The sequence below is a fragment of the Mytilus californianus genome, unplaced genomic scaffold (genome assembly GCF_021869535.1).
Source record: "Mytilus californianus isolate M0D057914Y unplaced genomic scaffold, xbMytCali1.0.p SCAF_48, whole genome shotgun sequence".
Lineage (NCBI taxonomy): Eukaryota > Metazoa > Mollusca > Bivalvia > Mytilida > Mytilidae > Mytilus > Mytilus californianus.
Window position 1 is genome coordinate 280,099 of NW_026262699.1, and position 72,089 is coordinate 352,187.

General features: G+C 32.8%; 1 protein-coding gene across 1 annotated transcript; it reads right to left on the reverse strand.

Moving 5' to 3' along the window:
- Positions 1 to 31,341: 31,341 nt before the first annotated feature.
- Positions 31,342 to 38,961, reverse strand: LOC127700090 (uncharacterized). Its single transcript, XM_052203556.1, has 2 exons — positions 38,690 to 38,961; positions 31,342 to 34,480 (listed from the first exon to the last, which is right to left on the reverse strand). Exons 1-2 carry the CDS (start codon positions 38,959 to 38,961, stop codon positions 31,342 to 31,344), a joined length of 3,411 nt encoding a protein of 1,136 aa, XP_052059516.1.
- Positions 38,962 to 72,089: the final 33,128 nt, after the last annotated feature.

Genomic DNA, 72,089 nt, shown 5'->3' on the forward strand with positions numbered 1-72,089 from the left:
CATTTCATCGGGATTTAATTCAGTAGAACGCATAATGTAAACTTAAAGTTTAAATAAAAGTAACTTGAAGAAATTGAACTGCGTAAAATTTTACACAGTGACAATGACAGTCAACCTTCATGATAAATCCAATAAAGGATATCACAGATAGCAATGTTGTCCTACGTAAGATTGTTTAGAGCAGTGTTTTTGTCTTCATTTTGTGTAATATCTCTTAAGGGGGCATTAGCTACGAGATATAGAAAAAAGTTGTTCAATCATTAATAAATAGGGATGTAATAATTCGCTTTTAACAGCCAGTTTGGTTCAGTTTTGTCAAAATAAGCAAAGAAACATTGGTAATGAATTATTCACTTGCAAGTGAATAATTCGACCTCATTGAATCCGTTTTCATGTGAACTTCAATTGAACCCCTTAGTTAGAGATGAAATAGGCGTGTTCAGCTATCAAAAAGAAAAGAATGTCAACATTGGAAGTGAAACAAGGGTAAAACATTTGGTTGACTGATTCGATCTACAAAAGTCATTCTTATACAGGTACAAACGATTATTAACATATTATTTAAATCTATAATATGAAAACAAAAATTGCACGAGTTCGCTTTCTATTTATATCTATGTTTATTTTTATATCGGGTTATATGACTGTCGGCAGTTTTCGGAGGTCACCTCGATGGTTAATTCGATAGCGTCTAGATTAAAATACACACGAAATGCTGATACATATTATCGAGTCCGTGCATCGTAAATTGTTTATTTTAGACTATTTATTATTTGGATTTACGTTTTAGTATGTTATAAATCAGATATGAAAACTTGAGTCCAATCGATGAACATGAATTTTGACACCCAATTTTAATTTAGTAAGGCTAAGTTATTCCGATAGAGCAACAAAGGCAAGATAAAATCTCGTGAAGTTCAATTTAAGTTTCTGCTCTGATACCAGTGTTGCAAATAGACATTATGTTTATATATGCGAATTGTCTATATAACAGGTAATAATATGACAAAAAATAATATTTGTGTACGTCAACTTTAATGAAGTGTCTCTTTTCTCACATAATAGAATGTTCGTATATGAAATACTCCCAAACGTGTCCGATACCCCAAAACGTGTCTATTTTGCCAAAAAGTGTCCTTAAAATTCCAAATCGCACAATTGTATCCGATTTTACATCCCCAAATGTGTCCGAAATTCACCAAAATGTGTTCACTTTGAAACGTCTGAACGTCTCAAAATTCTTAGCGATAATATGTCCTTAGTGACGTCATCAACAGGATTGATGGTAATGCAATTATGCAATACTAGATCGATAGAATTTACGACATTGGTATAATATATCAGCCAAAATTATAAATTCCTGAATGAAATCTGGTTTCACACCTGTCCCAATTGAAGGAAACAGTTCAAATTGTTGAGCTTCATTCTGCCTAGTGTCCTACATAACCATTGCGTATGAATATTAAATTAATATTATAATATAAAAGTATTAAATTATGCAATGTCAGTTTCTGTGCCCGAATTAAAATGTATGTGTGTAAATGGCACGAGAGGAATCGTCGATTTCCGCTTAATTAATGTTGTGGGCATGTTACCCTACGCGCCACGTAGTTGGCGCTAATATTCTACGGTTGACTGAAAATATGAGCTTAACTTTCATCATATTATAAAGTAAGACTGTTTTGCATTGTGTGCATCCCACCAAAAGTTTCACCAGAATTCCATCTGACTGTCAATGACAAAATCAAATGTCAACTTAAGCGTGAATTTATATTTTGCAGGATTTAAACTGAAGGATGTAATCGTTTCTGCCTGTTTCATAGTTGCCAGCTCGAAATTACTAGAACAAAAAACAGAGTTTACTCCGTCTAGTAACTCAACTAAAAATATTAAATGCGAGTTCAAAATTTTAAACGAATGCTTGACCAGTTTGTACTTGTTGAAAAAGCATATTTAGTGTTTTTTAACATAGAAGTCAACAAAGAATTCATAAATGAGACGACTTATGACAACATACACGAGAACGGTATTTTAAGTTGGATATGGTTTTCAAATTTGAAAACTGACATACTGTCATACCCTGTAGATCTAGATGGAATTACACTTCAGTTGACAAAATCATCAGAAAGAGCAATTGACGTCTTTGTCAATGCAACTGTTTGTATACCAAAACTTAATCCATCAAACTATACAATATGCATCTTATCACTTTACAAAACGCTTTACGACCAGATTTTAGATGAAAACACTACTGACTGGAAATTTTGTCACAGATATTTTGAAGGACAATATTGGAAACATGTAATGTATAATATTCTGGGATCATGGCTAGTCTACGACTTTGAGTGCTTTAATAAATTTTGTTCGGACATAGAATGTGCAGATATTGTTCCGAAGGGAATAGTTATTGTTGTAATTGATTTATTTATTTTTTTGCTGTGTATTAACTTGCCATTATTTTACCTTTTTCTTCCTAAAAGACAACACATATCCGCAGTTCATGCAATGCATTATTACAAAGGTGATAGTCCTTATAGTTTTGCAAGACTTTTTTGACATTTAAATACAAATACTCAGAGAGTCGACAATGACAAAAAATACAAATTATTTTCTAACTGGTTACGCGTTCTAATAAAAGATAGTACTAATTTGAATCCAGAGGCCAAAGTGTTGTCGTTTTTCTATTTTGTTCTTTTTGGCGTGTTCCTTTTACAAAAGTTGTACCTTAGAAGAGCAATTGCCGATTTTGATAAATATACAGATATTTATCATCCTAGTTATTTATCATTTGATGCTGAATGGAACAATAAATTACACATAGCGTGGGAAGCAGTTCTTTTTACGTGTTCTTTTATGGGTTTCTTTCCAATATTGTTAGTATACATGTCATATTATGGCCAGTCAGAAAACACTTTTGTCTCTCTCAACCCTATTGGAATTATAAATTTAATAAAATAGGTAAACAACATGACATGCAGTTCTTTTAAATATACAGGATACACTCAATTTGCAATGCTATTTCTTACCAGAATATCTTTCTTTTTCAAGAAAGAATTGTGGATTCATACATTTTCAATGCTACATTTTCTTAGGAACTGTCCTACTTCAGTTCAAATATTTCTTTGTCCGCTATATTTTGCATTGATTATTCCGTTGAATATGATACTTTACATTCTGTTTCTTTTGTTTCCTATGTTCCACTTTATATGCAACTGTTTTCTGTTTTGTCCTTTGAAATTTATCGTATCGATATCAAAGTTTGGCTGTTGCGGCGACGCCAAATACTCTGCGTTTCGGATAGTGTGGGCATGTTATTTGAGTGTATTAATCGTCTGTCTTTTAAATCAGTATGGAGTTTTGCTTGCTTATTTCTTTTTTGCATTCAAGCCATATTTTCTCTTTGTAAGTCAGTTTGTTCTGAAACTAATTATGTACACTATTTTTGTTGCTGGACCTCTATTTTCAACGTCTGAAACGTCGTATCAGTTCTGGGCAATATCTCTTGCTGCTCTGGTTTATATTATAAAATACACAGTGACTTTCAATTCTAATTACAATTTTTTACTAAAGAAAATATTAAAACTTAAACAAAAGGCGGGAGAAGAAAGACCTGGTTGTACCAACATGTCTGGTATCTCGGACACTGATGCCAATATTTCCAGATCAGATAATCTACTGCAAGATGTTAATTGTACAATGGTTAATAAAAAGATGATATCTATACCTGTTGAATTGTTTGATCAGGTAGCAAGAGAGCTCATGCCGTTAAGAATGCAACTTTTGATCTCATTCCTTAAGCTTTTCTTCACTGGGATATTTTTGTATGTTACATTTGATAGTATCAGTAAAGGTGGAAATGCTGGCTTTTTGACGTCTCAGATACCATTAATTGTACCTGTCGTTATGCCTGCTATAGCAGAAAGGATATGCTCGCCCTCAAATATAGAAGATGCTATCAAAATGAATGAGGAAGAAATCAAACTTCTTATAGTGAACTATAAACCAAACAAGGTCTTCAGTGATAAGAATGTCATCCAACATTTGAAGCACTCTTGTCTAAATTGTTTCCAAAGATTTTTGTATCCTATCAATTCTCCACGATGTTCTCTTTTTTTTTCTCCTTATCTTTTACACTTTGAGATGTAGGTTTACATCCTTATTCTTTTGCTGTAAAGAAAGTGCAGACGAGATCGATGTTGAGTTTTGTCCAGAAGACATGAATCGTTGTCCAGCTGGCACAGATATCAAAAGTTACGATTCATTGTAACTAAGTTATAATAATTAAGTTATGTATTATGTATAAAGGAAAGCCACAGAGCTGGTATATGCCATTCTTGTGTTTAACATGGCTGTCTATGGATAAATCGATTATGAGAAAATCAAACATTTAGTTACAGATGATATTTTAGATATAAAAAAAATAGCACCAACATATTTTCTTTACATGAACTTATGCATTCAAGTTATTGAATTGTTTATTGAAAAGTCAATAACGTCTCAAAGTACACAGTTCATAACACTCCTGTTTAACATATTTTTAAAATTGAGAATGGAAATGGGGAATACGTTAAAGAGACAACAACCCGACCAAAGAGCAGACAACAGCCCAAGGCCACCAATGGGTCTTCAACGCAGCGAGAAAACCCCGCACCCGGAGGTGGTTCTCAGTTGGCCCCTAAATAAAATTGTGTACTAATTCAGTAAAAATGGACGTCACACTAAACTCTAAAACATATAAATGAACTAAAATTAAAAAACAAACAAGACTAACAAAGGCTAGAGTCTCCTGACTTGGGACAGGCGCAGAAATGCGGCGGGGTTAAACATGCTTTGTGAGATCTCAACCCTCCCCCTATACCTCTAGCCAATGTAGAATAAAGAAACACAATGCAATACGCACAGTAAAACTCAGTTCAAAAGAAGTCCGAGTCCGATGTTAGAATAGGTAACAAAAGAAACTAAGCAAAATGACAATGATACATAAATTAACAAAGGACTACTAGCAGTTACTGACATGCAAGCTCCAGACCTCAATTAAACTGATTGAAAGATTATGTCTTCATCATATGAAAATCAAGTACAATCCCTCCCGTTAGGGGTTTAGTATCATACCATCATAAAATATATGAGAAGAACATAATCCGTATCATGCCAACATTTACATATTTTAGTGTGTATATTTTTAGTGTTAAATTCGACACAACGATTTTATTTGGATATCACGTGTTTAAGTAGTTAAACTTTTTTTATTCTTGAAATAATTTTTGAAATTTCTAATTACTGAATAAAATGCGGGTGCTATTTTTCAAAAGTGACGCACATTTCACAATTTCTTTTATTGAATGCCCATGGGTGATTTGTTTCTTTTATGATGTGCTTGTGTCTGTGAAGTATACAGTCGAAACATTTGACAATGACAAAAATATTACGTGAAAGTTTGAAATAGCTTTTGGATTGGGTAAGGCCGGGTAAGAACAGAAACGATACTTTTTTTCCTCAAAGGCAAGTTGATAAAATGTCTAAGGTTCTATCTCTCTCAGATCATTCGGTACTGACATGATTTATTATGTGTGTTGTGTACTACTGTTTGTCTGTTGGACTTTTCATTTTTAGCCATGGCGTTGTCACTTTATTTTCGACTTCGAGTTTGAATGTCCCTCTGGTATCTTTCGCCTCTCTTTTATTACACATCTTTCTAAAATTGTCCGTTTTCAATTTTGAAATTCTATAAGAACTAAGGTTTCAACTCCCTCAGAATAAGTTTACCTAAGGTGGATGTGGCTATTTTTATTAAGCCACTTTGGGTCATATAGCTCTTCACGTGTTTCGGTACTTATACATCCTTGGCCTTCAAGTATTTTGCTTTGATCGTTTCAAATGAAGGTAAATCCAGAAAAGCAATTTGGAACGTTTATTAATTTTCATTTTTCATTTACCATGTACTGGTATATATTATGGCTATAACGCCTTCATGTGGAGATAGTTAAAAATGATGTGTACTCCATTCGTGCTATTGATTAATTCGTTGTATACATATTGACAGTATGCTTACTTTTTCAGACAGATAATTAATATGCAAATGTATTCTATCGTCACAAATCAAATTGTATAAAAATAAAAAGATTCGGTATGATTGCCAATGCGACAACTCTCCACAAGAGACTTTTCAACTGTTTAATTTTTCCGAATATTGCATGTTTCATCTTATTTGTATTAAATTTTTGTCAATTACAAATGTAACAACCCTTCAGGGTATAAATGTGCACTTGGAATGAGGTTAGTTGATTTCTGTAATTAAAATCTGAAAGAATTAAATGAGTTTGTGTTTAAATTTCTTTACCAAATGGATTATATGAGATATTGCCACCATTTGGTGTCATTCGTCGTCCGCCATCGTATTTTGTTTCTTTCAAAAATCTTCTCCTCTCAAATCACTGGACAAATCCTAGCCAGACTTTTCCTGAATTATTCTTAGATCATCTGGTATAAAGTTTTGTTTTATTCACCCAACAAATTACCAACACGACTGTTTCAAATTATTCTATCAGTAACCATGATCCAGTATGCATTTCTCACAAAAGAGGGTTAAAATCGAAAAGGAAATGCCACGAATGTATTACGTACATGTCTACTAAACATTTCGCTGAGAATAGTTTTATCAATCACATATCACAGTGTTCATTTGATAGTTTACTAGAAATTGATGATCACGAAGAAGCATTGTTGTCATTTTTACATACTTTTACTGAAGTATAAAATCATCATGCCTCACTCTACAAAAGAGAGTAAAACGTTGGTATCAAAATGAGTGGATGAATGACGAAATTCGAGATAGCTCGATAAAACGTGAGTTTTATCAGAAGAAAAAAGATATGTATAATTATAGACTCTGGAGAAACAAAGTCAAATATCTCATTGAAAACTCATAACAAAATTATTATACCAATATTATAGAACACGAAGAAGGCAACTGTAGCAAATTATGGAAGCACTTGCGGCATAATGGCAGCGGAACCGACATTCATACCGACATTCAAATCATAAGTGATTGTACCAAAAAGTATATTATAGATCCAAAAAATATTGCTGATGTAGTTAATGCTTATTTCACAGATATCACAGATAGTCTTAATAAAAATCCAAACACCAACAATTGATGTTCTGACATACTTGATGATTTCTTATCGGGTTGTGTACCAAATAACGTGTATTTTTCTGTACCACTTATGAATGATGACTTTGTGTTTTACAGCCAAAAACACTAGATGAATCAAAAGCAGCAGGTCTTGATACCATTAGTGCAAAGTTTTTAAAAATGTCTTCTCATGCTATTTCACTTTCACTTTGTGACATTTCAAAATAAATGTCATGCGTCCGAAGCGCTTTTCTTGATTTACCTTCATCAGAAGCCGAATAATTGAAAGCCAATGATGTTTAAGAACCGAAACAGCTGAAGAGCTTTATGACCAAACGGGACATAAACAAATAGCCAAAATCCATCAAAGGTCAACTTTGCCTGGCTTAAATAAAGGCAACAGTAGTATACCGCTGTTCGAAATTCATAAATCGATTGAGAAAAAAAACAAATCCGGGTTACAAACTTAAACTGGGGGAAACACATCAAATATAAGAGGAGAACTACGACACAACAGAAACACAACATTAAATTGTAACACACACAGAAACGAACTATAATATAACAATGGCCATTTTCCTGACTTGGTACAGGACATTTTAAGAAAAAAATGGTGGGTTGAACCTGGTTTTGTGGTTTTAGTCATACCAGTTAATAAGAACAAAGGTTCAAAACATGATATTTTTAATTACAGACCAATTGCAATTTTACCACTAATTTCTAAAATCCTTGAGAGACATGTGAAGACACACTAGGTGAATTATCTTAATAAATACAATTTATTGTATCTTATGCAGTCAGGCTTTTGCACAAAACATTCTCGTCAGACTGAGGTTTTTTTGATAAATGGCTAAAAGCCATTGATGATGGTGACCACGTTGAGGCAGTTTTTTTTCGATCTACAAAGCTTTGATTTTCTCAACCATGAACTACTTCTTCAAAAATTAATTAAAAACAAATTTTCATATATAATTCGCTACGCTGGTTTACATTATATTTTGCTGACAGATTCCAGATGGTATCTATTCAAATACATTTTCAGATGATCTTCCTTTATCTAATTATAATCATAACAACGATTTGTTTGCTGATGATAGCACCATATCTGTCATTGGACAAAACAAAAGTTGCATCACTCAAACACTCAAAGTTTTACAAGATATTTTTCGCTGGTGTGATGACAATAAAATGGCTGTAAATGAATCTAAGACGAAATACTATGTGTATTAGCTCTAAACAGAAGCCTTCTGTTATATCAGATAAATACATGGGCAACACATCAAAGAAAGTACAAATGAAAATGTTCTAGGTATTTTTGTTGATGCATCTCTCTCTTGGTCTTCTCATATTGATCATGTAATAAAAAAGTCAACTCTTCTTTAGTGTTACTAATTATATATATAAAGAGAATAAAGAAACACAAAGAGAGACAACTGTTTTATAATGCTTACGTTTGACCGCATTATTGTTGAATTGAGTATTGTTGTTCAATATGGGGAGACTGCAAAAGAGGGCGGCAAGAATAATTTTAGACGAAATTGATTACAGCAAACCTTCTAGCGAATTATTACACGAATGTGAAAAGTAAAATAACAAAAATACCGAACTCCTAGGAATATTCAAAACGGAAAGTCCCTAATCAAATGGCAAAATCAAAAGCTCAAACAAATCAAAGGAATGAAAAACAACTGTCATATTCCTGACTTGGTACAGACATTTTCTGATGTAGAAAATGGTGAATTGAACCTGGTTTTATAGCTAGCTAAACCTCTCACTTGTATGACAGTCGCATAAAATTCCACTATATTGACAACAATTTGTGACCAAAACAAACAGACATAATAGGTAAAAATGTAAAAATAGGAGTACAGCAGTCAACATTGTGTTATAATCTTAATCACTATAAAAACAAACAAATATGTCAACAAAGAAAAACGAAGAGGTACAGAGACAATTGAAAGCAAATAAGCAAAAACGAAAGACAAGAATACAAAAATTTACCATACCACAATAACACATTGACGGGATGTATAAGTACCGAGCCACATCAAATGGATATTAACAAAATTAGACTAAACAGTAACAATGACATTGTGCTGATTACAAAGAGATTACATTAGCATAAATCGTTAATAATTTATAAGGCAAAAAATGGTTTAGCTCTCTTGCCGAGTCTTATTGTATCAGCTTCTGCAAACCAAAAATATGATACGAGATTTTCATCATCTGATAATTTTATAATTCCAAAGCCAAATACAGAGTTGTATAAGTCTAGTTTCTCGGACAGTGGACCAACAGTTTTGAATGCTCTTTCAAGTACAGTAAAAGAATTGTTCCAATGTCCCCCGCGATGCACATATTTTATAAGAGAAATGAATAAATATTTCAAAGGGGCATAAATAAAGGCAACAGTAGTATACCGCTGTTCGAAATTCATAAATCGATTGAGAAAAACAAATCCGGGTTACAAACTTAAACTGTGGGAAACACATCAAATATAAGAGGAGAACAACGAGACAACAGAAACACAACATCAAAATGTAACACACACAGAAACGAACTATAATATAACAATGGCCATTTTCCTGACTTGGTACAGGACATTTTGAGATAAAAATGGTGGGTTGAACCTGGTTTTGTGGCTAGCCAAACATTTTTAACATAACTCTTTTAAAAATAATTGAGTTACTGATCAGCACTGATTTCCGAGCTTGTCCGAGATATTGATGATATAAACAAATGAAATAAGTTTCATAAAAATCTGACAGGAATTGTAAACATGAGTGCACTAACAATGCAATTTTCCATATAATTGATATTTCCAAGGGGCATAACTCTTTTAAAAATTGTTGATCGGCACTGATTTTCGAACTTCTCCGAGACATTGCTGATGTAACCTTAAAGTTTTATAAAAATTTGGCAAGAATTGTAAACGTGAGAGCGCTTACAAGACTGGACGGACAGACGGACGCCCGGTATTTCTATGTCCCCATGAATTTAGAATTTTATTAAAAACATTATTTTTTTAAATCGACTTTTGACTGGTTTTTTTTTCAAAACATGTTACTTTTAAAATTTCAGAGCAATTTGCAAATTCTATTTTTCACATAAAATGACAAATGTTTGGCGAAAATGTACATAGACGATTAAATATCGAAAGCTTTAAAGGATAAAAAAAAATCTAACAAATGCTCAGCATGTTAAATCTGATCTAAGTTGAAGCGCTTCGGACGCATAAAATTTATAACGTGTTGTTTTCATTTTTGTGATAGAGGACTCCGGAGTTATTACAATTAAATGATGATTTTCTAAAAAATTTCTGTCTCTGCTTATTATCTAGAAAAACTTTTTAACATACGTAACAGACGGAAAGCAACTGAAAACAGCAGAAATGACCAGCAGTAAGCATCCAGATAAAGTATTTAAATCAATGACTGAATGCATCAAGGGATTCCATAGAAGAGTTATTGCCGTTATAAATGAAGACTTTGGGCAAATTTTAATTAAATATTTTTAGAATTTTACGCTACTGTGTAACACATTTCTCTATTCTAGATGATATAAAGTTAGGAGATGTGGTATGATTGCCAAAATAGACAACTATCTACCAGAGACCAAATGGCGTAAATGTTTGCAACTATAAGTCACCATATGACCCCAACACGCAGCAAAACCCATCCCGCATAAAAGCTAAGAAAGGCCCCGATATGACAAGTATATTTTAAATAAATTTCAAATAAACGAACGTTTTCAACAAAGATTGATGTAGAGTAAAAAATCGGATTCGAATGTGATTTGATTCCTGTGGTTTTTTTTTACTCATTTATTTTGATCACTTTGTAGATTTTCCTTGTCTATAAGCCGTTCAACAAAATAGTTAAGAAATGGGGGAACAACGATCTCTTAAACTTAATCGATCACTACTATGAAACAATGCAATTTTAAGAATAATGATCGTGTAACGTTGTTTTGCTGGATCCTCGTCCGTGTATTGCGGAATAAATTGTTACTATTAATGGTTTAAAAATCATCTCAGCATTATCAAACAAACCAATACAGGTAACTTTAATGAATGATTATCTGTGCTTTTTGAGATGGTCCCACTATAGCCTGTAGTGTTATTGGTATTTAACATCAGCATCAAAATCGTATTGACTTTCCTAACACGTCTATTTAGGTTTATCCTACTTTCCGTGAAAAGACTTTTTGATTTTCTTCTGATTATTGCGTGAACCCCCTTAGGGGTTCACGCTAATATATTGGCGAGTTTTGGATGTGTCTTTGGGCCACTAAATATCTCTCGGCCGGAAGTCGGAATAAAATTCTCGGAAAGTCTCGAAAGTTTTCGATCATTTATACAGGTAGTTATCTACGTCTTTGATACGGTCCCTCTATGGCTTGGCTGCCATGTTTGACATTACACCATCAAAGTAAATTGGAAAGTAAACAATAAGGCTAGGTTGCAGTCAATAAATCGTTTAACATTTGTTTAAATATAAGAACCTTTTTGCCTTTTCACAAAACATATGTGTTTTAATAATGTGAATGTTTATATATAAGCGCTTTGATGTGAAAGTTTCTAAACAAGTATTATGACAACGCAATTATATTAGTTTTAAAACGACCCCTGTACACTGTGTGTATCTAGGTCAATTAAACTAATTATGTCTGAAGATTTAACCACGTGTGTATTTTCATCATAGACTAAGGAGAGGGTGTCTTCCCGATTGTCCCACTTTTGAAATTACAGGTAAAAAAGTAATGAAATTTTGTGGGACAATCGGAAAGATGTTTGTGGGACAATTGGGAAGTTTAAATGTAGGACAATTGGGAATTGTTTTGATAGTAATTAAATTGATTTTATAGTGTGTAGCAGGTAATAAAAGATAACTAACCAATGTAACTTATAAAATAAGAAATAAACATGAACAAATAATAATATTAACATATTTCTTTTTTGCCTATATTAGCAAACACAGACTATAATATATATTTAGTCATAAAATAGCACATATCATTCACTTCTCAATTCTACATTGATATATAATAAAAAGAGTTTCACTTAAGCACACATAATAAACAGCTAAATACAATAAAGTACACGCAATAAACAAATTAATTCATTAAAGCACACACATGACACATGACACGAAGAGCAGATACTATTAAGCACGCACAATGCATAAGGTACAACAATAAAGCACACATGATTCATAACTTAAACATCACAACGCATCATATAATTGCAACAAACTTAGTCAAAATGTAACAAATAAGTCAGAAGCAATGTCAGCATACTGAAACACAATAACTTCGCTATTCTAAGATTATTGGTCTGAGTTCCTGTAGGCATTGGTTGACTTATTTGTATTTTGTTCTATATGTTGGTCCTACTCCCCAATCTTGGTACTGAATGATAGTCATTTCATTTCCTGCCTGTTCTTCTTTAAGATATTTCAGTAGCTTTTATATCATGTTTGGGTGTGGTACTTAGATCATCTTCTTCAAGCTACTGTGACATCCATCGAGGTGGTTTGTCGTCCTTGGTCCTTCGGTTTGGTAATGGTTCCATAGCTGCCTGTTGCTTTCAACCCAGTATGTTATGACGTTATCCGTAAACGAAGTGATGTTTGCTGTTGAGTCCAAATTTTCCAGGTCTTCAAGTGTATGGAACCAGACGTCGTCTTTTTCTGTAGGTGGTACCAGAGGAAGAACTGCTGCCGATCGTATATGTTGATGAATGTCTGGTTCTCCTTTATAGTTAAGAGACGAGTCTTGTTTACTGCACTTTTCGCCAAATACACTGAGTATAGTGAAACAAAATGTCCTTCAATAGTTGTTCCTGGAAAGGATACTCTGGCAGAATAATGAACAGCAGCTTCGTAATCAATGAAGAAAGTTGTTGGGTTTAGGTTAATCTGACGTTTTAATTTAATTTTAATTTAATAATATTTTATTGTATTAATCAAGCAATAGGATTGGACACAAGTTATTTCAACTTATATTAAGTCCTCTCCTTACATATACAATACACATATATGATGACAGCAAACACATACATAGTATAGCGACAGCTATAAAGGAAGGAGTCACACATTGGCTTGGCAACAAAAAAAGCAAATAGGACAGAGAGAAAAAAGAAAGCTGCTGACTTAGAACGTTAAAATCTTTTTGACTGTTAAATGAAATAACGAACTTTATCAAAAATTTTAGAGTTAGTTTCGTAATTATATGCATCTTTTCCAAACAATAGCGTTTCAATATCAATGTGTATGTTCATATGTATAAGATCATTAACCAGAGATATTCTTTGGTTATGATATAATTGGCATTCTAGAAAGCAATGGATGGCATCTTCAACAGGAGACCCGAAGGGGCATTTAGAATCATTGCATGTATCATTTTTAAATTTATTTAAAAACTTTAATAAAAAAATATAATTAAAAATACAATACTGATATTTGTTTTACAAATAAGAGTAACATTATATTTTATAACTCAGAAATTTTATATTATTTCATCAAAAGTGCTTTAATGTGATGATTTAAAAGATCATATTTTAATTCTTGATTATTTAGTAAAACAAACAACAACTACCTTGTTTATTTAAGAACATTTTACTTCATAAAATAATGTGGGACAATCAGAATTTTTCATGTGGGACAATCAGAACTCTAAAATTTTAAAAAGTGGGACAATCGGGAATAAACCAAGGAGAGAACATTCTATTTTAAATGTGTATATTAGATCGGAAAACATAAAGATAATATTATTATCAAAAGTATTCAATTTAATTAATTCAATAGAAATCAAAGAAATATATACAAATTATATACTGTATTTATATTTCTGTAGAAACTAAATATTACATTGAAGTCAGAATATTTTCAGAGTTGCAATTAAGAAATAAGTATGTATATGACAAGATACTCTGCTTTGGTATTTTTAAATATTCATTTGTAAATGAAACATGCATAATTATTAAATCTGAATAAATCCTTGCATCATACAAAAAAAAATGTTGATAAACAATAATAATTATATTTCTACGTTAATTATTTCCTACCGTTTTAGTAAGGTTTTATAAGTAATTGTTATTTATTCTTTTGTATTGTAATATATCCATAAAACGGAAAGTAAGATAAATAAATTAAATATTTAAATTTTAAACGGTCGCGAATAAAAAATACTTGTGTGTTTTCAATTCACAAAGATTTTAAATCCTTGCAGCTCACAAAAAAACGTAGTGATAATTTACAATAATCATAACAAAATTTAATTAAGTACTATCATAATGTTAATTTTTTGTGCTGTTTTTGTATGGATTTATAAGTCTTTGCTTATATTTTGTATAGTAATCTATTAATATAGTGGAATGGTAAATTTAAAAATAGATTCATTTGATAAATAAAATGTCCGTCCGTAAATACTTGACGTTTGTGTTTATTGATACTACATGTATATATATTCAAAATTTTCGGAAAAAAATTACTAACAGGAACGTAAACTATGTTTATTATAAAATTTCAATTCTATTTTTGTTTGTTTGTTTTAATAGTTTAACCATATAACATCTACATATTTGTACTATGGTATGGTTTTGAAAATTGTATTCACTGTGTTGCCCAACTTTCCTACACGCCTTGATCCATTCACATTATAGATCACATTTCAAACGCACACTATCGGTTTGCGTTCTCAAAAATTCCAATAATACTAATTTCACTCGTGAATGCGCATTTTCGTTTTTCTTATCTAAATTTAGGACACGGCTGTAAGAGATTGACATGTGACTTTCATGCACGGTCATCATTACTTACGGTATTCTGACCTCTAGCTGTTTCTCTTTTGTTTCTTTTTTGAGTCACTGTCCTATAATAAACTTTGACTTTTTCGAAAATCTGAGGATTGTCTACCCAAGGAATATATTCCTGAACTTTGTAATTTATTCGGCCTTTTAACTTTTTTCGTTTGAGTGTCACTGATGCTTTTTTGTAGTCTGGCGTCTGGCGAACATCATTTTAATTCTGGTATCTTTTTATATCTGCATACCTTTTTATATAAATTGGTTATTTTGAGGGTATGTACAGGTATTCATAAAATTTCTGAATTAAGATATTCTTCGGCAGAACCAAGTTTCCCTGTAGAATATTTGAATTGATTTAAGTAAAATCAGGAAATCCTTAAAATTTGAGATGTTTTATTAGACCAAAAAAGTCTCTTTATAAGATGTCCCAATCAGTTGCATGACCCAGGTTTCATTGCACATTTTTTCGAAATGGGAAGAACTGTTGATTATTGATACAACAGAATGGTCAGAATATTTCAGGATAACCAAAAAATCATGTAGAGATGTTTATTTAAGAACTTTTCAATACAAATTTTTGCATAGAATCATAGCAACTAATACTTTTTTATACAAAATTAGATTGAAAGACACCAAGATGTGTACTTTTTGTAAACTTGGTGAAGAAACCATTGAACACCTTTTTTTTGAATGCCCAATAACTTTTCAATTGTGGCAGTCTTTTTCAAATGCAGTAAAACTTTTTTTTGTAAACTTTGTTCTTAACAAAGAGAATGTGTTTCTTGGTTGCAAACATGAAAGTTTATTACTGAATCTGTTAGTCATAATTACAAAAAACTATATATACAAATGTAAATTAAATGAAACAAAACCAAATATGGTTGGGTTAAAGAATAGAATAAAGAAATACCAATTTCTTGAATATTATATTGCAAAGAAAAATAATAGAGTCCAAGTGTGTGAAAAATTTTGGTCTCCTTTACATGTAATATTTAATTAATTATTGTTTCATATAAGTGAGAGAATAAAATATCTATATATCATGAGCAAATATTTAGCCTTGTTTTTTTGTTGTTTTATTTTTTTCTTTAAAATATTTTGTTTTTAAAATGTAAGTCAAGATACATCATGTACATATTGTAGCAAAGCAAATGAGTGAAGAGTATTTGTATTGTATGAGAGAAAGTCAGAGAGCGAGAGAATATAATCAAATAAAATTTATATGTAACCTTAAATACTACATGTATAATTATAAAAATCAACTTGTCAGTGATATATATTGTATACTGAATTATTTTTTATATGTAACCCCTTGATACCCTTGTCAGGTGGTAGTGTAGGGGTACATGTATGTTAAATCCTGACTATTGAAAAACAAATAAAAGATAAAAAAAAGGTTTCATTGCACATGGAAACCTTATCTATACAATTAACATCTACCATGAGTACAGACAGCTTCAATAACGAGTTGATAACATGAAGGTCCATGCCGGAAGCAAAATATAAAGATATGACAGATAAAATAAATGCATGCAGAATTCAAGATTATAAAGCAAACTGAGTGCATAAATTTATATTGCGATTGGTTTGTGCAATTTGCATAAGTCATCCGGTTTGTAGATATTGGGATTTGCAAAAGGGTTATCATCGGGAAAATTATATACATTCCCAAGTACTAAATGAAATAGTCTAACTTTAAAATGTATATTCAAATAGTAAATGGAAATATACACTTTCAACTGTCTTCTTCTAATCACAGTCAATTATTTCAATTCAAAAGCAAACACAAATTCAGCAACAATCTTTTGGTGACCCGGCAGTCAGCGGTCTTAGGTTCACGTATTGCTTTTCTTTTTTTTAAAGAAAGCAACTTGTTTTTTTTTCATCCACCACTTTTGTTTCTGAAATGTTGCTTCTGTTTTGCAACATGTAGAATAGATATATGATCATCTATTTGTCCTTTTTGGTTTATTACCTCCTCATTTTGTAATAAGATTTAGACTTTCAAATATTTTGGCCTCGAGCATCACTGAAGAGACATTTATTGTCCAAAAGCGCAACTGGTGCAGAAAAATTGGTATCTTTGAATTATTACTACCACTAGGTCGATACCTTTGCTGGTAGAATGTTAGTCTGTGATATAAAAAATTATGTTACAAAATGTTTGAAATTATTTGAAATTAAGAAATATATCTCCCTCATGTAAAACTCATGATTCCTTGCCCGCCTTTGGTTATACTTTTGTCTTTTACAAAGCTCTTATTTTTTTGAGGAATTTTGGATTTTCAAATATTTGTTCTCGGGCATCACTGAATAGACAGTGCACAAATAAAGGTACCGTCAATGTTATTAATATATGATACAAATAAAAGAGTAATTGCTCTTTTGACTCATTCTTAACCGAACACTTTACGATAATGGAGTTATCTCTCCGACTATTGATTTTTTTGTTGTCGCGTCTCCTCAGGAAGCATAAAAGTTATCACTTGATTTTTTTTCGAAAATTGTTCCTAACTTCCTTAGGATAATCTGTTTTATTTGGACTAAAGCGATCCAGTTATACATATATTAAATATCGTTGACCAATTTCAAAGTTTTTGCTCTTATCGTGGAAACTGTAAAACTTACAGATAACTTAAGCTTATGAAAAATCAGCAAAACAAGATCTACAAAATGGCAATATGATAGACGTCAACAAGCGATTGTTTATTAGAGTTAACTTACTTTATCGGTGGTTTTTATTATCAATCTGGAAGTGTTTTGATATTTCTGATGTACACTCTGGAGAACAACTGTACAGAGCATTATGAATAAACAAGTAAAATGACATCTGCAAGTTATTCTATTGGCCTTTGATATCGCAATGACCTCTAAGTGGAGGAAGTTTTGATTTTGGAGGTGGAGGTAGGGCTTAAGACTCTGTTATTACAGCATTTACAATATGATATAATAAGAGTTATACTCGATGTTTATCGTGGGTTTCTATAATAAACTCCAGCGGCTCTTTTCACAAAAAAATCTTAAGAGTAAAAATACTCGCAAGTCATACACATTTCAGTATAACTTACGATCAATTTTAATCGTAAGATTTTTTGTGAAAAGAGTCGCTGATGATTACGATTGATATTTTCCCGCGGTTTTCTCTTTTTTAATTTAACTTAGTTTTCCCGGTGTTTTTTTTATGTTTACAAAGATAACATATAATTTGCATCTTTTGGGAGTGGTGGTGATTTTGGTTGACAGTATCTGCTTAATTAAGAGCTTGTTTTTGTGAGTTTGTTGTTGAATGCTTCTTACCTGCTTCAGTGAGTTTAGCGTGCTCAGCTTACTTTTTTGAAGGCTTTTGTTGCTGCTGTACAAGTGAGGAGTATGGCTGCTCCTACTGCTTACTCAGCATTGGGTGAATTTAGTTCCATAAAGGCTCTTGTTTGCTTAAGTCGTGCTCATTTCAACGTTTTAAGGTTTTTTGTTGCTGCAGCTGCTCTAGGGTGGGATATTGCTATTGCTGCTTCTGTTGGTAGGGCTGACGCTCGAGGAGAGTCGTTTAAGGAATGTTATGAACGGACAAATGTGAAATAAAATTGCAATGCTTCGATGAACGAAAAATAAAAATAGCTTACTTGTTGCTTGTTTAACAATTTGTAGAAAACACGGTGAATAATGTGCTCCGAAATCGCAAATACGTGCAATCTAAATTGCAAGCACTATGCACTTAATTAAGCCTTCACCACCTGCATCGATGGGGTTTTGATGTTGCCTTTGTAAATAAAGAATGAATACATGTAGTGAATAGTAGAAGTATTTAGTGAGGAGCGATCGGGAGTTAATGAATGTGGTGTTTCTTCAGGTAATTTACAAATAACAAAGTAGTATTCTTAAGTGGGAAAACAACGAATATGGTCTTAGATTGCTTCGTCTTCATCTTCAGGCGGTGGTTAGTTCAACTTTTAAGCGCTTCATCCAGTAGAAACTTTCATTTTTCAACGGCACATGTCCACGATTCCATGGGCTCGTTATTTTCTTCGTCCTTGAGACGTCTGGCAGTGTTTATTCGTCCCGTAAACTGAATATCTTGCCATTTACTTTGATCCGAAATCATGTGTAAATATATTCTTCAAGGCGATTGTCTGCGCGTCGTTTTCATTTTATAATTTTTCAGGTCTGTCATAGTTTTTTTTTTTTCAGAACCAATGGTTCTCATGAGTCAGTGGTTTTGGATCTATTGTCAGTTCTTTCTTCTGTTCATCACTCCTCTACTGATGAAGCTCGATATTTTTTCAGAACCAATGGTTCTCATGAGTCAGTGGTTTTGGATCTATTGTCAGTTTCTTTCTTCTGTTCATCACTCCTCTAATGGCGACTTCATCGTGGACGCGTCTGATTGTTATTTACTCATTTCAGTGTCTGTCTCACTGGCTTCTGTGATATATACCATTTCTGTCGATGGAGAATGACGTTGACGGTTTATTATATTATATTTATCATATACTTGTATAAAATATTACTAAAATTTTACAGTTCAATAACATTTGAAAATATTAAAAGGCTATGTAAGGATTACTAGGTTTATTGACCAGATTCCTAAGAATTTCCTCGGCGGGCTGATAAAGGTACCTTTTTATTGACTGCTTCCGGAATGTTATCACATGCCTTTCCGTTCATTTCCGTGACGTTTATCACATGCAACCTCGTGCATTTCCGGAAATTGGTATGAAAACGACAATATAGTGCGGAAAACTGCAAGTGATTTGAGACTTTTCACAAAATGGTTGTAAAGCAAAACTGAATTAAGATTTAACATGTTTTGAAAGACATAAATGAGATGCCAGAAATTGTTCATTACAATTTAAAGGAAAAACTATGCACATGTTCTCGGGGGCAACCATCACAGGAAAGATGACAATAAATTTTTCAAACTAAAAACATGATAATTGTTGTGACAAGATAAATAGAATGCTTGTAATATCAATAAAAACAATTAAAGTTAAGAAATTTGAATTTGGTTGTCTGTAAATTATCATCTAAAAGTTCAAAGATAGACAAAATTTGTATAGTTCTTGTTTGTATTTCTTCTGCTGAATTATATGATAAAAAGATCATTACATGTCATTTTTCATATCATACCCTTTATTGGCCCTCGTTCTTGATATCAGCCCTCGAGCCTGCGGCTCTTGGGCTGATATCATGACCTAGGGCCGATAAAGAGTCTGATATGAAAAATGCCATGTAATAATCTATACTTATTATATACTTAATAGTATATACCGGTAATTTATATGTGTAATACAATCGATGGCAACCATGCTGTATCAGCCATCTGTGCTGATATCGATATCAGTCACGGTTGCAAAGGCTTTATCAAACCCTAACCTGTATGAAGTCACGTAAGATATCAGTCACGGTTACAAAAGCTTTATCACACTCCTAATATTTATAACGTCATGTCTCGTGAAAAAATACATTAGAGATATTAGTCGACTTGAGGTACATGTATATAATAAAGTGTTTATGATTATGATATGGCTTTTTCAATATCACACACCGTATCAACCCTCAACTAATATAATCCCTCGAGCAGAGCTCTTGGGATTATATTGGTGTCTCGGGTTGATACAGGTGTGATATCAGTGAAAAAAGCCATATCATAAACACTTTATTATATACATGTACCTCAAGTCGACTAATATCTCTAATGTATTTTTTCACGAGACATGACGTAATAAATGTTAGGAGTGTGATAAAGCTTTTGTAACCGTGACTGATATCGGTTACGTGACGTCATGTTAAAATGGCAAAATGTTAACTATACAAAACATTCAAAGTCGATGAACAATTACTGAAGGTTCATGATAAAAAATCTCCATGGAAATTATATATGCTAATGATAATAAAACTGCTAACCAAATATCATTGACATGTCATAAGTGCTTATTAATAATCTCAATGGAATTAAGACCTGCTGATACTAACGCAACTTCATATGGAATAGCATTGACTCACCATTGATGGTTGCATGCCCTCCAACTGACCTAATCTGAAACTTTAACATTTCAACTAAGCAAAAGTTTCAAAGTCAATAGACCATAACTGAGGGTGCGGAACATAATAGTCTCCATTGAAATGAGACGTTTCAATGCATACAACTTCATACCAAATATCATTGAAACATAAGTGGTTCCCCTTTAACTGACCAAATCACAAAAACTGAATTGTTGCCACTGCCGCCGGAAACATTACACCTAAATCTCGAGTAAGTCGAGGAAAGACAAAAATGAAGAAAAAAAATATTTTCAAAATATTATTTAAATAACATTTAATTTAATTAGCAATGTTAAAAAATACAACCCCAGACTATCTAAATATTAACTGCAAAAGAAAAACCAAGTCTGTTTATCAGTTAATAAGAAAAAAATAGGAAAAGGTATTTTTAAAGTATTAGCTTTAGACGTTATATATGAATGGCTAAAAAATGCTTCTGCTTATTTTTCATAAATATCAAAGAGTGGTTGACAAAGTTATTGATGTCAAAAAGTTATAACTCTATACTGTGACATTAAATGTTATCAAAATTTGGTTTAAATAAATATGTCTTAATCAAAGTTTAATAAAATAAAATTAAAGCTTGACAAAATTATGAAATTAACTATACAAACTGAAGCTAAATGTTGACGCTAACACCACTGACAACAGAATAAAGCATAACTCTGTCTCTCTTCCCCGACAAAATATTGCATGTTTGACAAAAAGAAGATGTTTGGTTTATGTCAACAAGACAGCAACCCAACAAAATTCTATAATTCTCTCTATACACAAAAATGTTTTATTTTAATGAATTATAATCTATGCAAAATTGCACACTAAAAGCTTGAAAATAGCACATTCACAGATACTTTTGATTGCATTTTTTGAAAAAAAGCATGGTAAAACCTACATTTTGACAAAGTATGATAAAATAATACCATGGAAATATTTAGTGATGATCCACCTTAAATTTTTAATGATACATTGTTGCACTAGAAGTATTCGTTCACTGCAAGTTATTTGGTAAAATAAATTCACTGAACTATATTTACGTACTTATGCCAAAAACTAACTTGAACTTTATCTTATTTTAGAAGGTCGGTAATGTTGTCAATTCTGTACAAACACAGCAATGGCAACATAACTATCTTTAAAACACAAAATATTGGTAAAAATCATAATTTAGGAGCAATAACTCCAATAACAAGTTGACTGAAGATTTTGGCCATTAAAATTACTTGTAGATCTTGTGCTGTTCATTTTTGTTTTTCAAAGTTTTAACCTATCTTTCGGATATAAGGCAAACACGTAAACTAGAGGCTTTAAAGAGCCTGTGTCGCTCACCTTGGTCTATGTACATATATATCAAACAAAGGACTCTCTCCAACATATTGTAGACAAGACTAGACTTCATGACGAAAATCTCTATTTTGTTGATCTTGTATTACTGATCTTTTAGTCTGTTTAGTTTCTCTCTATCTTCTTTAGTTTTTGCTCAAAACACAAAAGAGGGTAAAAAAAATCCTCATTTAAGGGCAATCACTCCTATGAAGAGTGTTTATTTATCTATTATAACAATTTAAAACATATAAGACATAACAGAAAAAAACATGTTTCTCTCTAAAATATCATAGCTAACATGATAATAGGCAAAAATGAAAAAAAAAATGGTAAAATTTGTCATTTATGGGCAATAACTCCTATAAGAATTTGTCTAACTGACTTGACGTATATGGACAATTGGTAGAGCTCATAATTCTGAGCATTTTTGCTCCTTTCAGATTTTCTCTATTAATAACAGTTCAAAAAATAATAGACAAAATTTGCATATTACGCTATGTCTTATTTTTAGCCATACCTGCCATCTTGGTTGGCAGGCAGGGTCATCGGACACATATCTAAAACTACATACCCAAATACCCTAATGATGATAGTGGCCAAGTTTGATTAAATTTGTCTCAGTAGTTTCAGAGTAGATTTTTGTAAAAGATTACAAAAATTTACAAAAAATTGTTAAAAATAGACTATAAAGGGCAATAACTCCTTAAGGGGTCAATTGACCATTTTGGTCATGTGACTTATTTGTATATCTTACTTTGCTGTACATTATTGCTGTTTACATTTTTTCTCTATCCATAATAATATTTAAGATAACCAAAAACTGCAAAATTTCCTTAAAATTACCAATTCAGGGGCAGCAACCCAAATACTGGTTTTCTGATTTGTCTAAAAATTGCAGATTTAAGCCAAAATCTACATTTTACCCCCTATGTTCTATTTTTAGCCTTGCGACCATCTTGTTTGGCGGGCCGGGTCATCGGAATCATTTTTAAAACTAGATACCCTAATGATGATTGTGGCCAAGTTTGGTTAAATTTGTCTCAGTAGTTTCAGAGTAGATTTTTGTAAAAGATTACAAAAATTTACAAAAATTGTTAAAAATAGACTATAAAGGGCAATAACTCCTTAAGGGGTCAGTTGACTATTTTGGTCATGTAACTTATTTATATATCTTACTTTGCTGTGCATTATTGTTGTTTACATTTTTTCTCTATCCATAATAATATTTAAGATAACCAAAAACTGCAAAATTTCCTTAAAATTACCAATTCAGGGACAGCAACCCAACTACTGGTTGTCTGATTTGTCTAAAAAACTGTTATCGCAGAGATATGTCTCGCCTTTTTGATATTTTGATAAAGCAAATGTTGAAATTAAAATAGCAATACTTTAACATGTAAGTTATGCAAATATTCAAAGTCGATGAACCATGACTGAAGGTACATGGCTAAACAATTTCCATGGAATGAGATGTGCCAATGCTAATACAACTACATACTAATTACCATTGACTAACATAAGTCGTTCCCTTTAAACAAACCTAAACACAAACATTAACTTGTAAACTATGTAAAAGTTTCAAAGTCAATGAACCATGATCAGGGGTGGGGCTATATAATCTCCATGGAAACGATACTTGCAAATGCCAATAAATTTGCATACCAAATATTATTGACTAATTAACATTAGTAGTTCATCTTAAACTGATCTAATCACAAACTAATACATGTAAACTAAGCAAAAGTTTCAAAGTAAATAGACCATGACTGAGGGGGCGGGGCCAAATATTCCCCATGGAAATGAGATGTGCAAATGCTTATACAACTGAACACCAATTAACATCTGCCTATATCTACCACTAATGGTTCCCCTTGAACTGACCTAATCACAAACTAATACATGTTAACCTAGCAAAATTTTCAAAGTCTATAGACATGACCAAGGTGGCGGAGCCAAATAATCTCCATGGAAATGAGATATGCCAATGCTTATACAACTGCATACCAAATATCATTGACCTACCACTAGTGGTTCCCCATAAATTGACCTAATCAAAAACTAATACATGTAAACTATGAAAAGTTTCAAAGTCAAAGCCAAACTAATACATTGTTGACGCCGCCGCTGCCGCCGCCGACGCCGGAAACAGCATACCTATGTCTCGCTTTTTGACTCCGTCAAGGCGAAACAAAAATTGCAGATTTAAGCCAAAATCTACATTTTACCCCCTATGTTCTATTTTTAGCCATGGCGGCCATCTTGTTTAGCGGGCCGGGTCATCGAAATCATTTTTTAAAACTATACACCCCAATGATGATTGTGGCCAAGTTTGGTTAAATTTGGTCCAGTAGTTTCAGAGGAGAAGATTTTTGTAAAAGTTAACGACGGACGACAACGACGACGGATGCCAAGTGATGATAAAAGCTCACTTGGCCTTTTGGCATTAAAGATCAATTACTCTAATAAGGAGTCGTCTGATGATAACCGCCAATTTGACTTATTTGTAGATCTGGTCTTGTTGGTTATTTTAACTTTCACTCTATCTATTATTGATTTCAATAATAGGCAAAAATGACAATAAATGGTAAATCTTTTTCATTTAAGTATGCTGCATTTGTTTGCACCTGTCCTAAGTCAGGAATCTGATGTTCAGTAGTTGTCGTTTGTTGATGTGGTTCATAAGTGTTTCTCGTTTCTCGTTTTTTATATAGATTAGACCGTTGGTTTTCCCGTTTGAATGGTTTTACACTAGTATTTTTTTTGGGGCCCTTTATAGCTTACTGTTCGGTGTGAGCCAAGGCTCCGTGTTGAAGACCGTACTGTGACCTATAATGGTTTATTTTTATAAATTTTGACTTGGATGGAGAGTTGTCTCATTGGCACTCATACCACATCTTCTTATATCTATGTCTTGACGTTTTGGCTTAAAGACACAATAGGTAGAGATCAGTATTTGGAAGATTTCTGTCCCTGTCAGATTCTCTCTATTTATAGCGGTTTTCAAAATAATGGACAAAACTTGCATTTTACCCCTATATTCTATTTTTAGCCATGTCCGCCATCTTGGTCATCAGAAACATTATTAAAACTATGATGATTTTGGCCAAGTTTGGTTAAATTTGGCCTAATAGTTTCAGAGAAGATTTTTGTAAAAGTTAACGGACGATATGACGACTGAAGACAGACACCAAGAGATGAGAATATCACTTGGCCCTTTTGGTCAGATGAGCTAAAAAAATATTGTTTCAGGGACAATAACTCCTAAACAGATTAACAGATTTTTTTCTGAAATTTTTAGGGTAGAAACATCTTGTCGTGCTGATCCATTTCTGTTCTTTACATATGAATATATACCTGGTATAAAAATAACTCCGTATAAGATCTTCTGATTTATCTGAAATTTTTCAGGTGAATAGAATTGCTGGACTGATGCAGATCACTTTTGCAATTTACACTTTTAACACAATCCCTTATTTATTTGAAAAAGTAGAGAAGAACTGCCAAGAGTTTAAAATCACCATTTCAGGGGCGATAACTCAAAAGTAGGTTGACAGATTTTTCAAAACATTTAGAGTCCATAAAGCTGTTGCGCTGATAATTATAGCTTGTAAGTTTTTTTCTCTCTAAAAGCTATAGTTTCGAGATTTAAGTCAAAAACTGCAGTTTGAAGCTTATTTTCTATTTTTTAGCCATGGTGGCCATGCTGGTTGATCAACCTGAACAAAAACAAAAAAAATATAGTAGGTATACTTTAGATGAAGCAGACACATTTTGGTTTAAATCCATTTCGCATTTTTTTATGAAAATATATTTAAAAAATATCTGGACGATTTAGATTTGACAAACCGTAATGTTGAAGTTCAACTTGAAATTGTTGCGCTGTATGTAAGACACAAATGATGCCCCTGCCTGACCATAAGAAATTATAAATTCAACACTTGTATGGTGGTCTATCTTTAATTTTTATTCTGAGTACCAAAAAAATAAAATGCTCCGCTGTGCGCAGCTTGATACGACCGCAGAGGTCGAACCCTGAACAATTGGGGCAAGTATGGACACAACATTCAATGTTGATACAGCTATAAATTTGGATTGTGATTAAATATTTGACACAGCATAGGTTTCTGACACAGAATGAATGTGGTCTAAGAACTTAATTTTTTTTAATTTACCTATTATGGTCCAATATCCAAAATCTAAATACATGGTTAGATTCAGCATATCAAAGAATCCAAAGAATTCAATTTTTGATGAAATCAAACAAAGTTTAATTTTGGACCATTTTGACCTCAATGTGGACCAATTTGATTACGGGGCCCAAAAATCAAAATACATGGTTAGATTCAGCATATCAAAGAACCCCATATATTCAATTTTTGTTGAAATCAAAGTTTAATTTTGGACCCCAACTTGGACCAACTTGAAAACTGGGCCCATAATCAAAAATCTAAACACATGTTTAAATTCAGCATATCAAAGAACTCCAAGAATTCAATTTTTGTTAAAATCAAAATAAGTTTAATTTTGGACCCTTTGGACCTTAATGTAGACCAATTTAAAAAATGGGACCCAAAATTAAAAATCTAAATACACGGTTAGATTTGGCATATCAAAGAACCCCCATAATCCGTTTTTTGATGAAATCAAATAAAGTTTAATTTTGGACCCTTTTGACCTCAATTTGAACCAATTTGATAGCGTGGCCCACAAATAAGATTCAGCATATCAAAGAACCTCATATATTCAATTTTTGTTGAAATCAAACAAAGTTTAATTTTGGACCCCAATTTGGACCAACTTGAAAAGTGGGCCCAAAATAAAAAATCTAAATACATGTTTAGATTCAGCATATCAAAGAACCCCATATATTCAATTTTTGTTCAAATCAAATTAAGTTTAATTTTGGACCCTGTGGACCTTAATGTAGACCAATTTGAAAACTGGACCCAAAATTAAAAATCTAAATACACGGTCAGATTCGGCATAACAAATAAATAAATGTGGTCAAAGATTTTACAAATCTAATGCGCCATACTGTGCAATTAAAGATTACTTCTTGAAATTTTTCAATATTTGAAATTTGAAAAATGATAATATTTGAAGAATAATTCTTTTTAATTTCTGAAATCTGAAATGAGAAAAAATTTACCCCCCACAATTTCTTTTTACCCGCCCCCCTTTTCCCCAAAAAAATTCTTTCCCTCAAGATATGGTCATAATCTCAATTCAAATTTCCAATGGAATTTGCAACCATAATTACCCATTTAAATTTACCATTTAACTTAATATATTTTATAATAGAATTTAAAATATGGTGTGAAATCTTTCATATGGATTTTTTTGTAAGAAAAAAAAGATGCAACATTTGTAGATATTTTTACTGGTCTTCCTTTATAAATATGCATTTCTTTAAACATAATTTAAAAGCAGTGTTAGGGAAGTAATCAAAACGTTGTATTTGGATTACCTCCCTTACACTGTTTTAAATTGTCTTAATTGTTCATTAACCATTACTTTATACATAATTTAAAAGCAGTGTAAGGGATTGGATTACCTCCCTTACACTGCTTTTAAATTGTCTAAATTGTCCTTTAACCAGAAAACCCCTTGTTTTTCCCCTTTTTTTGCCCTTAATTACTAAATGGTTTGAGCCATAACCCCCCAAAGTCAATCCTAACCATCCCTTTGTTGTATGGAAGTTTGTGGTATAATTTCAGAGAGATTCATACACTTTAACACAAGTTATTGTCTGGAAACTACAAAAATGCTTATTTGGGCCCCTTTTTTGGTCCCTAATTCATAAACAGTTGGGACCATAACCCCCAAAATCATTCCAAACCTTCCTTTAGTGGTTATAAACCTTGTGTTAAAATTTTATTGATTTCTATTAACCTATACTAAAGTTATTATCTGGAAACCATCTGTCTTCGGACGACACTGACGACGACGACGACGACGACGACAACCTGATACCAATATACGACCAAAAAATTTTTAATTTTTGCGGTCGTATAAAAAGTCAAAATACCTGGCATTTGAGAATATTTGAAAAAAAAAATCAAAATCCTGTGGACATGTACACACAACCTGTAAAATATAAGGGCTGTACCTCAAAAACTGTAAGAGGAGATAGCTGGACAAACCATGATCTTTTCATGCAGCTAGTACCCAAAATTGACTAAGTCCAAATAGCTGATATTTTGAGAATAATTGAAAAAATCAAAATCCTGGAAACATGCACAACTCTATTATGTGCAGAAACATCCTACAAAATATTAAAGCTGTAGCTCAATCAAAGTGATGGAAATCACTCATGGAAAGATTGGAAGAGTAGTTCGAATAATCTCAAATTATATATAAGTATGGTGTGGACAAAATAGAACATTAATATTGCATACATGTTTCTCTTTTTACATTTGATCTTTACAAACAGAAGACATTACCAAATAAAGATTCTTCTAGTAAAATTTATCAATTATCCTTGAAGGACATGGAACCAACAAGTTGAAACAAAGGTATAATATTTTTCTCCCTAAGAATTGCTTATTGATTTTGGAACTAATTATTATGATTATATGACACTGAAGATTAAAAATTGTAGGGTGTATTCTAATTTAATTTATAATTTAATATTTTCCAGAAAAGGGCATTGAAAATGTACTTTTTCAACATAAACAAATTAAAAAACTTATTTTATTGAAATGAGGATAATTTCTTCATTGCAAAAATACACTTCCTGTATTCAAATGACTAATATTGTTCAAAAAAATTTGATGGGGTATAAACTAAAAAAATACTGGTTTGCTGAGTTAAGAGTTTTGAAATTTTACTTACGGTTTCAAGTCAATCACTGATAAGTGTAAACTGAATTCAGATGATTATTGCACAAATTTATCAAGTAAAATATATACCTTTTTTGAATACCTTCTTTATATTAAGTTTTGATAATTTGTCTTTTCTTTTCTTTTGAAAACAAAATTCTTGTTAATCCTTAATCATTTATCTTTAAGACATAATTTATAGAATCATTTTATGTAGTGTAGATCAAAAGTAATAGGCAATGAATAAATCTATCATTTCTATATACATGTATCAAACATCTAATATACATTTGTGTATTCAATAATGAGGTCAAATATTTGTATATTGAGATGTATAATGAAGGATCTGCTTAATTATGTAAGACTGAGGTTGATAAGTAATATGGTCAAGATGATTGGCATTTAAGAAGGTGGGACATTCTAAGTTAGGCCCCACCTTGTATCTGATTGTTTGGTGATCTTGGCACTTGTCAATCATGCTGGTAATGTATCATTACTCTTACCTACTTAAAATGAGGAAACTAGCCTGTAAATTGACAAAACTAAAGACACTCATACTTGAATAAACTGCTCAAAAGATTTAACCAAAATTTTTCACAGTTCAAATGTGGATATGTACATATAGGCATGAGAATAACAGGGCACTTTTTTCAGTGTGTATACATTCTGTAGATTTAGTAGCTAACCTGTGCTACTTCATGTTTGGGAGGCTGGTGCCTTAGGAAAGATTTGGAACAACAGTTCCAATCTTTCCAAAAACTGTAGGAGGAGATAGCTGAATGTGTCAATATTTGGATGGACGAACGGACAGACGAACAAACGGACAGACGACAGATGCAAGATGATGAAAAAAGCTTGGGCCAGGTAAGCTAAAAATAGGTCAGTCTAATGAACCATGCCAAATGGACATGTGAACACAATATTTCCCAATAAAGTTGATCTATTGAGAAACGAACCAGAGGAAGGTTTAGTGCTCACAAACATATTTAGCCTTGCCACATTCTGTATGTGAGTGTATGGTGGATAGTTGTCTCATTGGCAATCATACCACATCTCCTTATTTTTATACACATGATCATCACAGAATGGCTCTCCAAAGAACAATGAAAATGAGGTCAATGTTAGACGATTCTGGTCAGCAGACAGTAAAGCTTACCAATTACCATGAAAATGAAGTCAGGTGATCCCTATCTGAAGAACATAAATACCTTGCAATGATTCTGTATACCAAATATAGATGTCCAAATATCCATAATAAACTGTTGACACAGAGATATGTCTCACCTTTTTTCTAATTTTGATAGCATAATGAAATTATTGAATCCAAATGGCAATATTTAAACATTCAATCTATGCAAAACATTTAAAGTCAATGAACCATGATTTATGGTGCAGGACCAAATAACCCAATGGAAATGAGAAATGCCAATACATATAAAACTGCATACCAATAATCATTGACTTCTCATAAGTGGTTCCCTTTACAATAACCTGAACACAAACTTTAATTTGTAATCAATGATGTAAAAGTTTCAAAGTCAATGAACCATGCTGAAGAATGGGGCCATATAATCACCATAGAAAAGAGACTTGCAAATGCTAATACAATGCATACCAAATATCATTAACTTAACATTAGCGGTTCCTCATAAACTGATCTAATCACAATCTTAAACTGTAACCTATGCAAAACATTCAAAGTCAATAGACAATGATAGACCGTGACTGAGGGGGATGAGCCAAATGATTTCCATGGACATGAGATGTGCCAATGCATCTTCATACCAAATATCATTGACCTGCCACTAGTGGTTTTTCTTAAACTGATCTAATCAGAAATTAATACATATATAGAAAGCAAAAGTTTCAAAGTCATTAGACCATGACTGAGGGGGCGGGGTTTAATAATCTCTATGGAATTGAGATGTGCCAATACTAATGCATCTGTATACCAAATATCAATGACCAACCACTAGTGGAACCCCATAAACTGACCTGATCAAAAACTAAAACATTGTTGACGACGCTGTCATCGCCATCGCCAGAAACAGCATACCTAAGTCTTGCTCTGTCAAGATGAGACAAAAACTGAAAAATCATGCTAAAAATGTATCTTAAGTGACCTACAGGAATATGACAAGAACAGATAAAACATATTATAATTCTTTAAAATACTATCACAATTACAGATATCACAAACAAATATGTAAAATATATCACATCTTATCAAGGAACAGTTTTTTAACTGGTAAATGTCCGCAAGGTGAATGTGTACTATCATATATGGATGGACTAAACAGGTCACATGAGTAGTTAACAGAATGTTTATTAGTAGAGTTATTCCCCTTTATAAAACTTGATTTATAACTGTTGTCTCCCCTTTCAGATAGTTTAGAACTTGAAAATGAAAACAAAGAATAACTCTGAGAAAATAATGCTGGTGAACTTACACAATTGTCATTTTTTGCAAAATTTTCAATCTTTTCTGAATGAGATATGTTTTCTTTAAATCTATCAAGGTCATCCTCAAAAGTTTCAGAGAAAATCGAAATTAAAGATTTATTGTTATAAACTTTGCTTTCAGCTTCATCTATTTCTGATTCAATAGGTGTAGAGGAATGGCAGTTTGATTTCACTATATTCTTTTGCTTTTCTAGCTGATTACAGACAGTTGGAATTCTATTGTTTAACTGAAGAGGCTTAGGTCTTTTGAAACATATATCTGGACTTGGTGAAAATAAATCTTGCGATAAGTCAACATGACTATTTGAGTAATTTACAATCGGTGAATTTTCTGCTGCAGTAATGATATTAGAATTTATGGTTTGGTTTGCTGATATCTCCTTTTCTGGAATGTTTTCCAACCCTGTTTTTAAACATGATTTTCTTGATTCCCCGTTATACACAGCAGGATTAGAATTTATTTTCATTTGGAGGTCAATCAACTGAACAGAAGTTTGATAGCTCAGCCGTCGTGAAAATTTAACAGATTTCTTTGAAGAGTCTTGTCTTTCAGGTCTTCTATTTTCCTGTTTTTCAAATTTATTGTCCTGATTTATATTTTCAACAAGATACCCTATCAAACTCTTAGAAACAGCAGATGTTTCCCCGAACAAATCTTCAGATGCATTTAAGTAAAGTGATTCTGAAACAAGACTGTGTCCACTCTGACAATGATTATTCATACTATCATAATTAACTTGTTGCTGATCTAGAATGTGCTGGCTTTCACAAATGAATTCCAAAGTGTTTGCCTCATCTTCATGTAAACATTTATTTTTAGTTCCTGAATGATCCAAATTTTCTCTGAATTCTTTATCATTATGAGTAATTTCAACTGATTTTGCAGGAATTTTATTTATTTGTTTCCAATTATACATAGATATGTTGGGTTTTACGTTTGCCTGCAGATTTTTGTCAAATTCATGACTAAGATCTTCAATATCAATATCCTTCAATTCTGGAGCACAAGAAATTACATCTTCGTCTTCAAAAGACCTTTCGAAATCATTTTGATCCTTCCCTTGATTATGGTGTTTATGGACTTGAATGGAAATCTGCCTGTCAGTTCTAGATCTATTACTAGTATGTTCTAAAACCAATGTTTGAAGAACCATATCATTTCTATTAACTTCACTGCTTCCACTGACTGAGGGTTGTTTCTTTTTGGTTTTACTTTCACAAGGCTTGTAAATGAGCTGATCAAATGAATCTTCAAACATGTCGTCAAATATTTCTTCCTCTGTTTCGAGTTTAAATGCTCTTGACTTTGTTTCTTGATTAGTGTTAAGGGTTTCCTTTTTTATCATACGATTCGAATTATCCAAGTATAAATTTGAATTTGCTTCAGCTTGTAAGTTAAGTTCTGTTTTAGATTCCTGAACTGGTACATCATAAATGGCCATGGGTTTTCCTTTTGTAAGATGAACAGAGTGTTTGAAAGCTTCATTTGCCACTTGTGTAGAACCAACATCGTTTTGGTTTTCAGACTCAAAACTTGAATCATCAAATAAATACAGCTCTAATTCTTCGGAATCTGGCACATCTTCTGGCAAATCTGGTACTTTTAGATTCTGCAGTACCATTGATCCTTCTAGGCTTCCATACATGTTTGTACTGGGAGATTTTAAATTTTGATTCTGCTTACTTCCCAAAATAAGGTTTGTAGATGCAGTATATTCTGTATCATTACAGACTTTCAAATTAGAGTGTCCTTTACGTGAAATATGACTGATAGAATTATCATCTTGTGAGAAAAGTGGTTCTGAGTTTGTACAAAGTATTTCATCCATTTCTGAACTCAAATTGACTGTCTCAAGATTATTTTTGATTTTACACCTTTTGTTTCTGAAGTCTATGCTAACAGGACTCTGGTAGGAAGAGCTTTCATCTTGTGTGAAAAGCGGTTCTGAATTTGTACATAGAATTTCCTCTTCTATCATATCCTGAGTTTTTGGACAGTTAACTTTTTGGTCTTCAACTTCATCTTTCTTTAGATTTGTTTTTATCATGTCATTATCCTTGCAATGTTGTCTAATTTTTAATGGGTAATCTTCATGTAATCTTAAATCAGAATTTCCATCATCTTGTGAGAACAATGGTTCAGAATCTGTTTCCAATTCCTTGTTTATGATTCTACTTACTTTCAATTCTTTGTCAGAAAAATTCAAAAATTTTTGCTTATTATCTCTCTTAAATAGACAAACTTCATCAGAAAAATTTTCAACAGTAAAAACATTTTTAGTTAAAGCTTTTTTAGATGAACTTCTTTCAGTGCCTTCTGATTTAGAAACCTGTAATTTTTTTGAGGAATTACAACTAGTTTGAGACCTTCTACAGCTTTTACCATTTCTATTCTTAGATTCTGATTGAAAAGAAGACTTCTCTATATCAGACATTTCACAACTCAACAAAGCAGTTGTCTGACCTAGAGTTATAGAACTTTGCTCGCTTGACCTTGATTGTTGTGAGGAATATGTTCCCATATTGGAATATTGCATTAAAGATGTACCAGATATAGATTTATCTGATACATGTTCTTTGTTTACTGTATCCTCACTGCCATCTTTAAAGAAATTTCTAATAATCTCATAAACTGTCTTTGTTTCTCTGTTGATTGCAGAAATCATTTGGAATGCCACCATATTTGAGCTATCTTCCTGGGAAAACATGGCATTCTGACATGCAGTACGTTTTTGCATTATCAAATCATCTAGGGATATTCTTTCCTTCCCACCAACTGCAGTCGAAGCTTTCACACCAAAGTAATAATGCTGTCCAATAAAACAGTGTTTTAGTCCTAGTAGTAGAATATCTTCTGAGTTACCATACATACTTTCTATCTTTCTTAGAAACCTATAAAACAATCAACACTGAAAGTTAATGGAAAATAGCAAAATATTTAAAGATGGTAAAGAATACATTTTAATATGACAAAAAATCTTTGCAATTTTTTGCATAAATTTGTTATTTCTGGAAAAAATCTGTCCTACAAACAGGTTGGGACAATTTCAAGTAAGGGCCATTTTAACAAAAATTTCAAGATTTAATTAAGGTGGCTGGGGCGTCTTAATTAAAATTGATAGAATTTTTTGATAATTTGTCAAAATGAAGTTTTTATCATGCTTTTCTCAAAAATAGAATAAAAAGTATGGGTCACCGAACTTTTTTTCACGCTAGAGGTTGTGCAAAATTGTCAGATTTTGTATAGATTATGCATGGAAAATCAAATTTTGTGTGATAAAAAGAAAACTACTTGATAGAACTTTATGATAAATTGTGAGAAGATAGCTCTTATAAGATGCGTTCAGATAAGAAAAAGAAAAAATGGGGTCACCGAACCAGTTTTCTTGCTACATATCAAAATATGTAAATTCACAACACTTTCTATTATAAAAATTACTTTATCTGAGTTATCTCCCTTTATTGGGCAAAGTTGAAAAAAATCTAATCAAACACAAATAAGGTGTTTTTGAGAAATTACAGCCGTAATTATGATAAAACACACAATTTTCTATATTTACATCAAAATAAAATTGAGAATGGAAATGGGGAATGTGAAAAAGTCTTTTACATAAACTACATACTACTCTCAAAATTTGCACATTTCATGAAATATCTAGACCAACGTTATCTGCTACTTTGAAATCCAAGATGGAGGAAGACACCCGAGCCACCTTAAGACCAGTTAAGGGCATACGATGCAGTTACAAAGGAGGTAATGACATTGCTAACGTAAAATGTTATTTTTGGCGATGTCAAACTGCGACATATCGGTAAAAGATGCATTTTTCGAGTGATTTAAATCATTTGTTTGAAAACAAGTACATGGACCAATCTTTTTAAAATGACATTTGACTTGAAACTGCTTGAAGATTATTTCTTCTAATTTTTATGAAGAAATCATCGATGAATTTTTTTAAATTAGATAAATATACAGCAAAAATTTTCGTTTTTTTCTAAAATCATGAAAATTTAATATAAATGAATTATATTCAAAGAATTGGTACAAAAATTAATAGTATACTTTTGTAAAGAAGATATTGCAAATCATTTTACAAAAATCTGGATGTGTTTATCTTTTGAAACAAAAATGTTAAGGATGTCTGCAGCTGTCTAAAGGATAGAAATGTTCAAGAAACCGAAATTTTAGGTAAATGTATAAAATTTTGACCCCATTTATCTCTTAATTTAGCACATGAAGCTATATTTTTTATAACGAATTTGAATAGACTAGGTGAAAAATAGCTTGTGTTCAAATTTTCGTAAAACAATCACCATGGGATCAAAACTATCGTTTGTCCTTAAATCCACAGAGTGTAACATGTCCATAAATGAACTTCAAAGGTTCTTACAATACTATGCTTACTTCTAAAAAGATTACACATTTTAAATGCCTGAAAATACCTCAAAATAACAATTTTGTCAGATTTTGCCAATTTTGAGCATTTATCTATCCTAAAATGTTTGTGTATATTAAAGAAGAACATTCTTAACCAAAATTGAAATTCGGTTAGGAATTACAAGCTTTATATTGCCTTCCACATAATAATTAAGTCGTTTTTGTTAAAGATGGCCAAACAAGGTGCAAACTTTCTCGAAACATGTAAAAATTGTAATTTTAACACGCCTTCAACAGCAAAATGTATTGCTGATTACATTTTAATTTATGAAATATTTAAAATTGTTGACCTATTTGTTTTTTTTAAGTATGAGTAATTAAATCTGGTGCACAATAAAAAAAAAAATATTAAAAGGCAAAAGTTAGTGTGACAATGTGCGTTCATTGTCCGTCTAAACCATATCTGATTTTATGTTCATTAAATATGGCTCAGACAAATACTTAAAAATCAGTCAAAAACTGACATTTAAGGGCATTAACTCCTACTTGTAGCTATTTATATAATTATCCTATGGATTGACATTTATGTAGATCTTGTATTGCTGATCAAAGTGTCTTTACATCTATCATGTCTATTCAAGGTTCAAATCATCATTTGAGGGCAATAACTCCTATCTTAAGCCATCTGATATAAACTTTGGTAAAATGGGAAGTAGGTAGATTTTGCTGTTCTGTGCATTTATGGCTATGTCAAATTTTCTCTTTTATGGTTTTTAAGATATTAGACAATTGATGCATTTTACCCAGATGTTCTATTTTTTGCCATGGCGACAACATTGGTGGATTGACAGGAGCAAAAAGCACAATTTTTAAACTGTGATATCTTTGGATTATTCAGTTCAAGTTGGTTAAAATTGGTCCTGTGGTTTCAGATTAAAAAAAAGTTTAGGAAAAGGACAGAAAACAAACAACAACGATGGACACAGGTGATGGCAACAGTTCACATGATCCATAAGGCCAGGTAAGCCAAATAGTACATGTTAAGGTAATAATAAAAAATCGTTAAGATATCTGTCTCATATATACCCTATGTATTTTTACACTTTTTTTAGCATGTACTGCAAATAGAAATTATTGTAGCTACCCTTGTTAAATGCAAATAGAAAATAATTTTGTTGAAGAAGAAAATGTAAAATAGTGTTTGTTTTATTGTTCAAACACTGTTAATTATGTTTGTCTTGAGGTAATAAGCATTTTATATACATGTACATGTAGCCTTTACCTTTCTTTGTCTTTTTTTAACATGTTTAAAGAACCAAACTTCTTTTAAATTTTCTTTTGTAAAAAATGAAAAAAATAACCATGATAACTGTGCTTATGAATGCGCAATGATAGTAATTATTATGAAACAATTATATGCAATCCATGGTTTTTAAATATTGAGATATAAAGTGATAAAACATCAATGTGTAATAAATTACAAGATAAGATTTATTTCTACTGTTTTTTTTTGTTTTTTTTTGTTTTAAACCATAATAGTTTCTGGTAAATTTATATTTCACTGGATCAGACCTAATCCTGATATGTAACCTAACTACAAGAATATCATAAACTGTTGACACAGAGATATGTCTTGCCTTTTTGTAATTTTAATAGTATAATGAAAATATTGAATCCAAATGGCAATATTTAAACATGTTTTATTAAAACTATGCAAAACATTCAAAGTCAATGACCCATGACTTAAGGGGCAGGACCAAATATTGTCTAGAGAAGTGAGAAATGCCAATGCTTATAAAACTGCATACCAAATACCATTGACTTATCTTGGTTCCCTTTACACTAATCTAATACAAACTTTAACTTGTAAACAATGTAAAAGTTTCAAGGTCAATGAACCATTGTGAGGGGGTGGGGCCATTCAATCTCTATGGAAAAGAGACTTGCAAAGTTGCAAATGCAAATGCTAATACAACTGCATACCACAGTGTTCTCCCCACAAATTTCATATAGCATCCTGGTAAACAGGGAATTTTAAAATACCATCTTATTTCTAGAAATTATTGCATCACTTCCATAACACAATCTATAACATAATAATTTCAGATAGCATCACATTCAAGCAATACAGCATTACATTACCATGATGGTAAAAGGCCCCTGGGTAGAACACTGAACCAAATATCATTGACTTAACATTAATGGTTCCTCTTAAAACTGATCTAATCACAAACTTCAACATGTTAACTATGCAAGACATTCAAAGTCAATAGACCATGACTGAGGGGGTGGAGCCAAATAATCTCCATGGAAATGAGATGTGCCAATGCTTATGCATCTACATACCAAATATCATCCCCTACCACTAGTGGTTCCCCTTATACTGCCCTTATCACAAACTAATACATGTAAAGTAAGCAAAAGTTTCAAAGTTAATAGACCAAGACTGAGGGTGCGGGACCAAACTCCATGGAAATGAGATGTGTCAATGCTAATACAACTCCATACCAAATATCATTGACCTACCACCAGTGGTTACCCATAAACTAACCTAATCATGCACAAACTAATACATTGTTGACGACCCGGATGGAAACAGCATACTTAAGTTTTGCTTTTGACTCCGTCAAGGCGAGACAAAAATGGAAGTCATGGCCTTTTGTGATACTAATATCATGCAAGACAAAAAGCTGAAAGCCTGATTATCATATTTTAAAACTTACCTCACAAACTGATTAGTTGACATCCCAAAATAAGGCTGCAACACACTACCAAACAAACAAATATTAGCCAGTGTATGACCATCAGTTACCATTAATGACAATCTATATCTCCAATCTAAATCTTCTGTTGTGGAGCTGCAACCACATTTTAAGCACTGCCATCTACTCAAATAAACATTAAGATGCAAGTTAGTCCATGAAAACAGAGAATGTAAAACATTGAATAAATCAGGTCCTGGCAGTGTTCTCCCCAAGGCCTTATTAAGCACCATGCATGATACAATTGTGCTTTATGTTTACCATGTTTACCATGGTGCTATCTGAATAGATTTAATAATATATTGTATTATCATAATGGTGCAATAATTTTAGAGAAACAGTGCAATGATGCAATAATTTTAGAGAAACAGTGCTATTTCAAATCCCGTGGTGCTATTTGAAAATACTGGGGAGGTCACTAGGTCAAGAATATACACTTTTTTCAAAGGTATGACATTAACTACCGGTACATGCTGTTAAAGTATAAAGAATGCTATCTGAGGAAAGCTGTAGTCAAGATATACAAAAAACATGTACCTGTAAAGAAAAAAAAATCACATGAGTTTTTAAACCAGTTGATTAAGATGAAATACAAAATTCAAAATGAGTGTAGAACAAAAGGTACTCCAAAAGTCCAAAAAGCCTTTTAAAGACTGATCATTTTCACAATGTACATGTAAGCTCAACAGAATTTCCAGGAATCCTGCTCAGAATATATGTGCAAAGATTTGAGTAAATCAGAATTTCACAATTACTGAACACTGCTCCTTTGCATCAATGTTTTCAGATGCCAAGGGAGAGAACCAGAATTAGATGTTTTTGCAATTTACTATACAAAGATTTTGGTTCTTTTCTAATCTGTTACTGTCTGCACAGTAAAATTGGAACTGTGATATTTTACTCCATACTGATATTTTTAGTTAAAGTTCATACCTATCTTGAAAGCAATCCGATCTAAGCTTAGAACAGCATTGTGAGCAACAAGGGTAGACAACTTGTCCATCTCTGACATCTGTCACAGTACATAATATCATGTGTCGCTTTTCTGGCATATTTGTTCACCTGTTGATAAAAATTTTAAAAAGTAAAAACAATGGCACAAATAATTTAGATACTCTGAAATATTAATAATACTTAAGTCAAGTATATAAGCCTATAGAGCTATTACAGTCACTTTTTGGGACATTTTTTAAAGTGAAAATAATTGAATTATCCCCTCTTTTCCTTGTCAACTGTTGACGCTTACTTGTAAAAATTAAGCTAATTGTTTATTCTTTGGGTTGTTTTACATTTGTCATGCCAGGGCCTTTTATAGCTGACTAAGTTAAGGGTTTTTCTCATTGTTGAAGGCTGTACAGTGACTTTTATCTTTGTAATTCGAACTCTGGTGGATATAGTTGTCTTATTGGCAATCACACCACTTCTCCTTGTGTTTAAATTGAAAGTGCCCAAGCACACAATGTTATGTAAATCAGCTTTTCTAAAATTGTTTTTTTATTGATGAATGTAATGCCTAATGGGTTTTTTTCTCTCTCAAAAATTTCCTTTGAATTTTTTTTATCAACAGTAATTGTTTCTTAAAAAATACCCATTGATTTTAAGGTTAGTATAAAAATTTGATGAACATTATTCTACCTACACCTTTGCCCCTTTTCCAATTCTATTTTTGTTGTTCTATATATGTATCATTATATAACATTTACAATGTTGAAATCTCAACTTAAAATGCAAATTCTTATGTTATCATGCATTTGTCATGCTGTCTTGTTTAATGTTGTATATGTTGTATAATGGTGTAATATATTTTATTGAAAGAGTAAATGTAGTTCAGACCTCTCTGTCCCATGAAATACACATTATATTTGTAACCATTGGAAATCATCATGGTATGGATCACTTCAATGTATACTACCAAATTTTCCAAATATCAAAGGGATTGAGAGTACAAAAATTTCAAGAAGCAAACTAAAATGCCATGTAAAAGAGGTTTTTTTGAAACTTTGGGAAAATCAAATAAAAAAACATTCGGAAACTTCATACTTACAAACATGACAAACATGTTGACAGACAAATGTACACAACCTTTCAGGTAAATTTTGGATTTGAAAATTATTTATCTCTTGTCAGTAATTTTGAGCATAGTAGGAGTCTAATGAAACTAAGAATTTCAGCACATCTTTTGCAAATAGAAACTTGCAGATACCTGGCAGGGTATCCCTCCACACCTTAGACTTTGCGGGCAGTGTGACTTGGGTGAGGTAGAGGATGAGATACACTTTCTCCTTCATTGCACCAAATTTAATGAGGAGCGACAAAATTTGTTTAAAACTATATCTCAGTCATGTACATCTAACAATTTTACTATTAAAGTGAATCCTCCAGAAATATTCTTTTGGTTAATGACCTGTAAGGACACATCAGCATTAAAACAATTGATTAACTTTGTTCATACTCACTGTAAATAGTTTAATGCTTTAATCCTAATCATTAAAACAAATTTGTTAAACTCATATTTCATTTTCTTTTCTTTTTTTTTAACTGCTTGCTTGGCTGGTTTTGGCACGGGGAGAATCATATTCAAACTATTCTTAAGCACTACCCCCTGTTGCTTCTTCCAGTTAAGCAATCATATAAATGACCCCTATTTATCTATTGATATATTACTTCTTGTTGGCTTTGCTGGTTTAGACACAGGGAGATTCATATGCATATGAATCTCAAGCACTGTCCCCTGGTGTCTCCTCCAGCTAAGCAATCAATTTACCAAAATGTGTGTCTCCCCTTGGATTCGCACTGCCGCAAACATCCTTAATGCAGAGAACTCAACATGTAAAATCATCTTACATGTATATCACTGTATATTGTTTTTGTTATTACCACACCGGTATTATACATTGTATTCTTGTACTATATTGTTTGTATAACTGAATTATGATGGTATCTTTTTCACTGCCCCTTGTCAGAGGGACCTTAATTGGAATAAAGACATATTGTATTGTCATTGATTGTATTGTTTGAAAAAAAACGTGATAACAATTACAGGTTTTTGTGGATAGCTAATTACCAACAGGTAATTGTGCCCTGGTTAAATAATTTTTGGAATAATCCATTACATTTTTTATTTTATTTTCGACACAATTTGTGTTGACATAGACCATAATCACTGTCCAAAAGGCAACATTTTAGACAAAACAAGTAATCGATTTAAAAATATTTTCATGTTTTTTTCTTGAATTTTGTGTATCTACCAAATAAATACCTACATTGGTAAACAGGTGTACATGTACATGTACATAAAATGTGAAAACCTAAAAACAATTAACATGATTAATATATATTTTACAAAAAAGGAGGGCCAACAGACACTTAGCACAAACAAAGCCTGGGCGAACGGACCCTTTATATATGTAAACGTATACAATACACCTTACCACTATTTATTTATTTTTATCCAGATTGGACTAAAATTATAGCGATAAGCATGATAAGGTGTTTATGATATATATATATTACGGATTACATATGTGTTGAGTTTTGTGATTGGAAAACAACACAGAGATGTCAGTATATATTCAGGAAACTGCCAGGGTATTTACGACGTTTGTCACCCAAATTGGAACAAATTATTGCATACAAGATAGAATTATTTTCACAGCAAATTACAAAATCCGTCATGTATGCGGAAAATATATATACTGCAAGCTTTCGAGACGTGACGGCCATACTTCCACAACGTCCATAAGATGTGGCAGCATTACCCCCAATAGGACGTATCGTCCATACCTTGTATCCTCCATACTTAGAGTATTTATTTCATTGTGGTTATCACATAAAATATAACAATACAACAAGTATTATTTCATAGTTATAACATAAATATGATTTTGTAGTATTTATTATGTACAATGTTGCCAGTTTGAAAGAGTTCGAGTCTAGAAAACTGGTTTTAAGTAAATTAAACTTTGGTGACTTTGGTGACTTTTATTTCTATTAAAAGCTCCATTTAGTTTTTTTTATTTATAAATTTCTGATATGACTTTGACATGTTTGAGGAGTTTATTCGTTGAAAAAGTGACGGGCGTATCATGCGCTCATGGCGCAGCTCTTTATTTCAGTTTGTTTTACCCAAGATATTAAAAATCCATTTAGAAAATAATATAAATATTTTATTAAATAAAGCACATTTATATATGATATTAATAATGTGTATTCCAAGTGTATAACATATAAAAACATGACAGGATAATACATTAACAAGTTATAATAACCATCTACATGTATATATCACAATACTAATAAATAAAATTTATTTCCTAAAAAAACCATGGACGACGCGTATTCACAAAGTATGGAATGTTCGCCAATAGCCAATACATCTTTTCAAAGTATGGCCGATACATCCTTTGGACGTCATGGCAGTATGGACGTCGCGTCCTGCATCACAGGAAATATATATATACTGCATGGTGAATGTTTAACAAATATCTAGTACTTGAAAAAAATTAAGGCAAGGGTAATCCTACGGCTCAAGGAATATAAACTCTAAGCCGGGAATGTCACATTATATACCCTGTCTGAGACCTGAATACTTATAGTAATTTTTTATATACCGAGAGATTTCTAACATGAGTTTGAAATCCTAGCAATAAAGGTGTCGAAGCTCTACTGTGATAGTCGAGTTTGGCATATTTATACACCTTTATTGCTAGGATTTCAAACTCCTGTGGATACTGTACATTCAATTTCAATATATATTGACCTACTACCATGCATAAATAAGCTAATAAGCTCTCTTGAATAACGTCTAAATCAAACAGATTGCTGAGCAGAACATATTAAATGAATAATGGTATACATAACTAACATAAAGTACATATTTGATAATTTACAATCGTACATTTGTTTTGAAAATGCCGCTGTCCAACCGGAAACTCATATTCTAGTTTAAAATTTTGACGGCATGGACTCGAATGTCGATCCGAACCGCAAAAGTAATAAGATACGAAAATTTTATTTGATTCGGCATTTATAAAACTGAATCAAAACTATACAACACAATCTCGAGAGATTTTACTGAAAAAAATCATATAAATAACATAAAAACAAATATAACAGCATGCAGATTCCAGCCATTTTAAAAGGGGGGAAGGGGGTTCCAACCGGCATATGTCCCCACTCAACTCAGAAAGCATTGATCGTCAAAAAAAGGGGGTTCCAACCAACCAACCCCCTCCTCCCCTCCCCTTGGATCCGGCACTGCAGATACATATACAAAATTTTGCATTCATACTGTGAAAGACTTGGTTTAACATGTTTAAGCAAAATTTAATTATGTAAAAAGTGTATCTCTGACTAAAAAATTTTGAAGTAGTACCAATGATTTATATGGTAGTACTAAGAACATTCAGAACATAGGTAAATATCGTGATAAAAATTTGATATTCAAAAAAATGAAATTCATTAATAAGCCGACTGAAAAATTAGATTATGAGCAACCTTAAATGATTATGAAAAATCTAAAATTGGAGATCTGTATGATAATTAAAAACTAAATAAAATGAAGCATAAACATTAAACTGTAAACAAATCATCTGCAGTATTAAAACAAAACATAAAAATATATCTTGCCAGACCATTAATTTGTAAACTTTGAAAAAAATGGTGAGCTGAACATAGATCCAAGCGTTTGAGTTAGCAGTGTCCGTGTAGAAGTGCCACGATAATAGAGACCCAAGTCGTTTAGACGCCTTTCTGCACAAGCTGCTAATATGCCAATAGGCATCAAATTTCAGTTGATAATCGATATCAATACCAAGAAACTTGGCTGTCTCCTCACAAGAAAGAATATTTTCTTGAACTTGATAAAGATAAAACAAAATATTCTTGAATTTGAATGCTTAGAATTTTTGCAAACGTTTTCTTTCCGGTAGCAATAACCTGAATCAATACCCGGACTGCGGTTGGTGGATCTGGGAAGATGATATCTAATATTATGTCCTATGCTGGATAAAGAATTTCAAAAAAGGGGTTTTAGGATTTTCTGACTGAAAAAAAAGGTGGTGGAGGCAAGCATGATTTCCGTCAATGTTTTCCGTGATTAAAAAATTACATGCATACATACTTAAAAACCGCCAGTACATGTAAGACAAGTGTAGTAACAACTAAAAGTTCGCTAAATATCTTGGAATAATATACTGTCGAAATATAATGTCCCAGCTAAATATCAAACAACTAATATTATAGAGAATTTAAAGCACTTTGTGTTTTTTCGCACCTGTTTCTCTATTATATGACGTTAGTTGCTTGATATTTAGCTGGGAGGCCTTCGGGAAATATGAATTTTCCTGTGTGAACGAACCTTCATATCTCCACCAAGCATGGGAAATAAATGTATATGTTCCCTGAAACATATACGTCGTCTCCAATAAATGTGACAGGATAAAATATAACCGATCTAACTCCCTTTTTATACCTAAATTGTGCACCATTAAAATGGGAACAATTACACTACAGAGTGAATTACTCTACTGGTTGATCTGATTTTTGTTTTTGTTTACTGTGACTGTCTTTGTTTACCATGTCCGTTTTGCTCTCTCTGCAAGTGTTTGAGATAAAACGAAAAACTAGTCTTATTAAATATGAATTTTCCTGTGTGAACGAACCTTCATATCTCCACCAAGCATGGGAAATAAATGTATATGTTCCCTGAAACATAAACGTCGTCTCCAATAAATGTGACAGGATAAAATATAACCGATCTAACTCCCTTTTTATACCTAAATTGTGCACGATTAAAATGGGAACAATTACACTACAGAGTGAATTACTCTACTGGTTGATCTGATTTTTGTTTTTGTTTACTGTGACTGTCTTTGTTTACCATGTCCGTTTTGCTCTCTCTGCAAGTGTTTGAGATAAAACGAAAAACTAGTCTTACTCGTATGTTTTATTTTTAATAACAACGGCCATGCTTATTGATGGGCCAAGTCCCAGGATTTTTAAACTGGATTCCCTTAGAAAAATTCATTTAAAGATAAGTGACATTTTGGGCCAACATTTTCCGGCAGAGAAGAGGGATTTTTTTCCTCTCAAAGTTTACGACGACGGATTGCGGACGACAACGATGGAAGCTAAGTGATGACGAAAGCTCACATGGTCTTTTGGATACCAGTGCTGTTCATGTTTTGCAATGAAGTAGCAACAGAAGATTAATGCTATATGAAACTATTTGAATATGATTTCCCTCAAACAAATGTATAGTCGTCCCTTTATTTATCAATACATTATTACACAGAAATTCTTTTAGAAAATTTCCACTCTACAATTGTTCATTTAAATATATTTCTTTGTTATTATAGCTCCGATATTATGTGGGAATAATAGAAATCTAAACAATTCAATTATTCAATCTAGGGATAAAGTTTAAAATATAATTTTCTTTTGCAGTTGGAGGAAATAAAAACATGTTGAAATATTTATATCGTACATAATGATTTGTTCTCAAGTTTATTTGATTATAAGTGTAGATAATTGTAAAATGAAATATAAAAAAAACCAGAGACTTCCTTAAAATATTGATTGTGTCAATACCAATAAAAAAATTGATAATCTACTTCGTAGTAAAATATGCACTACCGAATTCCTATATGTTCAATAATAAGACGAGAAAGAGACCAACAATGAAGTTCTTTTTTTTTTATAAATTACGCAACATTGGGGTGAACGACCACGCAGAAAAATAGTTGAACGAACCCTGTTGGGTTGAATGAACGTTTGAAATCAATGACAAACTGATCGTTTAGAGGTCACTAACCCTAAAAATTATATTAGTTTTAGGACAACAAGGTCACTAAAGGTTAAAAAGAATGATGCGAGGACACTTCCTTTTTTTCCAGATATCGATTAGATTTCCATCAACATTAATGATTTATATACGTAAAGCATTTTATATTTGCTTTTAATAATGATATTGTTTTAAATCCGTATTTGTTTATTTGTAATGAGACATACAATCAATAAAAGTAGTTTTTTATAATATTTAAATAATATAGTAGTCTTAATGTTTATTTTAGCAGTAACGTAGGATTAGACTGAACAGTGGGTGTGGGGGAGGGGGATCGACTTCTGAAAGTGATAAGGGATAAAAAACATTGATAACTTTTACATAGTCTTATAGTTTTATAATTAGGAGTTAGTCAGTGTGTTCTTAATTTTCATTTATCATTTTCAATTTGTGTTGTTGTTACCAAATTGTGGGTCGGGGACACAAACCAGCTCATACGCCCCTGTTTATATCAAATGAAACAAGATTATTTAAACATTCATGAAGTAGTCCGAACGAAAGAGAAGGTAAACATTTAAAAGACAAATGAAATCAATCGTACAAAAACATAACATATAGATAGTGCTTTTCATGAATCAATATTTTTATCTGATGCAAAAAAAAAACCTTCATGGTATATGTGCATTAGCCACAAGGAGGACTATAATATAGTAATTCTTTTGTTAAAAGTATTAATTTATGGTTGTGTTGTAAAGTGTTTAAGTTTTCATATTTCTGTGTTTTGGCTTGAGTGTCCTTTAAGCACCTGCCCTTGGTGACTCCTGCATATGAAAAACAATACTATTTGTTCATATGCATCAGCCACGAGGAAGGACTTAACTCAAAAGCTTTTTCTATAATGGATGTGATGCTGCTTCTGGTGCATGGTCAATAAACACTAAACTTACTGGTTTATGTGACTACATGTATTATTAACTCAATTTATATTTCATGTTTTTTGTCAGTTGTATTTCTATTTTTTATTTTCTTGTGTATTGTCTTTTGCAATTGTGTGATAAAAAAATCAATGTACTGATTATGCCTATAATGGGTCCTCTATTGGAAATAAAATTTATCTTATAGAATCTTATATAGAACAAACACTAGTGGCGTAGCCACTGGAAAATAAATTGTAAGCAAGGGGTCTGTCGGCGGCAGCCCCCACAAGCTGAACGATTATAGTAAAATTCTTATTGACAAAAAATAAAATTATTTGTAAGCACATGCTTACAATGCTACACTGGTACTACCTCGGGTACTACGCCACTGTACACAGGAGGTTCCACAAAATCCGTCACATGAACTCGGACCTTTTTGTGTATTGACAGAAGATGTTACTTCCTTATACTATCTTATACGTCAGTTGAATATCTAATCTGCAGGCAGGATATTACATGTGTATACTATATCTAATCTGCAGGCAAGATATTACATGTGTATACTATATCTAATCTTCAGGCAGGATATTACATGTGTATACTATATCAAATCTGCAGGCAGGATAATACATGTGTATGCTATATCTAATCTGCAGGCAGGATGTTACATGTGTACATGGTGTATACTGTATCTAATCTGCAGGCAGGATGTTACATGTGTATACTATATCTAATCTGCAGGCAGGATATTACATATGGGTATACTATATCTAATCTGCAGGCGGTCTATTACATGGGTACGTTTTTTGTCGCTTCTAGGTTTATCATATTTTATGCGACACTATTCAGGTTTTTTTTTTACCCCAAAACACACTTATTACTGCTTTTGATTTTAACATCAGTGTAAAGTTTTTTTGTAAGACCGTTTTTGAAGATACATTTCTATAGTTATTCTAAGATATGAATAATGAACATAATGTTTATTTGATGTCTCTTTCAGAGTTTTGGAATACTATAACTGTTTAAAAATTAAGACAGACAGATATTCAAAAAAATATATAGAAAGATCTGAGCGTCTTTGTTCAAATTGCTCACTTGGTAAAGTTGAAGATGAGCTTCATTTTTTGTTAGAATGTCCTCTTTATGATACTCAAAGGGAAGACTTTTTTCAATACATATCTGACAATTGTTATAATTTTAAAAATTTAAATAAATCTTCTAAATGTTTATGGCTCTTGACTCAAGAAAATGTAACTCTTATGGAAAAACTGGGCTGTTATATTTGTGACTGTTTTGAATTAAGGAGATCAGGTATTCATATTGACACTAAGTCAAGTAAATGATTTGAGAATGAATGCATATAATGTAATTTTATTCTTTTATTCACAATATATATGTGGTTTTTGGCTCTGATTCTGACCAATGCTAATATACTAAATATATATTTTCAAGTGACTATTATTGTTGTTGTTACAAATTATGTAAATCAATTGTATCTGATTTTATGCCCTTTATGGGCCCTGTAATTTGGGAAATAAAAATATTCTATTCTATTCTATTCTAATAGCAGAAATCCAAATAACCCCGTGTTAAACAAAATAACTTTATTAGCATTTTTTAAACACCTATAGCTGCCATCCCTATTGATTAAATGGTATAGCGAGTCTGTCTAGACGATTGGACTTGACTGAGATCCTTGGTTCATATCAGGTCATGATAACCGATAGAAAAGTCATTTCAGGTCACTTCAGTAGATCATTGGAGTATTCCATCTGACTGACATAGTAACCGTAATCAATGAATGAAAAATAGAATAATCCACGCAAAAATGTCATAGATCTAGGATTATACCATTTGCGGGAATCTTGGTGATGTAAACAAATGTATGACGATGAGAAAAAACCTTCTCTGTAAATATAGATATATTATACTATGTTAGGTATTAAACTGATTATTTGTCGTTAAATTTTGATTAAACCACTTAACAATATGTGAATATAAACCGTAATGTAGCTGGGACATAATATATCTATTAGTATACTATGATCTACTATTCCCATGATATGGTGACTATAAAAATATAGTAAATTATTGATTATTATGACTTCAAATTATGTGTATTTTTCATTCTATCTCAGACGTGGATTCAGGATTTGATGTTAGGGGGCACTCCTGAGAATTAGGAGTAAAATATGCATTTAATTTGCCACTGGACGTTAAACAGCCGTCGATCCACCAAATCAGAGACTCTTGAAAAGCAGGGACATAAAACATTACAACGACTGACTAGAACAGTTGAATGACCTAAAATTTAAATAAATAAGCTGAAGTCAAAGTATAATATTGAATTTCCAAAGTAGATATATGATATCTTGAATTCTGTGGAGACCAGGGCCTTGATACCGATAGAACTTACTTCAGTGGCGGATCCAGTGTGTATGTGTGTGTGTGGGGGGAGGGGGGGGGGTGCTTTTGTATGGGGAGCCGCCCTTTTTGTATGACTTGCATGTGTTGAAACCCAACAACAAGTGGTTGGATCCGCGCCTATACTTGCATTATTAAATATGCAGTTATTCTACCCGTGTCGTAAGCATAACGTATATCCATGCTTTGATTGTCCTTTAATTTAATGTGATAATTTATGGCTTTTCGACGAACGAACTAAACTACAATTCCACACAATATTATAAAACAAAAACCACCACTCTTTTTTTAATAAATTTTGTTTTATAATAAAAATTATGAGTATAGAGTGGCTCAATAAACAATAAAGACGAGGAGACACCATAGATATTATATCATGAAAACTTTATTTTAAGTTGAAGACAATTATTGGTACCTTAGTCATCTACTCAGCCAGGCATGGTGCCTAAGTCAGCTACTCAACCAACGCATTCAGTTTAATACACTAAAAAACTTCACTAGAACTGTGTTAGGGCATGTAAGTGGTTTATTATGGGTTATGTTTAGGGATTAGGGGTCAAATAGAACCCCCCCCATTTTGTGGATGAGCAATGCATTTGAATGGGACATCTTGGGTTGGGAACCCCCCTTATAAAATGGTTGGATCCGCCCCTGAACACGGACAAAATTATGTCTTCCTCTACATCAAGTTCATTCACTTGCACTGCTAATTAATTCTATAAACGTGATGGCTATTCGGGAAACCGTTAACGATTAAATTATAAACACATGAAGATAATAGTCCAAAAACTCTTTGACAGATTTTGGTGAATCCTAAAAATGTATCAGGGTACAGCGTTAACCAAAACCAAAATGTTTGTGGGAGTGATTGATTGATTGTTGGTTGCTTAACATTCAGTGGCAAATATTTCATGCATGTTCAGGACGATGGAAGTGAAGCCATGCATGACTTGTCTTTAATGTCCAAAAACTATCACCGAAAAGGTAGAAAAATATCATTAATAAAACAAATACATTATATCAAAAAGGCCACTTGCTGTGGCGTAATTTTAGCTATAATGTAATGCTGAGATCTATAGGAAAATTTATCCGGTGGTATGTAACATCATTTTCAATTTTCTCAGCTAAAGTTGAAAAAATTATTAAAATATCCTGTTACTTGTTTTGTTTTGTATCAGTTACGATATTGTTGTTTTCAATCAAACTTACTGGGCCTACTGTTGTTGGTCTTCATTTTCTACATTAATCAGTCAGATCAACTTCTGGTTAGGAAATCAAGTGCTTAGAACTGGAGAAAGAGTGAGTTTATCTTAGAATACACGCAGTTTCGCTTATTTTGAGATGATGTACACGAAAGTAAAACAAAATATTTTTCATCATCAATCAGGTGGTACCGTGACTTGAGATTTCGGGGAGTACCCTGGTCACAACCGACTGAAGTTTGTTCAGTATTTGTCTGCGTGATTAAATACGAAATCGAGGGAAATTTCTCCTCCGCTCAGGCACTATATTGTAATAAATAAATTACATAATGCTGATAACGTTGTAGCATGTGTATTATGTTCTACCTTTGAATGCGTTTCTCGGCTCCGTGGCTCACTGACAAAACGGAACAACTTCAAGGCTTCAGAAACTGAACCTTTTCATTTCGGGGAGACTAGCTGGTGGCAATGCCCGCGATGGTATAAGGCAGTTCTGTACTTCATCCCATCAACAGGAATAAATATACATATGTAGGACTCAAATCTATGGTGGGTTCCAAATGTATGGCAGATTCCTAATCTATGGCAAATATGACGTTACAAATCAAATCTATGGCAGTTTTTTGTTTTCTCCAAATCTATGGCAGATCTTGAAAATGCGTAATTTTCCGGGGAAAAGAGTAACATGTAGCGTCACAATTAAATAACGCCATAATTACGCCGTTGTCGCCGGCGCTAACGTTGGCAGAACCGGCATAGATTTGAACACCATTTATATTTTTTTTCTTTTAATTGTATGATGTAAACCAAAAACAAATATTTAACACGGGGCTCACAGATTTCAAATTTTTACAAACAAAAACACAGGGAAACACTCTCCCTCTAAAAATAATTTGCCGATGGTTTAAAGGAAGATGTGCTGTACTGTCCGAATCCCGCGATGAATAAAGGCACGGCTGTTTTTAGTAGTGGATATTTTAGGAAAGGAGTTATGATTAATATTTTAGCATCTATGCCTGGCAAAGTATATGAAGTGAGAGATGAAATTACAGGATACCACTTTGACTTGAATCGTCATTAGTTAAAAAAAATTGATTAACGCTCAAATAAATATTATATGAAAAATTAAAATGTTTTTTTAAAATTCTTTTCATAAAAAACTGCTTTCTTGTTTGTCATGGGACTACTATTTGCGTGAACTGAGGGTTCACGCATATTTATTAGTTGGAAATATAGTCTATGGAGGAATATTCGGAAGCTAAATTATTGTTCATTCGGAACACCTTTTCATCTTATCTGTATTAGCTTCCTGCAATTAACATGATTAAGAGCACCTCTATACGGTGTATCTAAGACAGGCCAAGAAATCCTTTCTTAGGGGAAAGCAATAAGTATTGAGCAGATATTTAAGATTTCCGAGGATAAGGCAACATTAAAGGGACCTGTCTTTAAAGGTTGGTGTGTCCATCACATTACATATGTGGCAACCTTTTGTTTAAGGCTTAAAACAAATTAAACTTTTCAAAGTTATTCAAGTTCCATTACTAACTTAATGTCGACACCTTATAATGTAGAATATCTATTTTAAACAGAAAAGGGTAATTTCTATGTCAAAAGATTGCAAAATTTCTGAGAATGAATAGAACAGTCCCTATTCGAATGCAGCATTTGCTAACTTAGTAGACATGTCTTTGACAAGCAATACTTTGAACCACTGACAGTGTCTTAAACGATCCCATGCGCAAAAATGACAAAATTAAAAAAACAGAGTATTGTCCCTGCTAAACTGAAGAGTGTAGGTTTCAGCTGGAGAGTTCCCGATGAAGACATTTTTTTTTCAGTTAAAAAATTTGAGGTACACAGTCTACAAAATGAAACAAAAGTTGAAAATATGATGCTCGTCTTGGCGTATACTCAAAAATGTACTTATTTGGGACTGCTTAGACATGAAATGATGTCACAAGACACATGCGACCAGTAACGGCTTTTATAGAATGAGTTGCCCCTCAATCATACACCTTTGACACATAGTCCCACAATGCCCTAATGTTCTAAAGCATAATAAAAAATATCTTAAAATCCACTATAAAAGAAATAACATAACTAATAATTTTAACCATAAAATTTTATATGAAAAAAAACCCACAGATATTAAAGTTTACATTCATTACAAATGACAGGAACTATATTTGTAGACAATCGATTACGAGCGACCAAACAGGTCATTTTTGAAAATCAGATCATTTCGTCTTTTTCTATTTAGTTCTTTGAGTCTCTTTTTTGCTTTTTTTCCACTTTATTATTCATGACATGAAAGTTTTAACCTTAACTTCATGTTCTAAAACATATACGTGTGCATTGTGCTTCAATAAAAAAATATGGGGTAAACGTCAATGAGACAGCCACCTAGTGACAGAAATAACCAAAAGACATGTGCTCGGTTTGACGGTAAACCAGATATATGCAAGATTCCCTCACGTGATAAAGGAAGAAAGATCATTCACAATTTGTCTTACATTTGTTTTTCTCTCTTTTAATTAAAATAAAAAAAAAAACTTTCGAATGTTGAGTTCATAAGATAAAAATATTCCCTGTGGAACCCCCCCCCCCCCCCCCCTTTCTTTTTTTGGTGCTCTCCAATTTCAACCCCCAAATAAGGCTTTCCAAACTTATAAAAATTAAAATCTTGCTTTCTAACCAATCTGTTCATGTACCGGACCGGGAACTTTCTTTATTTAATAAGAAAATCTACAGTGCCGTTATATAAATGCATGTTGTCTGCTTGGAGTCCCCGTCCGAAAAGAAAGAAATAGCCTAACTCCAAGATACTACATTCCTGCATCACGTGATTTTTGCCACGTGGAGTTTACATTAGAATGAATACCGAATATGGAAAGTGAAACTACAGTTCAAAACATAAAGTCCGAAGGCACATAGAAGAAAAAGAAGGATTTTTTTTTGCAAAGGGTGCCGGGGTAATCTTCTCTGTGTTCATAATATACACGAAATATTTGCCACTGCCCCTTGTCTGTTCTATAAATTGTAATCCTGAGTTTTCTATCTGTTACATGCCAAGAAATCCTCGCTAAAAATTCCGTTGGACCTCCTACGGCACCTATTAGTTAAAGATTTGATTTCATTCAACAAATTAATTATGACCTGCAAGTACGTGTCGCTTAGAACACGGCCATATACCAAATGGTCAATATTAATCATCCATGTAATTTGCTCTATGGGATGTTAGCAAAATTTCAACGGAGGCAATTTCTTGGCATGACGAGACAGCATCTCAGCGATAAAAGAATATGTTTGAAAGAACTATGCACTTGGCTACCTTTTTTTCTTCAATTCGTTTTTAAAACGTCTTGGCGTCTTCAACTTGAATAATAGAAAATAAAACTATATATCAAACGAAATTTGGATAAAGTGAGAAACAAGTTTCTTTCATTAGTGAAAATTACTGCTTCATTGCTTATCTCAGAGTTCGACCCCTACACGTGGTAGCTTGGTTCGACTCCAATCTTAATTGACTAGGATTGACAGTTTCCTTGCCGAAGGTCAGTGGTTCTCTCCGGGCGTCCCAGCTTTCTACACACAAAAAAAGCTGGTCACCATGAAATAGAAAATAATGATAAAAGTGGCGTTAAAGACCAACAATGAATACATCAATCATTGTATATCTTAGACGTTTCAAACACATCTCGTAGTTTTTTTAAACACGAATCTATTTTTTTTAAATTGAATTTGACAATAGCAATTTTCCCGCATCGTATAATGGTGAATCCGGATAACACTGTAATATGTGCCCTTGGACATGAAAAAGCTTAACCTCTAATAATTTTGAATAACTAGGAGAATAGATGAATTTTAAAGCAGAACTATTTTAATTATTTGTCAGCTATTTTAGGGGAAAGCAATAAGTATTGAGCAGATATTTAAGATTTCCGAGGATAAGGCAACATTAAAGGGACCTGTCTTTAAAGGTTGGTGTGTCCGTCATATTACATATGTGGCAACCTTTTGTTTAAGGCTTAAAACAAATTAAACTTTTCAAAGTTATTCAAGTTCCATTACTAACTTAATGTCGACACCTTATAATGTAGAATATCTATTTTAAACAGAAAAGGGTAATTTCTATGTCAAAAGATTGCAAAATTTCTGAGAATGAATAGAACAGTCCCTATTCGAATGCAGCATTTGCTAACTTAGTAGACATGTCTTTGACAAGCAATACTTTGAACCACTGACAGTGTCTTTAACGATCCCATGCGCAAAAATGACAAAATTAAAAAAACAGAGTATTGTCCCTGCTAAACTGAAGAGTGTAGGTTTCAGCTGGAGAGTTCCCGATGAAGACATTTTTTTTTTCAGTTAAAAAATTTGAGGTACACAGTCTACAAAATGAAACAAAAGTTGAAAATATGATGCTCGTCTTGGCGTATACTCAAAAATGTACTTATTTGGGACTGCTTAGACATGAAATGATGTCACAAGACACATGCGACCAGTCACGGCTTTTATAGAACGAGTTGCCCCCTCTATCATACACCTTTGACACATAGTCCCACAATGCCCTAATGTTCTAAAGCATAATAAAAAATATCTTAAAATCCACTATAAAAGAAATAACATAACTAATAATTTTAACCATAAAATTTTATATGAAAAAAAACCCCACAGATATTAAAGTTTACATTCATTACAAATGACAGGAACTATATTTGTAGACAATCGATTACGAGCGACCAAACAGGTCATTTTTGAAAATCAGATCATTTCGTCTTTTTCTATTTAGTTCTTTGAGTCTCTTTTTTGCTTTTTTTTCACTTTATTATTCATGACATGAAAGTTTTAACCTTAACTTCATGTTCTAAAACATATACGTGTGCATTGTGCTTCAATAAAAAAATATGGGGTAAACGTCAATGAGACAGCCACCTAGTGACAGAAATAACCAAAAGACATGTGCTCGGTTTGACGGTAAACCAGATATATGCGAGATTCCCTCACGTGATAAAGGAAGAAAGATCATTCACAATTTGTCTTACATTTGTTTTTCTCTCTTTTAATTAAAATAAAAAAAAAAACTTTCGAATGTTGAGTTCATAAGATAAAAATATTCCCTGTGGAACCCCCCCCCCCCCCTTTCTTTTTTTGGTGCTCTCCAATTTCAACCCCCAAATAAGGCTTTCCAAACTTATAAAAATTAAAATCTTGCTTTCTAACCAATCTGTTCATGTACCGGACCGGGAACTTTCTTTATTTAATAAGAAAATCTACAGTGCCGTTATATAAATGCATGTTGTCTGCTTGGAGTCCCCGTCCGAAAAGAAAGAAATAGCCTAACTCCAAGATACTACATTCCTGCATCACGTGATTTTTGCCACGTGGAGTTTACATTAGAATGAATACCGAATATGGAAAGTGAAACTACAGTTCAAAACATAAAGTCCGAAGGCACATAGAAGAAAAAGAAGGATTTTTTTTTGCAAAGGGTGCCGGGGTAATCTTCTCTGTGTTCATAATATACACGAAATATTTGCCACTGCCCCTTGTCTGTTCTATAAATTGTAATCCTGAGTTTTCTATCTGTTACATGCCAAGAAATCCTCGCTAAAAATTCCGTTGGACCTCCTACGGCACCTATTAGTTAAAGATTTGATTTCATTCAACAAATTAATTATGACCTGCAAGTACGTGTCGCTAAGAACACGGCCATATACCAAATGGTCAATATTAATCATCCATGTAATTTGCTCTATGGGATGTTAGCAAAATTTCAACGGAGGCAATTTCTTGGCATGACGAGACAGCATCTCAGCGATAAAAGAATATGTTTGAAAGAACTATGCACTTGGCTACCTTTTTTTCTTCAATTCGTTTTTAAAACGTCTTGGCTTCGTCAACTTGAATAATAGAAAATAAAACTATATATCAAACGAAAACTGGATAAAGTGAGAAACAAGTTTCTTTCATTAGTGAAAATTACTGCTTCATTGCTTATCTCAGAGTTCGACCCCTACACGTGGTAGCTTGGTTCGACTCCAATCTTAATTGACTAGGATTGACAGTTTCCTTGCCGAAGGTCAGTGGTTCTCTCCGGGCGTCCCAGCTTTCTACACACAAAAAAAGCTGGTCACCATGAAATAGAAAATAATGATAAAAGTGGCGTTAAAGACCAACAATGAATACATCAATCATTGTATATCTTAGACGTTTCAAACACATCTCGTAGTTTTTTTAAACACGAATCTATTTTTTTTAAATTGAATTTGACAATAGCAATTTTCCCGCATCGTATAATGGTGAATCCGGATAACACTGTAATATGTGCCCTTGGACATGAAAAAGCTTAACCTCTAATAATTTTGAATAACTAGGAGAATAGATGAATTTTAAAGCAGAACTATTTTAATTATTTGTCAGCTATTTTAGGGGAAAGCAATAAGTATTGAGCAGATATTTAAGATTTCCGAGGATAAGGCAACATTAAAGGGACCTGTCTTTAAAGGTTGGTGTGTCCATCATATTACATATGTGGCAACCTTTTGTTTAAGGCTTAAAACAAATTAAACTTTTCAAAGTTATTCAAGTTCCATTACTAACTTAATGTCGACACCTTATAATGTAGAATATCTATTTTAAACAGAAAAGGGTAATTTCTATGTCAAAAGATTGCAAAATTTCTGAGAATGAATAGAACAGTCCCTATTCGAATGCAGCATTTGCTAACTTAGTAGACATGTCTTTGACAAGCAATACTTTGAACCACTGACAGTGTCTTTAACGATCCCATGCGCAAAAATGACAAAATTAAAAAAACAGAGTATTGTCCCTGCTAAACTGAAGAGTGTAGGTTTCAGCTGGAGAGTTCCCGATGAAGACATTTTTTTTTCAGTTAAAAAATTTGAGGTACACAGTCTACAAAATGAAACAAAAGTTGAAAATATGATGCTCGTCTTGGCGTATACTCAAAAATGTACTTATTTGGGACTGCTTAGACATGAAATGATGTCACAAGACACATGCGACCAGTAACGGCTTTTATAGAATGAGTTGCCCCTCAATCATACACCTTTGACACATAGTCCCACAATGCCCTAATGTTCTAAAGCATAATAAAAAATATCTTAAAATCCACTATAAAAGAAATAACATAATTAATAATTTTAACCATAAAATTTTATATGAAAAAAAACCACAGATATTAAAGTTTACATTCATTACAAATGACAGGAACTATATTTGTAGACAATCGATTACGAGCGACCAAACAGGTCATTTTTGAAAATCAGATAATTTCGTCTTTTTCTATTTAGTTCTTTGAGTCTCTTTTTTGCTTTTTTTCCACTTTATTATTCATGACATGAAAGTTTTAACCTTAACTTCATGTTCTAAAACATATACGTGTGCATTGTGCTTCAATGAAAAAATATGGGGTAAACGTCAATGAGACAGCCACCTAGTGACAGAAATAACCAAAAGACATGTGCTCGCTTTGACGGTAAACCAGATATATGCGAGATTCCCTCACGTGATAAAGGAAGAAAGATCATTCACAATTGTCTTACATTTGTTTTTCTCTCTTTTAATTAAAATAAAAAAAAAAACTTTCGAATGTTGAGTTCATAAGATAAAAATATTCCCTGTGGAAACCCCCCCCCCCCCTACCCCCCGCCCCCCTTTCTTTTTTTTGGTGCTCTCCAATTTCAACCCCCAAATAAGGCTTTCCAATCTAATTAAAATTAAAATCTTGCTTTCTAACCAATCTATTCATGTACCGGACCGGGAACTTTCTTTATTTAATAAGAAAATCTACAGTGCCGTTATATAAATGCATGTTGTCTGCTTGGAGTCCCCGTCCGAAAAGAAAGAAATAGCCTAACTCCAAGATACTACATTCCTGCATCACGTGATTTTTGCCACGTGGAGCTTACATTAGAATGAATACCGAATATGGAAAGTGAAACTTCAGTTCAAAACATAAAGTCCGAAGGCACATAGAAGAAAAAGAAGGATTTTTTTTTTGCAAAGGGTGCCGGGGTAATCTTCCCTGTGTTCATGATATACACGAAATATTTGCCACTGCCCCTTGTCTGTTCTATAAATTGTAATCCTGAGTTTTCTATCTGTTACATGCCAAGAAATCCTCGCTAAAAATTCCGTTGGACCTCCTACGGCACCTATTAGTAGTTAAAGATTTGATTTCATTCAACAAATTAATTTATGACCTGCAAGTACGTGTCGCTTAGAACACGGCCATATACCAAATGGTCAATATTAATCATCCAAGTAATTTGCTCTATGGGATGTTTGCAAAATTTCAACGGAGGCAATTTCTTGGCATGACGAGACAGCATCTCAGCGATAAAAGAATATGTTTGAAAGAACTATGCACTTGGCTACCTTTTTTTCTTCAATTCGTTTTTAAAACGTCTTGGCTTCTTCAACTTGAATAATAGAAAATAAAACTATATATCAAACGAAAACTGGATAAAGTGAGAAACAAGTTTCTTTCATTAGTGAAAATTACTGCTTCATTGCTTATCTCAGAGTTCGACCCCTACACGTGGTAGCTTGGTTCGACTCCAATCTTAATTGACTAGGATTGACAGTTTCCTTGCCGAAGGTCAGTGGTTCTCTCCGGGAGTCCGTGCTTTCTACACACAAAAAAAGCTGGTCACCATGAAAAAGAAAATAATGATAAAAGTGGCGTTAAAGACCAACAATGAATACATCAATCATTGTATATCTTAGACGTTTCAAACACATCTCGTAGTTTTTTTAAACACGAATCTATTTTTTTTAAATTGAATTTGACAATAGCAATTTTCCCGCATCGTATAATGGTGAATCCGGATAACACTGTAATATGTGCCGTTGGACATGAAAAAGCTTAACCTCTAATAATTTTGAATAACTAGGAGAATAGATGAATTTTAAAGCAAAACTATTTTAATTATTTGTCAGCTATTTTAGGGGAAAGCAATAAGTATTGAGCAGATATTTAAGATTTCCGAGGATAAGGCAACATTAAAGGGACCTGTCTTTAAAGGTTGGTGTGTCCATCATATTACATATGTGGCAACCTTTTGTTTAAGGCTTAAAACAAATTAAACTTTTCAAAGTTATTTAAGTTCCATTACTAACTTAATGTCGACACCTTATAATGTAGAATATCTATTTTAAACAGAAAAGGGTAATTTCTATGTCAAAAGATTGCAAAATTTCTGAGAATGAATAGAACAGTCCCTATTCGAATGCAGCATTTGCTAACTTAGTAGACATGTCTTTGACAAGCAATACTTTGAACCACTGACAGTGTCTTTAACGATCCCATGCGCAAAAATGACAAAATTAAAAAAACAGAGTATTGTCCCTGCTAAACTGAAGAGTGTAGGTTTCAGCTGGAGAGTTCCCGATGAAGACATTTTTTTTCAGTTAAAAAATTTGAGGTACACAGTCTACAAAATGAAACAAAAGTTGAAAATATGATGCTCGTCTTGGCGTATACTCAAAAATGTACTTATTTGGGACTGCTTAGACATGAAATGATGTCACAAGACACATGCGACCAGTAACGGCTTTTATAGAATGAGTTGCCCCTCAATCATACACCTTTGACACATAGTCCCACAATGCCCTAATGTTCTAAAGCATAATATAAAATATCTTAAAATCCACTGTAAAAGAAATAACATAACTAATAATTTTAACCATAAAATTTTATATGAAAAAAAACCCACAGATATTAAAGTTTACATTCATTACAAATGAAAGGAACTATATTTGTAGACAATCGATTACGAGCGACCAAACAGGTCATTTTTGAAAATCAGATCATTTCGTCTTTTTCTATTTAGTTCTTTGAGTCTCTTTTTTGATTTTTTTCCACTTTATTATTCATGACATGAAAGTTTTAACCTTAACTTCATGTTCTAAAACATATACGTGTGTATTGTGCTTCAATAAAAAAATATGGGGTAAACGTCAATGAGACAGCCACCTAGTGACAGAAATAACCAAAAGACATGTGCTCGGTTTGACGGTAAACCAGATATATGCGAGATTCCCTCACGTGATAAAGGAAGAAAGATCATTCACAATTTGTCTTACATTTGTTTTTCTCTCTTTTAATTAAAATAAAAAAAAAAACTTTCGAATGTTGAGTTCATAAGATAAAAATATTCCCTGTGGAAACCAACCCCCCCCCCCCCCTTTCTTTTTCTTGGTGCTCTCCAATTTCAACCCCCAAATAAGGCTTTCCAATCTAATTAAAATTAAAATCTTGCTTTCTAACCAATCTATTCATGTACCGGACCGGGAACCTTCTTTATTTAATAAGAAAATCTACAGTGCCGTTATATAAATGCATGTTGTCTGCTTAGAGCCCCCGTCCGAAAAGAAAGAAATAGCCTAACTCCAAGATACTACATTCCTGCATCACGTGATTTTTGCCACGTGGAGCTTACATTAGAATGAATACCGAATATGGAAAGTGAAACTACAGTTCAAAACATAAAGTCCGAAGGCACATAGAAGAAAAAGAAGGATTTTTTTTTTGCAAAGGGTGCCGGGGTAATCTTCTCTGTGTTCATGATATACACGAAATATTTGCCACTGCCCCTTGTCTGTTCTATAAATTGTAATCCTGAGTTTTCTATCTGTTACATGCCAAGAAATCCTCGCTAAAAATTCCGTTGGACCTCCTACGGCACCTATTAGTAGTTAAAGATTTGATTTCATTCAACAAATTAATTTATGACCTGCAAGTACGTGTCGCTTAGAACACGGCCATATACCAAATGGTCAATATTAATCATCCATGTAATTTGCTCTATGGGATGTTTGCAAAATTTCAACGGAGGCAATTTCTTGGCATGACGAGACAGCATCTCAGCGATAAAAGAATATGTTTGAAAGAACTATGCACTTGGCTACCTTTTTTTCTTCAATTCGTTTTTAAAACGTCTTGGCTTCTTCAACTTGAATAATAGAAAATAAAACTATATATCAAACGAAAACTGGATAAAGTGAGAAACAAGTTTCTTTCATTAGTGAAAATTACTGCTTCATTGCTTATCTCAGAGTTCGACCCCTACACGTGGTAGCTTGGTTCGACTCCAATCTTAATTGACTAGGATTGACAGTTTCCTTGCCGAAGGTCAGTGGTGCTCTCCGGGAGTCCGTGCTTTCTACACACAAAAAAAGCTGGTCACCATGAAATAGAAAATAATGATAAAAGTGGCGTTAAAGACCAACAATGAATACATCAATCATTGTATATCTTAGACGTTTCAAACACATCTCGTAGTTTTTTTAAACACGAATCTATTTTTTTTAAATTGAATTTGACAATAGCAATTTTCCCGCATCGTATAATGGTGAATCCGGATAACACTGTAATATGTGCCGTTGGACATGAAAAAGCTTAACCTCTAATAATTTTGAATAACTAGAAGAATAGATGAATTTTAAAGCAGAACTATTTTAATTATTTGTCAGCTATTTTAGGGGAAAGCAATAAGTATTGAGCAGATATTTAAGATTTCCGAGGATAAGGCAACATTAAAGGGACCTGTCTTTAAAGGTTGGTGTGTCCATCATATTACATATGTGGCAACCTTTTGTTTAAGGCTTAAAACAAATTAAACTTTTCAAAGTTATTTAAGTTCCATTACTAACTTATTGTCGACACCTTATAATGTAGAATATCTATTTTAAACAGAAAAGGGTAATTTCTATGTCAAAAGATTGCAAAATTTCTGAGAATGAATAGAACAGTCCCTATTCGAATGCAGCATTTGCTAACTTAGTAGACATGTCTTTGACAAGCAATACTTTGAACCACTGACAGTGTCTTTAACGATCCCATGCGCAAAAATGACAAAATTAAAAAAACAGAGTATTGTCCCTGCTAAACTGAAGAGTGTAGGTTTCAGCTGGAGAGTTCCCGATGAAGACATTTTTTTTCAGTTAAAAAATTTGAGGTACACAGTCTACAAAATGAAACAAAAGTTGAAAATATGATGCTCGTCTTGGCGTATACTCAAAAATGTACTTATTTGGGACTGCTTAGACATGAAATGATGTCACAAGACACATGCGACCAGTAACGGCTTTTATAGAATGAGTTGCCCCTCAATCATACACCTTTGACACATAGTCCCACAATGCCCTAATGTTCTAAAGCATAATATAAAATATCTTAAAATCCACTGTAAAAGAAATAACATAACTAATAATTTTAACCATAAAATTTTATATGAAAAAAAACCCACAGATATTAAAGTTTACATTCATTACAAATGACAGGAACTATATTTGTAGACAATCGATTACGAGCGACCAAACAGGTCATTTTTGAAAATCAGATCATTTCGTCTTTTTCTATTTAGTTCTTTGAGTCTCTTTTTTGCTTTTTTTCCACTTTATTATTCATGACATGAAAGTTTTAACCTTAACTTCATGTTCTAAAACATATACGTGTGTATTGTGCTTCAATAAAAAAATATGGGGTAAACGTCAATGAGACAGCCACCTAGTGACAGAAATAACCAAAAGACATGTGCTCGGTTTGACGGTAAACCAGATATATGCGAGATTCCCTCACGTGATAAAGGAAGAAAGATCATTCACAATTTGTCTTACATTTGTTTTTCTCTCTTTTAATTAAAATAAAAAAAAAAACTTTCGAATGTTGAGTTCATAAGATAAAAATATTCCCTGTGGAAACCAACCCCCCCCCCCTTTCTTTTTCTTGGTGCTCTCCAATTTCAACCCCCAAATAAGGCTTTCCAATCTAATTAAAATTAAAATCTTGCTTTCTAACCAATCTATTCATGTACCGGACCGGGAACCTTCTTTATTTAATAAGAAAATCTACAGTGCCGTTATATAAATGCATGTTGTCTGCTTAGAGTCCCCGTCCGAAAAGAAAGAAATAGTCTAACTCCAAGATACTACATTCCTGCATCACGTGATTTTTGCCACGTGGAGCTTACATTAGAATGAATACCGAATATGGAAAGTGAAACTACAGTTCAAAACATAAAGTCCGAAGGCACATAGAAGAAAAAGAAGGATTTTTTTTTTGCAAAGGGTGCCGGGGTAATCTTCTCTGTGTTCATGATATACACGAAATATTTGCCACTGCCCCTTGTCTGTTCTATAAATTGTAATCCTGAGTTTTCTATCTGTTACATGCCAAGAAATCCTCGCTAAAAATTCCGTTGGACCTCCTACGGCACCTATTAGTAGTTAAAGATTTGATTTCATTCAACAAATTAATTTATGACCTGCAAGTACGTGTCGCTTAGAACACGGCCATATACCAAATGGTCAATATTAATCATCCATGTAATTTGCTCTATGGGATGTTTGCAAAATTTCAACGGAGGCAATTTCTTGGCATGACGAGACAGCATCTCAGCGATAAAAGAATATGTTTGAAAGAACTATGCACTTGGCTACCTTTTTTTCTTCAATTTGTTTTTAAAACGTCTTGGCTTCTTCAACTTGAATAATAGAAAATAAAACTATATATCAAACGAAAACTGGATAAAGTGAGAAACAAGTTTCTTTCATTAGTGAAAATTACTGCTTCATTGCTTATCTCAGAGTTCGACCCCTACACGTGGTAGCTTGGTTCGACTACAATCTTATTTGACTAGGATTGACAGTTTCCTTGCCGAAGGTCAGTGGTGCTCTCCGGGAGTCCGTGCTTTCTACACACAAAAAAAGCTGGTCACCATGAAATAGAAAATAATGATAAAAGTGGCGTTAAAGACCAACAATGAATACATCAATCATTGTATATCTTAGACGTTTCAAACACATCTCGTAGTTTTTTTAAACACGAATCTATTTTTTTTAAATTGAATTTGACAATAGCAATTTTCCCGCATCGTATAATGGTGAATCCGGATAACACTGTAATATGTGCCGTTGGACATGAAAAAGCTTAACCTCTAATAATTTTGAATAACTAGGAGAATAGATGAATTTTAAAGCAGAACTATTTTAATTATTTGTCAGCTATTTTAGGGGAAAGCAATAAGTATTGAGCAGATATTTAAGATTTCCGAGGATAAGGCAACATTAAAGGGACCTGTCTTTAAAGGTTGGTGTGTCCATCATATTACATATGTGGCAACCTTTTGTTTAAGGCTTAAAACAAATTAAACTTTTCAAAGTTATTTAAGTTCCATTACTAGCTTAATGTCGACACCTTATAATGTAGAATATCTATTTTAAACAAAAAAGGGTAATTTCTATGTCAAAAGATTGCAAAATTTCTGAGAATGAATAGAACAGTCCCTATTCGAATGCAGCATTTGCTAACTTAGTAGACATGTCTTTGACAAGCAATACTTTGAACCACTGACAGTGTCTTTAACGATCCCATGCGCAAAAATGACAAAATTAAAAAAACAGAGTATTGTCCCTGCTAAACTGAAGAGTGTAGGTTTCAGCTGGAGAGTTCCCGATGAAGACATTTTTTTTCAGTTAAAAAATTTGAGGTACACAGTCTACAAAATGAAACAAAAGTTGAAAATATGATGCTCGTCTTGGCGTATACTCAAAAATGTACTTATTTGGGACTGCTTAGACATGAAATGATGTCACAAGACACATGCGACCAGTAACGGCTTTTATAGAATGAGTTGCCCCTCAATCATACACCTTTGACACATAGTCCCACAATGCCCTAATGTTCTAAAGCATAATAAAAAATATCTTAAAATCCACTATAAAAGAAATAACATAACTAATAATTTTAACCATAAAATTTTATATGAAAAAAAAAACAGAGATATTAAAGTTTACATTCATTACAAATGACAGGAACTATATTTGTAGACAATCGATTACGAGCGACCAAACAGGTCATTTTTGAAAATCAGATCATTTCGTCTTTTTCTATTTAGTTCTTTGAGTCTCTTTTTTGCTTTTTTTCCACTTTATTATTCATGACATGAAAGTTTTAACCTTAACTTCATGTTCTAAAACATATACGTGTGCATTGTGCTTCAATAAAAAAATATGGGGTAAACGTCAATGAGACAGCCACCTAGTGACAGAAATAACCAAAAGACATGTGCTCGGTTTGACGGTAAACCAGATATATGCGAGATTCCCTCACGTGATAAAGGAAGAAAGATCATTCACAATTTGTCTTACATTTGTTTTTCTCTCTTTTAATTAAAATAAAAAAAAAACTTTCGAATGTTGAGTTCATAAGATAAAAATATTCCCTGTGGAAACCAACCCCCCCCCCCCCCCCCCCTTTCTTTTTTTTGGTGCTCTCCAATTTCAACCCCCAAATAAGGCTTTCCAATCTAATTAAAATTAAAATCTTGCTTTCTAACCAATCTATTCATGTACCGGACAGGGAACTTTCTTTATTTAATAAGAAAATCTACAGTGCCGTTATATAAATGCATGTTGTCTGCTTGGAGTCCCCGTCCGAAAAGAAAGAAATAGTCTAACTCCAAGATACTACATTCCTGCATCACGTGATTTTTGCCACGTGGAGCTTACATTAGAATGAATACCGAATATGGAAAGTGAAACTACAGTTCAAAACATAAAGTCCGAAGGCACATAGAAGAAAAAGAAGGATTTTTTTTTTTGCAAAGGGTGCCGGGGTAATCTTCTCTGTGTTCATGATATACACGAAATATTTGCCACTGCCCCTTGTCTGTTCTATAAATTGTAATCCTGAGTTTTCTATCTGTTACTGTGACGAGACAGCATCTCAGCGATAAAAGAATATGTTTGAAAGAACTATGCACTTGGCTACCTTTTTTTCTTCAATTCGTTTTTAAAACGTCTTGGCTTCTTCAACTTGAATAATAGAAAATAAAACTATATATCAAACGAAAACTGGATAAAGTGAGAAACAAGTTTCTTTCATTAGTGAAAATTACTGCTTCATTGTTTATCTCAGAGTTCGACCCCTACACGTGGTAGCTTGGTTCGACTCCAATCTTAATTGACTAGGATTGACAGTTTCCTTGCCGAAGGTCAGTGGTTCTCTCCGGGAGTCCGTGCTTTCTACACACAAAAAAAAGCTGGTCACCATGAAATAGAAAATAATGATAAAAGTGGCGTTAAAGACCAACAATGAATACATCAATCATTGTATATCTTAGACGTTTCAAACACATCTCGTAGTTTTTTTAACACGAATCTATTTTTTTTAAATTGAATTTGACAATAGCAATTTTCCCGCATCGTATAATGGTGAATCCGGATAACACTGTAATATGTGCCGTTGGACATGAAAAAGCTTAACCTCTAATAATTTTGAATAACTAGGAGAATAGATGAATTTTAAAGCAGAACTATTTTAATTATTTGTCAGCTATTTTAGGGGAAAGCAATAAGTATTGAGCAGATATTTAAGATTTCCGAGGATAAGATAACATTAAAGGGACCTGTCTTTAAAGGTTGGTGTGTCCATCATATTACATATGTGGCAACCTTTTGTTTAAGGCTTAAAACAAATTAAACTTTTCAAAGTTATTCAAGTTCCATTACTAACTTAATGTCGACACCTTATAATGTAGAATATCTATTTTAAACAGAAAAGGGTAATTTCTATGTCAAAAGATTGCAAAATTTCTGAGAATGAATAGAACAGTCCCTATTCGAATGCAGCATTTGCTAACTTAGTAGACATGTCTTTGACAAGCAATACTTTGAACCACTGACAGTGTCTTTAACGATCCCATGCGCAAAAATGACAAAATTAAAAAAACAGAGTATTGTCCCTGCTAAACTGAAGAGTGTAGGTTTCAGCTGGAGAGTTCCCGATGAAGACATTTTTTTTTTCAGTTAAAAAATTTGAGGTACACAGTCTACAAAATGAAACAAAAGTTGAAAATATGATGCTCGTCTTGGCGTATACTCAAAAATGTACTTATTTGGGACTGCTTAGACATGAAATGATGTCACAAGACACATGCGACCAGTAACGGCTTTTATAGAATGAGTTGCCCCTCAATCATACACCTTTGACACATAGTCCCACAATGCCCTAATGTTCTAAAGCATAATAAAAAATATCTTAAAATCCACTATAAAAGAAATAACATAACTAATAATTTTAACCATAAAATTTTATATGAAAAAAAAACCAGAGATATTAAAGTTTACATTCATTACAAATGACAGGAACTATATTTGTAGACAATCGATTACGAGCGACCAAACAGGTCATTTTTGAAAATCAGATCATTTCGTCTTTTTCTATTTAGTTCTTTGAGTCTCTTTTTTGCTTTTTTTCCACTTTATTATTCATGACATGAAAGTTTTAACCTTAACTTCATGTTCTAAAACATATACGTGTGCATTGTGCTTCAATAAAAAAATATGGGGTAAACGTCAATGAGACAGCCACCTAGTGACAGAAATAACCAAAAGACATGTGCTCGGTTTGACGGTAAACCAGATATATGCGAGATTCCCTCACGTGATAAAGGAAGAAAGATCATTCACAATTTGTCTTACATTTGTTTTTCTCTCTTTTAACTAAAATAAAAAAAAAACTTTCGAATGTTGAGTTCATAAGATAAAAATATTCCCTGTGGAAACCAACCCCCCCCCCCCCCTTTCTTTTTTTTGGTGCTCTCCAATTTCAACCCCCAAATAAGGCTTTCCAATCTAATTAAAATTAAAATCTTGCTTTCTAACCAATCTATTCATGTACCGGACCGGGAACTTTCTTTATTTAATAAGAAAATCTACAGTGCCGTTATATAAATGCATGTTGTCTGCTTGGAGTCCCCGTCCGAAAAGAAAGAAATAGTCTAACTCCAAGATACTACATTCCTGCATCACGTGATTTTTGCCACGTGGAGCTTACATTAGAATGAATACCGAATATGGAAAGTGAAACTACAGTTCAAAACATAAAGTCCGAAGGCACATAGAAGAAAAAGAAGGATTTTTTTTTTTGCAAAGGGTGCCGGGGTAATCTTCTCTGTGTTCATGATATACACGAAATATTTGCCACTGCCCCTTGTCTGTTCTATAAATTGTAATCCTGAGTTTTCTATCTGTTACTGTGACGAGACAGCATCTCAGCGATAAAAGAATATGTTTGAAAGAACTATGCACTTGGCTACCTTTTTTTCTTCAATTCGTTTTTAAAACGTCTTGGCTTCTTCAACTTGAATAATAGAAAATAAAACTATATATCAAACGAAAACTGGATAAAGTGAGAAACAAGTTTCTTTCATTAGTGAAAATTACTGCTTCATTGTTTATCTCAGAGTTCGACCCCTACACGTGGTAGCTTGGTTCGACTCCAATCTTAATTGACTAGGATTGACAGTTTCCTTGCCGAAGGTCAGTGGTTCTCTCCGGGAGTCCGTGCTTTCTACACACAAAAAAAAGCTGGTCACCATGAAATAGAAAATAATGATAAAAGTGGCGTTAAAGACCAACAATGAATACATCAATCATTGTATATCTTAGACGTTTCAAACACATCTCGTAGTTTTTTTAAACACGAATCTATTTTTTTTAAATTGAATTTGACAATAGCAATTTTCCCGCATCGTATAATGGTGAATCCGGATAACACTGTAATATGTGCCGTTGGACATGAAAAAGCTTAACCTCTAATAATTTTGAATAACTAGGAGAATAGATGAATTTTAAAGCAGAACTATTTTAATTATTTGTCAGCTATTTTAGGGGAAAGCAATAAGTATTGAGCAGATATTTAAGATTTCCGAGGATAAGATAACATTAAAGGGACCTGTCTTTAAAGGTTGGTGTGTCCATCATATTACATATGTGGCAACCTTTTGTTTAAGGCTTAAAACAAATTAAACTTTTCAAAGTTATTCAAGTTCCATTACTAACTTAATGTCGACACCTTATAATGTAGAATATCTATTTTAAACAGAAAAGGGTAATTTCTATGTCAAAAGATTGCAAAATTTCTGAGAATGAATAGAACAGTCCCTATTCGAATGCAGCATTTGCTAACTTAGTAGACATGTCTTTGACAAGCAATACTTTGAACCACTGACAGTGTCTTTAACGATCCCATGCGCAAAAATGACAAAATTAAAAAAACAGAGTATTGTCCCTGCTAAACTGAAGAGTGTAGGTTTCAGCTGGAGAGTTCCCGATGAAGACATTTTTTTTTCAGTTAAAAAATTTGAGGTACACAGTCTACAAAATGAAACAAAAGTTGAAAATATGATGCTCGTCTTGGCGTATACTCAAAAATGTACTTATTTGGGACTGCTTAGACATGAAATGATGTCACAAGACACATGCGACCAGTAACGGCTTTTATAGAATGAGTTGCCCCTCAATCATACACCTTTGACACATAGTCCCACAATGCCCTAATGTTCTAAAGCATAATAAAAAATATCTTAAAATCCACTATAAAAGAAATAACATAACTAATAATTTTAACCATAAAATTTTATATGAAAAAAAAACCAGAGATATTAAAGTTTACATTCATTACAAATGACAGGAACTATATTTGTAGACAATCGATTACGAGCGACCAAACAGGTCATTTTTGAAAATCAGATCATTTCGTCTTTTTCTATTTAGTTCTTTGAGTCTCTTTTTTGCTTTTTTTCCACTTTATTATTCATGACATGAAAGTTTTAACCTTAACTTCATGTTCTAAAACATATACGTGTGCATTGTGCTTCAATAAAAAAATATGGGGTAAACGTCAATGAGACAGCCACCTAGTGACAGAAATAACCAAAAGACATGTGCTCGGTTTGACGGTAAACCAGATATATGCGAGATTCCCTCACGTGATAAAGGAAGAAAGATCATTCACAATTTGTCTTACATTTGTTTTTCTCTCTTTTAACTAAAATAAAAAAAAAACTTTCGAATGTTGAGTTCATAAGATAAAAATATTCCCTGTGGAAACCAACCCCCCCCCCCCTTTCTTTTTTTTGGTGCTCTCCAATTTCAACCCCCAAATAAGGCTTTCCAATCTAATTAAAATTAAAATCTTGCTTTCTAACCAATCTATTCATGTACCGGACCGGGAACTTTCTTTATTTAATAAGAAAATCTACAGTGCCGTTATATAAATGCATGTTGTCTGCTTGGAGTCCCCGTCCGAAAAGAAAGAAATAGTCTAACTCCAAGATACTACATTCCTGCATCACGTGATTTTTGCCACGTGGAGCTTACATTAGAATGAATACCGAATATGGAAAGTGAAACTACAGTTCAAAACATAAAGTCCGAAGGCACATAGAAGAAAAAGAAGGATTTTTTTTTTTGCAAAGGGTGCCGGGGTAATCTTCTCTGTGTTCATGATATACACGAAATATTTGCCACTGCCCCTTGTCTGTTCTATAAATTGTAATCCTGAGTTTTCTATCTGTTACTGTGACGAGACAGCATCTCAGCGATAAAAGAATATGTTTGAAAGAACTATGCACTTGGCTACCTTTTTTTCTTCAATTCGTTTTTAAAACGTCTTGGCTTCTTCAACTTGAATAATAGAAAATAAAACTATATATCAAACGAAAACTGGATAAAGTGAGAAACAAGTTTCTTTCATTAGTGAAAATTACTGCTTCATTGTTTATCTCAGAGTTCGACCCCTACACGTGGTAGCTTGGTTCGACTCCAATCTTAATTGACTAGGATTGACAGTTTCCTTGCCGAAGGTCAGTGGTTCTCTCCGGGAGTCCGTGCTTTCTACACACAAAAAAAAGCTGGTCACCATGAAATAGAAAATAATGATAAAAGTGGCGTTAAAGACCAACAATGAATACATCAATCATTGTATATCTTAGACGTTTCAAACACATCTCGTAGTTTTTTTAAACACGAATCTATTTTTTTTAAATTGAATTTGACAATAGCAATTTTCCCGCATCGTATAATGGTGAATCCGGATAACACTGTAATATGTGCCGTTGGACATGAAAAAGCTTAACCTCTAATAATTTTGAATAACTAGGAGAATAGATGAATTTTAAAGCAGAACTATTTTAATTATTTGTCAGCTATTTTAG

Coding starts and splice junctions, on each gene's coding strand:
- LOC127700090 (XM_052203556.1), bottom strand. CDS start 38,961: ATGGTGCTTAATAAGGCCTTGGGGAGAACACTGCCAGGACCTGATTTA. Junction 34,481..38,689: donor TCAACTAATCAGTTTGTGAG/GTAAGTTTTAAA, acceptor ATTGTTTTATAG/GTTTCTAAGAAAGATAGAAA.